Source organism: Salvelinus sp. IW2-2015, linkage group LG2, assembly GCF_002910315.2.
Source record: "Salvelinus sp. IW2-2015 linkage group LG2, ASM291031v2, whole genome shotgun sequence".
NCBI classification, from domain to species: domain Eukaryota; kingdom Metazoa; phylum Chordata; class Actinopteri; order Salmoniformes; family Salmonidae; genus Salvelinus; species Salvelinus sp. IW2-2015.
The window spans coordinates 7,885,097-7,957,185 of record NC_036839.1 but is presented as its reverse complement, the minus strand read 5'-3'; the positions used below and the strand labels follow the sequence as shown (position 1 = coordinate 7,957,185).

The following is a 72,089-nucleotide window of genomic DNA, read 5'->3' as shown; positions in this document are numbered from 1 at the left end:
TTAGACCACTGCACCACTTGGGAGGCCTGTTGTGTACTTGTTTGACATTTTTACTGCATTGTTAGGAGTTAGTAACATAAGAATTTCACTGCACCTACTATAACATCTGCTAAACTGTGTACGCGACCAATAAAMTTTGATTTGAATATGCACTGCTATTTTCTTTTACCACTTTGTGTGATGCTCCTTAGTTCCCCCTTTGCCAAAACAATAAAACAACAGCGGTGGGGCGGACAGTGGCGTTTTCCTCTACTGTGTATTCAATCTTTAACCTTCCCAACCCACTGAACATCRGCGTTATAGGTTGAAATGTWCAGGTCATTACATTTYTRAGAATYACAGATGTTAGAGTGGKCAAAAMCTTTTGGACGGGTATATTCTTAGACTTGCACATTATTTTGAATCAATTGGTTCTAAGTATCAAATCCTAGAGACTTGATTCTTACAGGGATGCACTGCAATTTTCTTCATGTTGATGTTGTGATTAACCCTCCGCCATGGCACGTCGCTCACACAAAAGTCYGGAGTACATCTCCTCACACTCGCACCGGTCACACAGGCAGTTTCCATGGTTACYGAGGTTTTCGTTTAGATCCCAGCAACGGTCCATCTCTGAAGAGCATTCACATTCAGAACCCATAAACCCCTCCTCAAAAGCACAGCGGTTGCAGTCACACCGCCCGTGACCTGGCAACCAAACACAAACAAAACAGATCCTGCAGTTAAAGTGCATTCAGAAAGTATCAAATTGATTAAATTGAGGTTGTGTCACTGGCTACCTCATCTCTGTACCCCACACATACAATTTTCTGTAAGGTCCTTCAGCCGAGCAGTGAATAAACACAGATTCAACCACAAAGACCAGGGAGGTTTTCCAATGCTTTGCAAAGAAAGGCAACTATTGGTACATGGGTAAAGATAAAAAATCTGAAATTGAATATCCCTTTGAGCATGGTGAAGTTATTAATTACACTTTGGATGGTGTATCAATACACCCAGTCACTATAAAGATACAGACGTCCTTCCTAACTCAGTTGCCGGAGAGGAAGGAAACCTCTCAGGGAGTTCACCATGAGGACAATGGTGACTTTAAAACAGAGTTTAAAGGCTGTGATAGGAGAAAACTGAGGTTGGACTAGGCAAGTCAGTTAAGTTAAGAACAAATTCTTATTTACAATGACGGCCAACACTGGGCTAATAGTGCGCCGCCCTATGGGACTCCCGATCACGGCCGGTTGTGATATAGCCCGGAATCGTACCAGGGTCTGTAGTGATGCCTCAAGCACTGCAATGTAGTGATGCCTCAAGCACTGCAATGCAGTGCCTTAGACCGCTGCGTCACTCCGGAGCACCAGTTGTAGTAACTCCACAATAAAGAATAGAACATATTTCAAAACATGCATCCTGTTTGCAAGAAGACACTAAAGTAATACAGCAAACAATGTGGCAAATAAATGTATGTTGCGTTCTGAATACAAAGCGTTAAGTTTGGGGAAAATCCAACACAACACATCACTGAGTACCACTCTTCACATGGTTGGTCAAGCATGGTGATGGCTGCATCATGTTATGGGTATGCTTGTCATCCGGAAGGACTAGGGAGTTTTTTAGGATAAAAATAAGCGGAATAGTGCTAAGCACAAGAAAAATCCTAGAGGAAAACCTTGTTCAGTCTGCTTTCCAATAGACACTGGGAGACAAATGTACCTTTCAGCAGGACAATAGCCTAAAACACAGGGCCAAATATACACTGTACGAAATTGAATGTTCCTGAGTGGCCTAGTTACAGTTAATTTAAATGTGGAAAAAGTCCAGGGGTGTGACTACTTTTTGAAGGCACTGTATGTACTGTAGTTATATCACAAACTCAAATCTCCATTAAGAGAGATCATCTAGAATGATCAACAATGATGGTTTCAACGATCATGAGTCGAGGGACTCCTAACTCCACGAAGCAACCGTTGTGACGGTCACAGATTAAGTTGTCACACGCACAAACTTGGCCAGTGATCCTCTCTCCAGGGTAGGGTCAGAGATCACATTCACTGCTCGCACACACACTGCCCTCTCAATGAGAAGTTCTCCCCTCCTCTGGATGACCTGCATGGGGTGTCGCTGTCCTGTGTTGAGCATTTACAACTGACACCAAACTGACACTGGCTCACATCTGGGATAGGGTAAGTCTGCCTGCCTGCCTGCCTGCCTGTCTGTGTCTGTCTGTACCTCTGAGTGCGTTCTACTTGCACACAAGTCACATTCCCTTGATAACTGCAGTGGTCGAGGTCGAACCGGTCGCCGCACTCACACCGGCATCAAGACATCAGTTGGACTCGCAGACGCTCGGGAGAGCCCAGCAATAGGTCAAAGGTCATGGGCTTTACACAGTTCTCAGAGGACACGGTCACTTTGACGATCATCTAGGGTTAGTATGGTATCCAGCAACAGACGTGACATATTGAGACAATTGGATTCTTCAAAGATGTCTGGATTTAGATGCTGCTATATTACCCTTCTTTACTAGGTGTTAATGTTATACAATATCACAGTTTAAATCAGCCTTATAGCACTCCCAACTGCATGGTCAAGCTTGAAGGACCGTGAAAAGGTTAGAGGGATCGACTCAAACGACCTTCCAGGTGGGAGTGCTATAAGGCTAATTTGCGCTGTCCTTATTTATATACAGTATGTACCATAAACAATGTTTTACTGTCACTTTGTTACTGTGAAGGGGTTTGATTTGACACATCATGGTTTGACTGAACTTGTCATCGCCCCAGTTCATGACCGTGTCAGCCTGTTGTGTGAGTTCTGGGAGCTAACATGAATCTCAGGTCTCAGGCAGGTAGCACATCATGCAGGCGTAGCTCATTGGCTTGTAATAGTAGTGTGTCCACTTCTAGTTGACTCGAGTGTTACTGTACCTGTTGACTGTACCCCTGACCTCACTGCAGGCCCCTCGAAGCAGTCTGTGCTGTGTCCCACCGCTACATTCAGACTCGTATGATACCTTGACCCCCGGAACACGTGTGTGTGTGTGTGTGGCTCAACACAACATATATTACCAATGTATTAATGAAAACAAAAGCAATATACAGAACGAAATATCAAAAGGCTTAATTGTTTATGTATTCAGTAGATTACTGTCTTTTGTTACTATACTCTGTAATGTAAGCCTAATATGCATACACCAAATTCAGACAGAATAAATTGTCTGTAAAAAAAAAGAAGAATCTGGCGCTGTTTATATAAAACCTCTCTTTCCATTTTTAGCACTTTCTTGCTAGTATGCCCCTTATATATACTGAACAAAAATATAAACGCAACATGCCACATTTTCAAAGATTTTACTGAGTAAAATAATATTTTATTTTTAAATGTTTTATTTAACCTTTATTTAAGGAAATAAGGAAATCAGTCAATTGAAATAACTTATTTAGGCCCTAATCTATGGATCTCACATGGGAATACAGATATACAGTACATCTGTTGGTCACAGATACCTTACAATTTTATATTACTATAACTTTTTTTATTTAACTAGGCTAGTCAATTAAGAACAAATTCTTATTTACAATGATGGCCTACCCCGGCCTCCTCTAACCCGGACGACGCTGGGCCAATTGCGCACCGCCCTATGGGTGCCCCACACAGGATCTCTTTGCATTCAAATTGCTGTTCGTTATCCGTAGCTTATGCCTGCCCATACCATAACCCCACCACCACCATGGGGCACTCTGTTCACAACATTCAGCAAACCGCTTCACTGAATCGCCCACAGCGCATAACACGGTGGTCTGCGGTTGTGGAGGTCAGTTGGCCGTACTGCCAAATTCCTAAAACGACAGAGGCAGCTTATGGTAGAGAAATTAACATTCAATTCTCTGGTAACAGCTCTGGTTGGACATTCCTGCAGTCAGCATGCCAATTGCATGCTCCCTCACTTGAGATCTGTGGCATTGTGTTTGTGTGTGACCAAACAGCACAATTTACATGCTGACTAAATACGTTCGGTAATGACGATAGTTGCTCACGAAAACTCCATGCTTTGTAAGTACCGAAATATTTTGAAATGATTAAGGTTGATAACATGGATGAATGGCTAGTGAATGGCTGCTCCTGGGCTTAAAGGAGAATCGCCATATTCAATGTCTCCTGTAAACCCAGATTCTGGTTCAGCGTGTCTTACAGTAATTGTCYATATGCCACATATCTTCCATAGAGTATTGCTCTAACCCTGTATGCCTCTGATGGCTGCGGTGTTGTTCATAAGGTCAGGGGTCAGCACAGCAACAGTTGACTTTGACAACAGGTCACTGAGCTCCTGGGTGACCAATCAAATACAAGAGGGCCATTGAGTTTTCTCATTGTAAACGTATTCCATTTGATTAAATTATATTTATACTGTATTGTTCCTGCAGGAAAAYGTGTGAACTGTCCTGGATTTGACCTGTACACCTACAACACCTGAATGATTTCAAATGTCATGAGAGAAGTTCCTAGTCAGTCTCTTACTCTGTATTTTTCTGCCATGTCCTCTGTGACAGCAAAAATGGCCTGCACATTGTTTTCAGTGAACAGGTTGCTAAGATCAGCAAACAAGGGGTAAACCTGTAGAGAAAAAAAACAGAATAACGAGGATGATTCATTGATTAATAGAATAGATTTATACAGATTTACATTGTTTGCAGGAAATGATTATACCCTCTCTTGGCTGTGGTATAGACCTCCTTTCATGTGACACCCATCAGTTGCGCTGGCATTTGCGGTTTGGTTCTCTGCAGCTTGGAAGCCATGATTTGATACGTACACCACTAGACGGACATTTTGAGCTAAGCCAATCATGTCCTGAGGAAAAAGTAATACATGCAGTAGGTCAATCAATATTGGTATCCCACCGCTGACGCCAATATGGAATGTTGGCTGGTATCAAACTAGGGTCCCCTAGTTTGATACCAAGATTAGAAGTAAGCAGATAGAGCTGGATGAAAAGAGCCCTTGCTTCACACACTGCCCCCGTCTGAGGCGCTGGCTTTTGGGTCGGGGGTTGTAGGGAGACTGGGAGAGTGGCTGATTCTGAAGCTTTTTTCACATTCAGAGTTGTCTTCCTTACACTTYCTCAGCTCTGATTCTGGAACTGGTACGTCACCAAACACACCAAAACTTGGTGGGGAAAATGGACAGGCTTGCTCCATAGACTATATAACACAACAAATGCTACAGGTTAACTAGAAAAAGGTTTAGAGTTATAGGACTGCAATATTTACCTATGCCTCTTGCCCCAGGATTGACATCCTTCACTGCATACAGCACTGCTGCCCCAAGTTCAGCTGTGCTGTATAGGCTTACTGTCCCCACTAAGGTGGACGAAGTAAGGTAGTTACCATCCACAGGGTTTCTCTTGGGCTTCACTTTAACCTCAAACGTATGTGGTTCCCTGAAACATATTGTACATGTTACCAATCAATGGATGGGAAATTACATTTTGTGCCTGTGTGTGTGCACGTGTTACCAGGCCTCCGCTCCAGACTGATCATCTGGGGGCTCAGTTASGCAGTCTTCCTCTCCTCCTTGTCTGTTTTCTCCCCAGTGCCTGTGTGCTGGCTTTCAGGGTCCACGATGTCCCTCCCCACAGCTCAGCTCTCTGTCTGGCCCGGGTGCCACAGCGATCTTTCAGGTCACTCTCAAAGTACTGACAACCAAAAGTACATACCAATGTTAGGTTCACATTTTYCWGAGWAAATAACTCACGAACACTAGAGAAGCTTAACCAAGTTTAATTCTTCCCAAAGGGTCGWYACAGCTGTATTCAGACAAAAAAACATTTCACACAAACACTGATATTTAACCCTTTCTCCTAGGCTGAGTCTCGTCCTCCACAACTGAACATCCAATGCAGCTCTGTTGCTAGACAGAACCTTAGCGATATCTGTTCTTCCTCACTTCATCTAACCTGACCCTCTACCCCAAAGTTTTCACTCCTCCCCAACTCAAGGCTGTCATGGTTATTGATACCAGACTGTGTCTCTTCTCCTCCCAGAGTATCCCTGATGGCTAACAGTAACATATCCTGACAATGTAAACGTTATACATTACCCTCTCTCCCTCGGTGAGATAGTTTCCAAGATTTCCACCCAACATCTGTCTTTCCACAGAAAGTCATTAACTTCTGCCATAAAACCCAGTCTCTTTCACTCCTTATATTCTATGCTTCTGATCTATCATGTCTTTAATATCTCAATGTTTAAAGTTTACCCCGAATCCAACACCATTTATATTATTCAATAATAAACCATTAGCTTAGACCAGTATAGTGCTTTATACTCTACTCAAGTATGCCTTGTAAAGTCAGTATGTTCACCGCAGTTCGCGCTCTTCCTGATTCTTTACGAACATTGTGGGGGGTAGCTGACATGGTAGCTGGTAGCTAGCGAGATTGCAGCGACAACAGCCTTTGTCATATAAGTATTCGCATTACTTTGAATTGGTAGAAGAAATGGACAGATGTTACTCCTCAAATCTTGATTGACGCTACTTGMAGGATTCAAACGCAAACACAGGATCATCGGGTTCAGGCGAGTGCCACATTTATTGTCTAGTAATAAAACAAACAACGTAGCTAGGTGATCAAGTTAGGCTCAGTTGACAATTTACATATTTCCAGCTCTGTCTTCGCCATAAACATAAAGAAAATGGCGCTACAATTACACAATGTGATCTGTGTAGTAGTTTGACATAGAATCTCTCTGCCCAGTTCGTTTCACTGGGTAAAACAGATTGGTAACCAATTGTCCTTGCATTTGAGCTCTCATTTTACTGTGCCCAGTTGGTTTTATATAGGTATTTACTTACAGTACATTCGTAAAGTTTAAATAGTATTTGTTCCCCCCCTGATCAATCTACACACAATACCCCATAATGACAAAGCAAAAACAGGTTGACATTTTTGCAGATTCATAAAAAACAATTAAAAAACACATTTACATAAGTATTCAGACCCTTTACTCAGTACTTTGTTGAAGAACCTTTGGCAGCAATTACAGCCTTGAGTCCTCATGGGTATGACGCTACAAGCTTGGCACACCWGTATTTGGGGAGTTTCTCCCATTCTTCTCTGCAGATAGTCTCAAGCGCTGTCAGGTTGGATGGGGAGCGTTGCTGCACAGCTATTTTCAGGTCTCTCCAGAGATTTTAGATGGGGTTCAAGTCCAGGCTCTGGCTGGGACACATCCCGAAGCCACTCCTGCATTGTCCTGGCTGTRTGCTTTGGATCGTTGTCCTGKTGGAAGGTGAACCGTCGCCCCAGTTTGAGGTCCTGAGCGCTCTGGAGCAGGTGTTCATCAAGGAGCTCTCTGTACTTTGCTCATCTTTCCCTCGATCTCAGTCTCTGCCGCTGAAAAACATCCCCACATCATGATGCTGCCACCACCATGCTTCACCTTAGGGATGGTATTGGCCAGGTGATGAGTGGTGCCTGGTTTCCTCCAGACGTGACGCTTGGCATTTAGCCAAATAGTTCAATCTTGGTTTCATCAGACCAGAGAATCTGAGAGACCTTTAGGTGCCTTTTGGCAAACTCCAAGCGGGCTGCCATATGCCTTTTACTGACGAGTGGCTTCTGTCTGGCCACGCTACCATAAAGGCCTGATGGGTGGAGTGCTGCAGAGATGGTTGTCCTCCTGGAAGGTTCTCCCATCTCCACAGAGGAACTCTGGAGCTCCATCAGAGTGCCCATCTTGTTCTTGATCACTTGCCTGACCAAGGCCCTTCTCCCCCGATTGCTCAGTTTGGCCGGGCGACCAGTTCAAGGAAGAGTCTTGGTGGTTCTAAACTTCTTCCATTTAAGAGTGATGGAGGCCACTGTGTTCTTGGGGACCTTCAATGCTGCAGAAATGTTTTGGTACCCTTCTCCAGATCTGTGTGTCACARTCGTTGTTGTAAGAATAAATGGACCATAGGCGCAGCGTGCGTAGTGTTTCTGTACAGCACTTTGAGATATCAGCTGATGTAAGAAGGGCTATATAAATACATTTGATTTGATTTGTTCCACATGTTTAATAAATGAAACTCACCAAAACAATACAGAACAAAACKAACGTGAAGCTATGCAGTGYTCACAAGCAACAATACATAAACAAGATCCCACAACAAACAGGTGGGAAAAGGCTGCCTAAATATGATCCCCAATCAGAGACAACGATAGACAGCTGCCTCTGATTGAGAACCATACCAGGCCAACATAGAAATAACAAAACTAGAATGCCAACCCTAGTCACACACCGACCTAACCCAAAATAGAGAATAAAGGATCTCTAAGGTCAGGGCGTGATACTGTGCCCCGACACAATTCTGTCTCTACAGACAATTCCTTCGCCCTCATGGCTTGGTTTTTGCTCTGACATGCACTGCCAACTGTGGGACCTTATATGGACATGATTTGGAAAGGCACACACCTGTCTAATCAATTGAATTTACCACAGGTGGACTCCAAACAAGTTGTACAAATATCAAGGACGATCAATGAAAGATGATGCAACAAGATGCAACTGAGCTCAATTTCGAGTCTCATAGCAAGGGTCTGAATACTTATGTAAATAAGATATATTTTTTATAAATTTGTAAAAAATAAAATATATATTATGTTTCCACTTTGTCGTTATGGGGTATTGTGTGTAGGTTGAGGAACAAAATTAATTTAATACATTTTAAAATGAGGCTGTAACGTAACAAAATGTGGAAAAAGTGAAGGGGTCTGAATACTTTCCGAATGTACTGTTTGTGTAAATCATTTATTTTAAGTATTGTAAAGGAGATATTGCGTCTGTCATTATTACGTGAGTTGGTGTAGGCTATGCAAGCTATTCAAAAGGTAGTGTTTGCCCTCTACTGGCCATAAGAATAAATGTCCAACAGGCACCCGCAAGGAGTTTTTGTGTGTTTTTGGTAACACAAAAGTAATATAACGTGTCGCTTTCCATAGTAAGTAACAAGTTGATTTTAATGCAATTAAAGTAACGTTCTGAGCTACTTTTAAAAGTAATGTTCCCCAACACCCCTGAATGGGACTTGCCAATCCCTCAATTTGGGCATTGTATTGAATATCAACTACAGTAGGTGCCTAATGGCATTATGTGGTTTGATACGAGGCAACCTTTCTCCTGGCCAATAGCCTCAGGGGTCAGGGGACACTAGATCAGCAGGCTCACCTTGTACTTGCACCAAGATCAGCCTGGATGTGATTATGCATGTGAAAGATGCATTTTTATGGTGAAAATTATCTTTCCCAAACGTGGAACTCACGCTCTGCTTATGTATTCCTGTTAGGCTCTACACCCCTGGTAAAGCGGATTAATGTGCTTGATTTTAAGAAGTCACTTGGCCACTTTAGTTGTGATACAAACTTTATCAAAACATATAGGCCTATGGGCTAGGCTACATGATGAGGTGTGCGACTATGATTCGAAAAAGTCACACAGAAAAAGGCATTGTTTATTGCCTTACGCTGGGAATCATTCACAAGTGATAATATATCATTCAAGGTGATAGGCTAATATTGTCACCCATCAGACTATTCTTGATTTAATCTTATCTTTACATATACCAAATAATATATGTGTGAAATGTGTTTTGATTTAGAATGGACCATTATCATGCACATGTCTCGAAACAGGGGAAGGGGAAAAAATACATGTCATCTATGCACTTAAATAGCGAATGGAGGACGCTTTTCCTGTGGTTCATTTTCATGCCAGCCAGGTAGGCTATACTCCTGTGGTAAAGATAAGCAATTTGCCAAATATTAGGAAAGTTGAGAAATAAATATACTAGGCCTAGCCTATAGAAAGCTGAAGGGATCGTCCTCTTTGTAATAGAGTCCATCACACTGTTTTCTCGCGCAATTGCATAGCCTATAGAAATGTTGCGCAACATGAGCTCATGGGCTTTCATGAATTATTTGATTAGATTGTCGAACATTTGCATTGATGTCAGCGTGATTAGAGGGACCGTTCGCAAGTTTGGTAAGCTACTAATGACCACCAGCAGCATCAGAGCTTGGAGAAGCCTAATTACCGTGACTAAACGGTCACATGGAATTTGACTGCCTTCATGACTTATGACCGCAGGTGTGGTGGTAAAATGGTCATCGCAACAGCCCTATCTGTAACCATGTTTCCGTTKGTCTTTTTGTGTCAGTAAAATGTATTTAGCGAGAAATGGCGGTGGAAACGCCTTTATGCACAATTATTGATGTAACAACCATCATAACGAAGTAAACTTGGAGTCACGCGATGACATGGTGTGAAGTCCTCCCACTACGACTCGGGAAAACATGCAGTTTACTAGGCTAGAGATAAAAGGAGTTATGATGAATTTCACAGGGTGGTGAAAGTCCAAGATGATCTTGATTCTCCTTTCCAATAAATATCAACAATCTTATTCTGGTGACATGATGATCGATGCTTGACTGCCATTTGACAAATCAAAATAGTCTAGCTCTTACACATGACAATCTCAGAATGTAGACTAGCCTACCTGCACAGCCAACAAGCACTGTATCTGCGACCTGTTGAATAGAGCGCACGTGCCAAGACCAGAGTAAGGCACATTTGTTATTTAACGCAACAGTTTGTGACAACTATTGGTAGAGTTTGAAATGTGATGGAAACACAGTGAATTTAAGATTTTTATTCAGTACATAAAAATATAAGTGAAAAAGTACATTTTGTGTGCACTAAGTCAACATGCACTGATTTTTTTTATTCTGCAACAAGTCAGTTTTTAGAATATTCTCATTAAAATCTGTCGCCAATTGGATGGAAACCGAGCTATTGTCAGCTCCCCCACCGATGGGTCAACCTCACACATACAATTAGAGCATGGCAGTGTGGTGCCAGGACAACAATCTCTCCCTCAATGTGAGCAAGACAAAGGAGCTGATCGTGGACTACAGGAAAAGGCRGGCCAAACAGGCTCCCATTAACATTGACAGGGCTGTAACGGAGCGGGTCAAGTGTTTCAAGTTCCTTGGTGTTCACATCACCAACGAACTATCATGGTCCAAACATACCAAGACAGTCGTGAAGAGGGCACGACAAAACCTTTTCCCTCTCAGGAGACTGAAAAGATTTGGCATGGGTCCCCAGATCCTCAAAAAGTTCTGAAGCTGCACCATCGTGAGCATCCTGACCGGTTGCATCACTGCCTGGTATGGCAACTGCTCGGCATCTAACCGTAAGGAGCTACAGAGGGTAGTGCGTACAGCCCAGTACATCATTGGGGCCAAGGCTACTGCCATCCAGGACCTATATACTAGGCGGTGTAAGAGGAAAGTCCCAAAAATTGCCAAAGACCCCAGTCACCCAAGTCATAGACTGTTTTCTCTGCTACCGCACGGCAAGCTGTAACGGAGCGCCAAGTCTAGGATCAAAAGGCTCCTTAACAGCTTCTACCCCTAAGCCATAAGACTGCTGAAGAATTAATAAAATGCCACCGTACCATTTACATTGACACCCCCCCTCCCCTATTTGTTTTTTACACTGCTGCTACTCTGTTTATAATTTATGCATAGTCACTTCACCCCTACCTACATGTACAAATGACCTCGTCTAACCTGTACACCAGCATATTGACTCAGTACCGATACCCCCTGTATATAGCCTCGTTATTGTTATTTAATTGTTATTTTAATAATTTTTTACTTTAGTTTATTTGGTAAATATTTTCTTAACTCTTTCTTGAATTGCACTGTTGGTTAAGGGCTTGTGACTAAGCATTTCACGGTAAGGTCTGCACATGTATTCGGCGCATGTGGCAAAGTTAGATTTGATTTGATGTACTGGCCGACAATTTGACAATTGGAGTCACACTCTTTGGAATTAAGCACTTTCCTTTAGTAGTGCTATAGATAGCGTAGTAGGAGTTAAGCTCTTGGTAGCATGGCTTGGTTGTGGATGGCAGCTTGCTGGGCTGTCTCATGCAATGCACTGGGCGTGCTGGGTTGTAGCGTGTGTAGCCTCTCACAGATGCGTCATGCGGGTTCCCTTTGTATGTAGTCACCCTGAAGGTAAATTCCAGGTCTTTTATACTCAAGACTAGTCATTGGGCGTGTTTAGCAATTAGTTTGGAGAGGGAAGAGGTAATAGGGAATTTGCAATAGCTGTCTAAAACATCACTTTAGTCTATGCCAATCTGTGGAATCACAGCACACCATACAGGCAAGGAAAATAGTCCATGCGATTCAATTCGAATTCACACGTGAGAATATAAGGAATGAAATGAAAGGAAATCGTTGTAAACTACACACAGCACACATGATTATAAGGCACTCATACATTACTATGGGTAGGCATTGATTGAAGCTCAATGTTAAATGAAATTCTCCTTACCATCATATCTATGCCAACATGACACCAATCTCTATGAAAAGGTGCATATCAACTTGATTGAAGGTATACAACACTCTCCCCGCCTCTCGTCATGAGCCGTCCGGCCGTTCCCGAGAACCACATACCAGATTTTTTAACAGGGTTAGCAATTGATTTTTAAGAGTATTTCTTGCACTCCTGCAGCAAAGCACCCCTACAACATGATGTTGCCACCCCCGTGCTTCACGGTTGGGATGGTGTTCTTCGGGTTGCAAACCTCCCTCTTTTTCCTCCAAACATAACGATGGTCATTATGGCCAAACAGTTCTATTTTGGTTTCATCAGACCAGAGGACATCTCTGGACGATCTTTGTCCCCATGTGCATTTGCAAACCGTAGTCTGGCTTTTTTATGGCGGTTTTGGAGCATTGGCTTCTATTCCACCATATAGCTAGCTATATAGAGTAGCCTAGGTTTGTTCGCATACAATTTTCATGACTGAAGCTGTGTTTGAATAACCATACTAACATACTATATACTACATACTTAATGAGTATATACTATGTACTATTAGTTCATTTTAGTATACTGTAAACGAACAGTATCGTTTCAGTTGAGCGTACTAGAGCTTCACCTGTCTACCGGAAGTGGAAGTGGTTGCAAAGTGTGGCTGTTTGAAGAATCTCAAATATAAAATACATTTAGATTTGTTTTGCACTTTTTAGGTTCCTACTTGATTCTATATGTGTTATTTCATAGTTTTGATGTCTTCACTATTATTCTACAATGTAGAAATAGTCAAAATAAAGAAGAACCCTTGAATGAGAAGGTGTTCTAAAACTTTTAACAGGTAGTGTATATACATACGTACATGCACATATAAATATATACACATTCATACATATAAATACATGTACATACATATATACATATCTTTAAAAAATATATATTTCCTTTATTACCATCCAACCCTACCAACTCTCCCCCAATTGGAGCAAACTACTGAATAGCAACGCTTAGGCCTGTATTTCCAGCTTATACATAATATATACATTTTATGGACACAGTCTATTTTACAATAGTTCTATTTGTTTTGTTTTTACTCCTGTCCTTCCTCTACCCTCAAACCCTCCTATCTATTTCTGATGTCCATCCGGTTTGATTTCTATTTGCGTCGTTTTGCGTATTAGTTCATAAATCATGTGCCATGGAATCGGTACGTCCAAAATCTCTTGCCAACTATTTTGCAATCTATATGGCACGGCTGTCAATTTTTTGGTCCTTGAATTAAACTTTTTAATTTATCACAATTTTCTTTAACCAATTATGGTCTTTAATGCAGGGCCAACAGTTCATTACTTATCCCTGTCCACTTTCCTCTTCCATTTTTGCGGTAAAGCTGCAATTTGTTGGTTGTAATTTTGGGTAGAGCAGACATTTCCATATGTTTTTGTTAGCTGCATGTATGACATAACTCCACCAGTCGTCTTTGTGATATCATTTACGAAGATTATACCTTTAAAAAAATWGTTTTTATCCATTAGTATATTTGAGCTTAACCATAATATTTGTTCTATTATTTGTTTTGTCTTTTCTTTGCAACCAATTGCAACCAACTTTCTGTGGCTTGTTTTAAAAATAGCGATATTTGGGAGATGATTTCCTTTTCAAATAACTGAAAATCCGAGGTTGTAATCTGAATAAAGGGAAAAAGCCATTTCTTGAACATAGGGTGAGACATTCTTACTAATTTGCTAGAGAACCAGTTCGGACTTAAGTATACATTTTGTATGACTGAAGCATTTAGGGAGTATTTTTTATAATTTCTGCCCTCCAAATTCATATTYATTATATAAAAAGGCCCGTTTTAATTTTGTCTGGCTTGCCATTCCAAATTTTAAAAAATAATTCTCATATACATTTTTTTGTTTTAAACTGTTCGCTAGGTGTAGGCAAGACCATAAGCAAATAGGTAAACTGCGATATGACTAGTGTTAATCAGGATGATTTTTCCACAAATAGAAAGGTATTTACCTTTCCATGGTAGCAAGATCTTATCTATTTTTGCTAACTATAAGGGCACAAGGCGAGACCCAGAGGCAGATGGTTAGAGTCCAAGAGGTTTATTAACAATCCAAAAGGGGTAGGCAAGAGAATGGTCGTGGACAGGCAACAGGTCAAAACCAGTTCAGAGATCCAGAGGTACAGAATGGCAGGCAGGCTCGAGGTCAGGTCAGGCAGAATGGTCAGGCAGGCGGGAATGGAGTCCAGAAAACAGGCAAAGGTCAAAACCGGGGGAACTAGTAGAAGAGAATAGAAAAGCAGGAGCACGGGAAAAAACACGCTGGTTGACTTGAACATACAAGACGAACTGGCACAGGGAGTCAGGAAACACAGGGATAACTCCACCAGGGAAAATAAGCAACACCTGGAGGGGGGTGAAACAGATCAGATCAGGGTGTGACACTAACTTTCTATTAAAATTTATTGGAGTGAGCACCTGGAGGGGGTGGAGACAATCACAAGGACAGGTGAAACAGATCAGGGTGTGACACTAACTTTCTATTAAAATTTATTGGAGTGAGCACCTGGAGGGGGTGGAGACAATCACAAGGACAGGTGAAACAGATCAGGGTGTGACACTAACTTTCTATTAAAATTTATTGGAGTGAGATCATTTATTTATTTCAGGATATGAATACCGAGTATATCCACATCACCATCAGACCATTTTATTGGTAAACTACATGTAAAACAATTTTTTTTAATGATCCAATTTCGTAATATAGTACACTGGTTGTAAACCAGAGAGGTTAGAAACATGATCTAGGTCCTCTATGAGGCTGTGGAGGGATCCAAGTTGTGGATTTAAAAGAAAACATGAATCATCAGCGTACAATGACACCTTTGTTTTAAGCCCTGTATTTTTAATCCCTTCATATTATTGTTGGATCTGATATTAATAGCTAACATTTCAAGAACTATAATAAATAAATATGCCGATAGTACCTTATTTTACTCCTCTTGACTGTTTAAAACTTTCTGAGAAGTAGTCATTATTTACTGTTTTACACCTAGAGTTACTATACATGATTTTAACCCATTTTCTCCAAAGTTCTCCAAAATTGAATGTTCCAGGCATTTATATATAAACTCCAGTTGTACTTTATCAAAAGCCTTTTCAAAGTCAGCTATGAATAGCAGGCCTGGTTTCCCAGATTTTTCATAGTGTTCTATTGTTTCCAGTACTTGTCTCATTATCTACCATGTATCGTCCATGTAAAAAACCTGTCTTATTAGAATGAATAATGTCCGACAATACCTTTTTAATTCTATGCGGTATACATTTTGCTGACAGGTCTTGCTGACATCGGCTATGAAGACAGTGATCACACAGTCATCTGGAACAGCTGGTGCTCTCATCCCTTCCAAAAGCAAACAAAGCAAGAGAATCAAAAACATACATTTAGCAGTCCATTCATCTGTTGGTGGGTGTACGTGTGTGTGTTAAAGCTACAAACCCATAGGCTTGGCTCTCTCATCCCTTCCAGGCTTTTCGGAGGGAGGGTGAACAATGAGGCAGTCATTCGAATGTCCCCACATGCTCTGGCAGCTTTCATGGCCGGGATAAGTTATTTTCTCTTCTGGCGCACAGCTTCAGGATAGTCCTCAATGAGGAAGATGTACGTTCCCCTCAAGTTCTTGGCTCATTCCAGAACACTACCTCGTCCTTGAACCTCAGGAACTTGACAACTATCGGCCTGGGCCTGTCACCAGTGCCGGTGGTGGGTTTTCCAGTCATTTGGGTGCGCTCCAACTCAATCTCCATCTTCAGTTTCTCCAAGATCATTTCCCTCACTTTGTCCTCCATCCAGGTCTCATGTGGAGATTCTGCAATTCCGTCTACAACAATGTTGTTCCACCTTGATTGTCCCTCGAGATAATCTGATTTCTTTGTCATTGTTATCATGGATTCACATACAGAACAAATGTCCTCTCTTAATGATTTACAGATTTTCTTCTTGCTGTTTTCGTGTTTAAACTCATCGAGCGGACCCTGGGAGAACCGCAAACTGTTCTTCAGGTCCTTTACCTCTCTGGTCAGGTTGTCCATTTTTTTAATTAGTTTACTCCACCAGTATTTGGACACAACAGTTGAAGCTATTTTCTTGTTGTAACAACTGCTTGTAGAGTTGCGATAGTGACACCACTGTCCTCAGCGGTACTCCCACCGGCTTTGGTCTTTGTCATGGTAGCAACGTAGGCTACGCTGTTACTCCCCACAATTCCAGACAGGGCAGGTCACAGGGAAGTTGGAAACAGCAACAAACAGTAGGGATCTAGACAGCCACAAGCCCGGGAAAATCCGCGCTCAAAGCCTCAAGGGCTAACCGCGTCTCAGGCTGCATTCAAGCCCTCAAGGAAACCCTGCTTGCTTTATAGACAGCTAACCCTCGGACGGAATGATCTGCGAACAGACCGCAGCGTTCCCATCATCTGATGCCAACGGTGCAGTGGGATCCAAAATCAAAAGGTATCTAGCTAGTAACCAAACTTTTCCAATAGAACACTTTCAGACACTTCCAAAAGAACAAACCTAGCGCTGCCTCATTCCGCATTCAACAGGAAATGATGTGATTAATGGACTGCATCAAGCTTGTGAATGGTAAATAATGTATTGTGTAATTTTGGAGTCATTTTTATTGTAAATAAGAATAGAATATGTTTCTAAACACTTCAACATTAATGTGGATGCTACCATGATTACAGATAATACTGAATTAATCATGAATAATGATTAGTGAGAAAGTTAGACACACAAATATCATATTCCCCCCAAAATGCTAACCTCCCATGTGATTGTAATGGTGAGAGGTCAGCATGTCTTGGTGGTATGATATTTGTGCATCTGTAACTTTCTCACTCATCATTATTCACGATTCATTCACCTCATGGAGTACAGAGCCAAAAGAAAAAACGCTTCACTGTCCATGCCCTCATTGTAAATCTATTAAGCACTGAGCAGATAAGTCTTTCAACCTATTAAATTCATATTTGAATATGTTTGTATTCTTTGCATTCTGCGACAATTAAGCCATGTCAACAACCCTCACAGAGAATGTCCATATAACGTTAAATGTATATATTTGGTCTGTTTTAGCATTTGGAGTCAAAAGCAAATAAACATCAACAAATTCAGTACACTGCACACTGTTATTCATATTTATTGATCATCTATTGTATACATTTTGTGTAAACATATGAATGTCCAAGACTCCGTGAACCACTCTGGTTGTTGCTCTGGATCACATGACAGGGAAGGGCCCAGTGGCTTATTGGTACAGAGTTTAGAAGGCTGTGAGGTCACAGTTCAGAGTGCAGTAGAAGCTTGGCTTTTTTCATGTTCCTGGCCACTATGGAGAGAGGGACAAGAAGCTTGGGTAAGAATCTGTTTAACAGGGAAGTGGTAAATTCCATTTCATGTCAGGAAGAGAATTGGAATTCAATTCAGGAATTGACTGAATTTAAATTGCCCAACCTTGCTTTATGTTGTTCTGATAGTAGTGGACCAAACAATTAATTATTTTACACTTTGAGCAATTAGAGAAATAATTTGCTTCATTTCTGACTAATAATAATCCTCCTTTCGCTTTTCAGCTTTTCATTTGAGCAAGTAAAACCTTTATAAAGTATTCATCCACCCCTTCACCCACCCACCTTCTCTCCCTCTAAGAATTGTCCTTAAGCAATCTCAATACTTTATTGGTTGTATCTCCCAACTCTCTCCTCTCAACTAGTTAGTGAATTAGGTGAAGGAAGAAAGACTAGAACCAAGTAAGTGCAGTCTGTGTTATTGGAGAACGTGTGTGTGTGTGTGTGTGTGTGTGTGTGTGTGTGTGTGTGTGTGTGTGTGTGTGTGTGTGTGTGTGTGTGTGTGTGTGTGTGTGTGTGTGTGTGTGTGTGTGTGTGTTAAGGAGGCAACAGAAGGATATCTGACTCTCATAGGACCTCATTAGGGAAGAAGAGGGACACTCACAGTATGAGATGTCGCTCGGCTCGTAGGTGTACAGGCGATTACTGTACTTCCCAACGAGGTCTAAACGCACGGTCATGGATGGATCTGTGGGAGGGAGAGATATTTTGGAGGACTTTGCCAAAGCTTCCAAACATAATACATCCTTATGTAGGTATAACTAGATTGTAATGCTTTATTCATACTATTCAATTTCTAACACTATGGCGACCCATAAATTACATTGATCCTTGATCAAGACCCACACATGTACTGTAAGTTATTTGGTGGTTCTTAGGCAAATCGCTACTGTTTAAAATAAATGTATGCGAGGCACTGCATACAGTTAGATCAAAGATCTCACAGCAAGCTTTGGACCTGAGTGATGTGTTGGCGATTCAGAACAAGTGGTGATTTATTTCCTAAGTGAGATGGCATGGTAGAAGAAGAGACCCACCAACAAAGATGATTCTTGGAACGTAGTTGCCATCTGCTGCCAGATTACGGTCTGTAGTCTCATGCTGAAAAATAAATCAAAATGACATCAAAATATACATTCCTAATCAACTACCATCTATTTAGCATCTAAATTCGAACATTTACCTCCAAGTGATGAAATAATGAAATGCATGATACAATGTACAATATGTGATTGGGATATGGTTACAACCATATAATTGCATTGCTTCCAATGAGTGTATGTTGAATACATTTAAAAAAAATCAATTACCATCAAATTGAGCATAACAAAATCCTTTTGGGCCATTTTCTGTACGGTTTTATCAACAGCAAACGCCTTCTTCAGAGCTGTGGAAGGAAGTGGGACAGAATGATATGTCAGTGAGAACCTCACCTTTAACTTCAACACACTTTATCCTCGTAGTGGAATTTGTATGTATTGCTATTCTTTTGTCATACAAGCCTTTACAAATGATAATGTCGAAGGAAATGTTGCTACAACGATACCAACTGTAAGGCAACAAAGACCTTGGTTGGGCCCTTTGGTTAGATGATGTACAGTACCAGTCAAAAGTTAGGACACACCTACTCATTCAAGGGTTTTTCTTTATTTTTGCTATTTTCTACATTGTAGAATAATAGTGAAGACATCAAAACTATGAAATAACACATATGGAAACATTTAGTAACCAAAAAAGTGTTAAACAAATCAAAATATATTTTATATTTGAGATTCTTCAAAGTAGCCACCCGTTGCCTCGATGAGAGCTTTGAACACTCTTGGCATTCTCTCAACCAGCTTCACCTGGAATGCTTTTCCAACAGTCTTGAAGGAGTTTCCACATATGCTGAGCACTTGTTGGGTGCTTTTCCTTGACTCTGCAGTCCAACCCATTCCAAATCATCTCAATTTGGTTGAGGTCAGGTGATTGTGGAGACCAGGTCATCTGATGCACTCCATCACTCTCCTTCTTAGTCAAATAGCCCTTACACAGCCTGGAGGTGGGTTTTGGGTCAATGTCCTGTTGAAAAACAAATGATAGTCCCACTAACCAGATGGGATGGCATATCGCTGCAGAATGCTGCGGTAGCCATGCTGGTTAAGTGTGCCTTGAATTCGAAATAAATCACAAACAGTGTCACCAGCAATGCACCCCACACCATCCGTGCTTCACGGTGGGAACCACACATGCGGAGATGATCCATTCACCAACTCTACGTCTCACAAAGACACGGCGGTTGGAACAAAAAATCTCAAATTTAGACTCATCAGACCAAAGGACAGATTTCCACCGGTCTAATGTCCATTGATCGTGTTTCTGGTCCCAAGCAAGTCTCTTCTTATTATTGGTGTTCTTTAGTTGTGGTTTCTTTGCAGCAATTCAACCATGAATGCCTGATTCATGTAGTCTCCTCTGAACAGTTGATGTTGAGATGTGTCTTACTTTATCTCGGTGAAGCATTTATTTGGGATACAATTTAGAGGCAGTTAAGTCTAATGAACTTATCCTCTGCAGCAGAGGTAACTCTGGTTCTTCCGTTCCTGTGATGGTCCTTATGAGAGCCAGTTTCAGCATAGCGCTTGATGGTTTTTGCGACTGCACTTGAAGAAACGTTCAAAGTTCTGGAAATTTTCCGTATTGACTGACCTTTGTCTTAAAGAAATGATGGACTGTCGTTTCTCTTTGCTTATTTCAACTGTTCTTGCCATAATATGGACTTGGTATTTAACCAAATAGGTCTATCTTTTGTATACCACCCCTACCTTGTCACAACACAACTGATTGGCTCAAACGCATTAAGAAGGACAACAATTCTACAAATTAACCTTTTTTGTTAAATTAACTGTCCAAACATGTCCAAACTGTCCAAACATGTTAATTGAAATGCATTCCAGGCTGTTTGAGAGTATGCCAAGAGTGTGCAGCTATCATCAAGGCAAAGGGTGGCTACTTTGAAGAATCTCAAATATAAAATATATTTTGATTTGTTTAACACTTTTTTGGTTACTACATGATTCCATATGCGTTATTTCATAGTTTTGATGTCTTCACTATTATTCTACAACGTAAAAAATAAAGATAAACCCTTGAATGACCAGGTGTGTCCAAACTTTTGACTGGTACTGTATGTGTGAGTATGAAAGCACAGCAGTATTACCTTGACTATGAGGACAATCGTCCATGTGATGAATGACCATCAGAGGCTTCTTACTGTGGGAACATGAGGACACAGACAAAACAAGAACACATTCCACTGCAGAATAAGTAGTGGGTGGATGTGCTTACAGAGAAGTACAACGTCTCTGGGATTGTACCAAACTTAAGTCCCTAGTGTCATTATGGAGATAAGAAAACAAATAGGCGGTGTGTGTCCCAAATGGCAACCTATTTCATATTCTGTGCACTACTTTTGATAGCGCCCAGGTCAAAAGTAGTGCACTGTCTAGTGAATATGGTGCCTGTGCCATTTTGGGATGCAACCATATAATAAATATGAGGATTTCCGTTACAGTTTGATTCGTTTTATTGGACACGTTGAATTAATGGGGCGCAGTGATATGTGATTGTCTCACCTAGTTATCTTAAGATGAATGCACTAACTGTAAGTCACTCTGGATAAAAGTGTCTGATAATTGACTGAAATGTCAATTGTAATATAATAATTGTGAGGATATGGCTGTAACATAAGCAGATAGCTTTAATGAAATGTTTCACTCTCAGACATTTGAAAGACTGCTCTAATTGTCAAACATATGCCACTAACCAAACAACGCAATTGCCATTTGATGTCTTGTTGTGTATTTTGTCTAATCTTGTTTTACCTTTCTTTCATTGTCATCAGGGCTTCCTCATAGGTATTGACCCATGCAATGTAATCTCCCCATCCTGAGACAAAATTGAGGATGGAAATTAGAACGAATGGATTTGGTGTTAATGTAATGGGGATGGAGAACTGTTTTCGTACACTCAGAAAAAAAGTGCTTTCTAGAACATGAAAGAGTTATTCAGCTGTCCCCATAGGAGAACCCTTTGAACAAACATTTTTTTTGTTCCAGGTAGAATCCTTTTGGTTCTGTGTAGAACCCTTTCCACAGTGGGTTCTATGTGGAACTCAAAAGAGTTCTACCTGGAACCAAAAAGGGTTCTCCTATGGGGACAGCTGAAGAACCCTTTTTTTCTGAGTGTAGTAAACTCAAATAGACGTTAGGGGTGGGGCGAGGATACATTGTTACATAATTCTTACCTCTTGAGAGAGTCTGAGTGCCTTTCCTTGTTTTCTTCTGTAGGGAAACTTCCATACAGGTAACAAAGAGCAATGCAAAGAGAGACCAGCGATACATGGTTGTCATCCGTTCTGAGGTAGAGAGAAGAGGAGGAAGTCAAGTCAAACTGTTCAAAAATACTTATATGTAATACTTATGTTTATTATTTATTTAGTTAACCTTTATTTGACCAAGGAGTCATACTGAGACCAAGGTCTCTTTTACAGATGAGCCCTGAATTACATGCATTACAGAAAATGCACACATCAAAATAGCAATACAAATTGCAAGCAGAAAGAAAAACACAGTCATAAAATGAATCGCCCGAGAGGCACCAGAACGTCAAATTTTAAGAACATTTTAAAGATCATTCCACAAGTAAGGTGCAAGAAAACTAAAAGCTGATTTACCGAACGCAGTAGAGACCAAAGGAATTTCCTAAGTTAGCCATCCCTGAGACCGGGTGTGGTAACTCGTATGTCTAAAGTTTAGTAATGATGTTAGGTATGGATCGACTTTTTGTAAAAGGGCTTTATGAATGAAAACATAGCAATGTATCAACCTACAGTATAACTCTCGCCTTGACCATATAAAAGTCAAGTGTGATAAAAAGGAACCCCTTCCGAGAAACACCTGCCTTGTGCCATTTAAGGGTTAGGCCCATTTCAATACAAGTGCCTAAATGAATAGTAGCGATCTATCATCTATGCTTACTAAAACAGGCCAAACCTGTTTGGTTATGTGTGTCACATTTACTTCAAACTACTCCTGATCTCGATTATGGCATTTGTCATTTGTCTATTAGTATTTTTAAATTCTAAAATAAAACCCTGTACAAGAATACTGTATATTAGAGATTTTGCATAGATCATTATTGTCTGCGTAACTTCAAACAACTGATTTTGGTGCCAGTCTGTTTCTTCTTCGGCCGAATTGCCAAAGGCAAAATGAAGGTTTAACATGATTGAATGTTGACAGAGATAGGCCTGTACACCAACCAGGTTATTCAAATACTGCATCAAGTCAACACAATAATATTACAAGTTTCCACTAAGAAATGTTCAATGATTTTGATATCTTACCTATTGCACAGGCATAGGAGGAGTGTCTGTAACCTATTTCCAAGCTGACAGTAACTTGGTTTTGATTTGCAGTTCTTTTTATAGACAACCAAACTCACCAAACAGGTATGGGGAGCCAGGCCTATCCAATTATTTTTAAATTATTCTCTCTACTTGTCAGTGTTCCAAACAGGACATTTTTCTTTTTGCCTAAACATTTAAACACCATCAGAATTCATAGAAAGCAGTGCACTGAGTTAGTCATAATTGATCAAATATAACTGAAGAGATTAACTGGAATGACATTCACTCTCATGGAATGGGTTGCCAATAATAATTACCTGAAAGCCACATCCCCAATAAGCCCTAAATATGACTGCAATGAGGCATATGTCACAGTGCTTCTATGGTTATATACTGTACACCATGCCACTGCCTATTTCATTTGTTAATTTAGCAAACAAGACAACTGAAAACCCAGTGCCTTTGTCACAGTCAGCACACCTACATATTTTCCCAGTCGTAGCTCATTTTTCCCAAGTTCGCAGTTGTCTTGAACTCACTAAAGTCAGATATTGCAGTTCCTAGTTAAGTTGTTTTGAGCACGTCACAAATCATGCTTCATTGACAGCATGGCCAATGTTGAATGTTTATCATTTTAAACTAGGAAAAGAGACTAGGAAAAGAGAAAGGTTAATCTTAGACTTGGGACCACACAGCCACACCACTGAATAGCAGGCTAATGATTGATTTGCAACGCTTGCAGTTAGCCACTGATTCCTTCCAAACCACTCATTGTTGAATTTGCGATTTCCAACTTGTTGTGTAATGTTTATGTCCAATGGCCGATGAGCACCGATACATTTTATCTATACGTTCTCTTCATCACACAGGTCCCGTGTGGCTCTGTTGGTAGAGCATGGCGCTTGCAACGCCAGGGTTGTGGGTTCATTCCCCACGGGGGGACCAGGATGAATATGTACGAACTTTCCAATTTGTAAGTCGCTCTGGATAAGAGCGTCTGCTAAATGACGTAAATGTGAAATGTAAATGTGAATTATTTCTATTCATATGAATTAAAAAGGATTTGCCAGTAGATTGTCGACTTGATTCATGATGATGATGATGATGATGATGATGATGAGATTTTGAAAGTATGACGTTGACATGACAGAAAGTGATTTGATATAATTTTATCTGTGGCCAATGACCGTGAGCCTTTTTGGATCAGCACTTCTAATGTAACTCTATGGCAGCACCCAAGGGGATAGCATTTGTTGGTCTACCCTTAGACTTGGTGGTGACGTAGTGTCCCCATGAGTGACAGAACACTGAGCCAATCACGGCGCAACACTCTGTATTTTCTGCTGGCTTGCCCACCACAGAAAGCAATGAGTTGGGCTGAAACATTTTGGAGCTGCCTTACTCAAGTAAACAAAAAAGAGACCATGTTTGTGTGCGGCTTTATTAACTCAATGATATATATATATTTTTTTTTTTACATTGTTTGTAAACTGATACGTATTAATGCCAAAATAACATGCAAAACAGGCAAGCCTGCTGAAAATGTGGGGCTCAAAAGCCACACCTGCTCTGAATGACGGATCGCCACTGCACATGACATCCCGGCAACTTTGAGAAAAATCCCTTTATATCGGAGTTGTCCCGCCCCCACTGTTAGGGCTGGAACGCAAGCATCTCGCCATTATATCCAGTATCTCTGATTTAGCACAAGCGCATTTCAGATTAATGATGCATTGTGGGATTGGATGCTATTGACATAGCGACAGGAGTTTTGATTGAAGAACAGTCTTGTTTTCATCAATAACTTTGGGTAATTTGTCATTTCAGCAGCTGCCATGAACGGGTCAGTGGCCAAAAAGACCCAAGACACGTTAGGGAAAGTTATAAAGAAACCGCCGCTTACTGAAAAACTGCTCAGCAAACCGCCGTTTAGGTATCTGCACGACATATTCAGTGAGGTGAGTGATTAGCTAACATTGGTTACAAAGAGGTCTTACTAGTTAGATTGGATTTGATAGCTAGCTAGCATTTATCCCCTGCTAAAACCAGCCAACTAACCTTTCAGCATTGAGACTGAGTCATGATAATTAGCCAATTTACCTAACAGTAGCTAGCTATCAAATCAGCGTCGTTTTTCGTTGCTAGGCACTCCTGTCTGCTTGGTTTAGTAAACAAAACCAAGTCGCGGCGCCGGGAAATGTGACTTTTCACTGTATCTATGTAAAAAAAAATATGAAATTATTTGCTAACTGGCTGGCTATTTACTCATGAAACGGTTTAAAACATTATCCTATAACAAATTAAATGTCTGCCCCTGCACTAGTTAACTCGTTAGTTAACGTTAACTAGTTAGTTAGCTAGCAGGTACAGTTACATATTTTTGTCACCGAAGTTTTATGAGGGTATCATCCCTGTTATGAAATGAGGCCTTCTATTCTAGGTGACGGTCAATGAGCTTATCCCTAAATGCAGCTGGATTGCTTGTTTGAATTGGACTGTCTTCCCTAACTAACTAGTTAGGATGGCAACACGAAGGCATGGCACTGTGGAAGGGTGGTGCTTGCTTGTTATAGCCTAAATAATATAAAAAGGATACCGCTGATCATGGTTCTAAATCCATTATAATTTGTACTTGACATAACAAGTATCATGATGGCAGGGCCATGGGACAGGCAGGAACATGCCCTCATAAATGGTGCCTTCAGAAAGTATTTACACCCATAGAATTTTCCAAAATGTTGCTGTGTTACAGCCTGCATTTCAAATGGATTACAGTTTGTCACTGGTCTACACACCAGATAATCTCCAAGTGTATTTTATTTATTTTTTCTGTTCTTGAGTCATGTATTCAACCCTTTTGTTATGGCAAGCCTAAATATGTTCAGGAGTAAACATTTGCTTAATTAATTGCATGGACTCACACTGTGTGCAATAATAGTGTTTAACATGATTTTTTAATGACTGCCTCATCTCTGTTCCCCACACATACAATTATCTGTAAGGTCCCTCAGTCAAGCAGTGAATTTTTAACAGATTCAACCACAAAGACTAGAGGTTTTCCAATGCCTCGCAAAGAAGGGCACCTGTTGGTAGATGGGCAAAAATAAAACAAATCTGACATTGAATATCCCTTTCAGCATGGTGAAGTTATTTATTACATTTTGGATGATCACTACAAAGATGCAGACGTCCTTCCTAAATCAGTTGCCGGAGAGGAAGGAAACCACTCAGGGATTTCACCATGAGGCCAATGGGGACTTTAAAACAGTTAGAGTTTAATGGCTGTGATATAAGAAAACCGAGGATGGATCAACAACATTGTAGTTACTTCACAATACTAACCTAATTGACAGAGTGAAAAGAAGGAAGCCTGCACAGAATAAAAATATCCCAAAACATGCATCTGTTTTGCAGCAAGGCACTAAAGTAATAATGCAAAAAATGTGGCAAAGCAATTCACTTTATGTCCTAAATACAAAGTGTTATGTTTCAGGGCAAATACAACACATTACGGAGTACCACTCTCCATATTTTCAAACATAGTGGTGGCTGCATCATGTTATGGTTATGCTTGTAATCGTTAAGGACTGGGGAGTTTTTCATGATAAAAAATAAACGGAATGGAGCTAAGCACAGGCAAAATCCTAGAGGAAATCCAGGTTGTCTGCTTTCCACCAGACACAGGGAGATTCATTCAGATTTCAGCAGGACAATATCCCAAAACACAAGGCCAAATCTACATTTGAGTTTCTTACCAAGAAGACATTGAATATTCCTGAGTGGCCGAGTTTCAGTTTTGACTTAGATTTTCAAGTAGATTTTAGGCAAAACCTGAAAATGGTTGTCTAGTAATGATCAACAACCAATTTGACAGAGCTTGAAGAAATTTGAAAAGAATAATGGGCAAATGTTGCACAATCCAGGTGTGGAAAGCTCTTAGCGACTTACCCAGAAAGACTCCCAGGTGTAATCACTGTCAAATGTGCTTCAACAAAGTATTAACCTAGGGGTGTGAATACTTATGTAAATGACATATTTCTGTGTTTATATATTAAATTCAAAAAACATGTTTTCACTTTGCCATTATGGGGTATTGTGTGTGGGTGGATGAGAAAACAAATTGAAATTATTTTGAATTAAGGCTGTAACACATCAAAATATGGAATAAGTCAAGGGGTATGATTAATTCTGGAGGCACTGTACGAACATAGTGTGTGATGCTGTGAGAATGTCTTCCTCGCTAGAAGGTTTGCCATTGGCTGGGTCTGTGCCACAGGCTATACCAGGCTCAGCAAAGATTATCCAGGCAGAGCAGACTGACAGATCCATCTGCACAAGACTACATCATCTTCTGGACAAGTCTGTCTTATAGGTCATTCAGGTTGCTTTTGGCCACTGCTGTTCCCACGAGCTGCAGAGCTGAGTACACTCAACCCCATTCAATTGGTAGTCTCTCTCTCTCCTCCTTCAGTGAAGTTTCTCACCTTTCAGTATATGCTCATGCATATTTGATAAGTGTGTTTGCGTGGATGACGCAATTGACCCTTCGCTAAGCCCCACCTCAGAATTTAGGGCACCAATCTCAGTGCTCCAATGGATAGCAACTGTCGTCGAGTCCAACATCTCGGACAAGCTCACGTTTAAATCGCATTAAAGATATTTTAGCTATTCGATTTTGAATTATAGGACGCTTTTAGGTAAACCCTTGCAAAAACGCTATCTTTCAAAGATAATTCGTAAAAATCCAAATAACTTGACAGACCTCCATTGTAAAGGGTTTAAACACTGTTTCCCATGCTTGTTCAATGAACCATAAACAATTAATGAACATGCACCTGTGGAATGGTCTTTAAGACACTAACAGCTTACAGACGGTAGGCAATTAAGGTCACACTTATGAAAACTTAGAACACTAAAGAGGCCTTTCTACTGACTCTGAAAAACACAAAAAGAATGATGCCCAGGGTCCCTGCTCATCTGCGTGAACGTGCCTTTGGCATGCTGCAAGGAGGCATGATGATGTGGCCAGGGCAATAAATTGCAATGTCTGTACTGTGAGACGCCTAAGACTTAGCTACAGGGAGACAGGATGGAGAGCTGATCTTCCTCGCAGTGGCAGACCACGTGTAACAACACCTACACAGGATCGGTACATCTGAACATCACACCTGCGGGACAGGTACAGGATGGAAACAATTGCCTGAGTTACACCAGGAATGCACAATCCCTCCATCAGTGCTCAGACTGTCCGCAATAGGCTGAGAGAGGCTGGACTGAGGGCTTGTAGGCCTGTTGTAAGGCAGGTCCTCACCAGACATGACCGGCAACAATGTCGCCTATGGGCACAAACCCACCATCGCTGGACCAGACAGGACTGGCAAAAAGTGCTCTTCACTGACGAGTCGCGTTTTTATCTCACCAGGGGTGATGGTCGGATTCGCGTTGATCATCGTAGGAATGAGCGTTACACCGAGGCCTGTACTCTGGAGCAGGATCGATTTGGAGGTGGCGGGTCTGTCATGGTCTGGGTCGGTGTGTCACAGCATCATCGGACTGCGCTTGTTGTCATTTGCAGGCAATCTCAACCCTGTGCGTTACAGGGAAGACATTCTCCTCCCTCATGTGGTACCCTTCCGGCAGGCTCATCCTGACATGACCCTCCAGCATGACAATGCCACCAGTCATAATGCTTGTTCTGTGTGTGATTTCCTGCAAGACAGGAATGTCAGTGTTCTGCCATGGCCAGTGAAGAGCCCGGATCTCAATCCCATTGAGCCTGACTGGGACCTGTTGGATCGGAGGGTGAGGGCTAGGGCCATTCCCCCCAGAAATGTCTGGGAACTTGCATGTGCCATGGTGGAAGACTGTGGTAACATCTAACAGCAAGAACTGGCAAATCTGGTGCAGTCCATGAGGAGGAGATGCACTGCAGTACTTAATGCAGCTGGTGGCCACACCAGATACTGACTGTTACTTTTGATTTTGACCCCCTTTTGTTCAGGGACACATTATCCCATTTCTGTTAGTCACGTGTCTGTATAACTTGTTATGTCTCAGTTGTTGAATCTTGTTAAGTTCATACAAATATTTACACATGTTAAGTTTGCTGAAAATAAACGCAGTTGACAGTGAGGATGTTTCTGTTTTTGCTGAGTTTATAAAACCAATATATACAAGTCAAATGTTTGGACACCTACTCATTCCAGGGTTTTTCTTTTATTTGTACTATTTTCTACATTATAGATACAATTGAAGACATCAGAACTATGAAATAACGTGTATGGAATCATGTAGTAACCAAAAAAGTGTTTAACAGATAAATATATTTTGTGTGTAGATTTGTTTATTTAATCCATTATAGAACAAGGCTGTAACTAAACAAAATGTGGGAAAGGTAAGGGGTGTCTCTCCTATATCTAGGAGATATAAGAAAGCTCAGGAAATAAATATATATATTTTTTGGGACACATATTTAACCCCTTATTTTTGTTGCCACAAAACTACCTCCATACTTTMAATTGTTTGTATGGGTTACCTTCAGATGAGTCCCTTGACACTTGTGGCGGTCGTAGAGCAAAACGGAGAACACAATCATGTTAGTTTATAGCTTAAACGGCTTGAACACATTTCGTGAAGAACAATTTTTGGGATGTCTCATGGTCTGACAAACACCGCTATAGCTCACCCGCCTTCCACCGCATATGCGGAAGGCCGACATAGGCGGATGCAGTGGATTGAGCCGCAGCCCCTGTAAAACATATACATTTCTAGCTTAAATTGATGGATTTTGATGGAGATTTTTTTTTAATTTTGTGACTTAGATTGACGCATGTGTGCGTCAATAGACTCTTAAGGATTAATGTAACTTGTTTTCTCAATTTATTTTAGCTAGCTAATTTAGCGGGTGTTATGACTACAACTCCCATCTGCTGCTGGTTATAACTTTGACTGCATGCTGACAGTGAATTCGGTCAGCTATTTAGTGGCTAGCTACACTACAAACATTTACCAGGTTCCTGTGAAGCAATGACAAAGTTGCATAAAGATGACAGTCCCCATGTACTTACCACAAATGCTATGTTTGCTATATTGTACATTGCTCTCCGTTACTCTAGCTCCAAGACGGCGGCAATTTGAAGAAACTAAAGCGTAGATTGTGCTGATTTACTGGCACATTGAGCCATGTTGCGTGCCGTAGTTTAAGATCTGGGTAGTGTTCAAAATCAATGAGATCTCAGAGTTCTTCCATCTTTATGCACCTTCACCATTGTAATGACAGCCCACCACAACATACCCAGGAGTTTCCTGATTAGCAAGGGGTCATCTGTGTTTAATAGAAACACACTTTGAGATCATTGTAAGGGGATTTTTCCAGTGGTTGAATGGGAAATTGAGCTTCCTGTGGAAATGTTGTCAGAGGTTGCAACAGTAAACTAAGGGGGCTGGGGCTTTACTGACCACTGACTTTAGCATACGTGTATTGAATATAACTTAACTGACTTTATTTGGTTTTCCCTCCACAAAAAAATATGCTCAAAATGAACGGCTTAAAATCAGTCATGCTGTACTGCATTGATAATTACAACCATATAGTGGCTAACCGCTGACTCATTTGGCAATGTATCCTAACCTTTTCTCCTATAGGTGATCCGGACCACTGGCTTCATGAAGGGACTCTATGCAGAGACTGAGATGAAGTCAGACAATGTAAAGGTAAGACATTTTCTCCATTTGATCAGGAATTTGTGAAACACCAGAACAGACTGAAATCTTGTAGGCCCCCTGCCTATGAATATGTTGCTTTGACCTAATTGTTATACTGCACTGTGACAGATCTAATGAGTTATTGTCTATTTCACAGTCATGATAAAATAAATGATACATAGCCTAGCTCTTAAGGTGTCCGCGTGCTTCCCAACCAGAACAGTTCGTTCATATATTATGCCAAAATTGTGATGTTTTCGTCTTCGAAAAGTTATTTTTCGGGTGGTCGTGCTCACAACAATTTCGGAGTCGAAGTCTATGCCCCTTCATCAGTCATTGGTCAACAGTAGGGATTCTTCAATGAAGTGTTTGTTTTCATTCAACAATAGACGACCCGTTTACATGAAGAAAAATAATTACTTGGGAAATACTACATCAAACATCTTAGTTAGATCTCCAATGCAAAAACGTCAACTCTAGGAATCTCATTCATTTTATCTTACATTAATTCTGACTTATTTGAAGAAGTGTGTACTGGCTACGGCGTCTCAAAATGGACAAACGGTACTATTGCCGTTTTTCTCCCCTCATTTTTCAAGCAAAGGTCTTTTTTAAGGGAGTATGCGAGCAGACTCGTGCGACTAGGTGCCAGCCAAACCGACGCATGTAGAAACCTTTAGGCCTGTTTCATACAGTGTGTGAGCTGGGCATGAATCACACTCACTATCTGATTAGCCGGGGCCTTTTTTAACACTAAGTGGATAGATATCATCTCACTGAAGTGTGCTTCTGCCTATACTTATCTGTGTGTGTGCATCATTTCCAGCACCCTGCCTGGGTGTGGAAAACCATCCAGCCATGACATGATTAGTGGACCCAAAACGGCTTGTGTAGTTATATAACCTGTAATTCGAAAGGCATTCGCACGTCTAAGCTATCTTTTTTTTGCAGGTGCATGGTAACAGTTGAATAAAATGAGAGAAATGTTGAAACCCGCACACTGCTCTTGATAGTTTCACTGCTCTTTAATAAGCTTTACGTATCGGCCTCAATGCTCTGACGAATGACGTGAGGCCGATACTGACCTTAGATCAGTTTGAGAGACCGCCTGTAATTTTTTGAGCTGGCACATACAATTTAGAAGAGTAAACCCATACTCACCCACATAATTACAGACTCGCAACCTGAGTCGAGATCAGTTTTCAGGCACTTTTCTCTCAAATTTCTTTTTTTAAACGTCTATTTTCCCTTATAGACACACCCTATGTGTTTTAATAAAATCACCTATATGCTTTGATGAAATAAGACAAATGCCTCTAGGGCGCCAGAGATCTAGATAACAAGAAGAAGAAAAAACTTAACCTGACCCAACTATTCTCCTCCCACTCTGCTGGCTTTCACAGTTTCTGCCATTACTCTCCTGAAGTTACCAGTAATAGGCTACACGAGGAGTCGGCAACCTTTCTCATGTGGAATGCCAATGTATCTTTTCTTCCAATCTACATGCCAGTTATGGTTTTCACGTGCAAATTTTCCTGAAGTTTAATTTAAAATAATTTTAAAAGAAAAACCCTTGAATGAGTAGGTGTGTCCAAACTTTTGACTGGTACTGTGAATTGAATAGAAATTGTAACTTCTAATTACTACCGCAAAGATGGCCGCCAGTCCACCCACCGTCGAAATGTCAACTTAAATGGTCATGCATGTTCAAATATCTAAAAATCTACACTGCTAAAAAAAATAAAGGGAACACTTAAACAACACAATGTAACTCCAAGTCAATCACACTTCTGTGAAATCAAACTATCCACTTAGGAAGCAACACTGATTGACAATACATTTCACATGCTGTTGTGCAAATGGAATAGACAAAAGGTGGAAATTATAGGCAATTAGCAAGACACCCCCAATAAAGGAGTGGTTCTGCAGGTGGTGAYCACAGACCACTTCTCAGTTCCTATGCTTCCTGGCTGATGTTTTGGTCACTTTTGAATGCTAGCGGTGCTTTCACTCTAGTAGTAGCATGAGACGGAGTCTACAACCCACACAAGTGGCTCAGGTAGTGCAGCTCATCCAGGATGGCACATCAATGCGAGCTGTGGCTGTCTCTTATACACATCTAGATGTGTATAAGAGACAGACCCTTAGACAGGCCAGTACATCAGGAGACGTGGACGAGGCCGTAGGAGGGCAACAACCCAGCAGCAGGACCGCTACCTCCGCCTTTCTGCAAGGAGGAGCACTGCCAGAGCCCTGCAAAATGACCTCCAGAAGGCCACAAATGTGCATGTGTCTGCTCAAACGGTCAGAAACAGACTCCAATAAATTATAAAATGGTTTAAGTTTTTACATTATATAACCCTCAACCATTTTTATATTTTCCAGTTATGAAGACATGGATGTCTCATGGTATCGGTCGACCTTTGAGCACCTATGTGTAGGGAAGGCTTCCTTCTAATCAAAACTGGTGCTGTTAAAAAGTTGAATTCAAATGGATTTACCTAGCAGCATGCGTAATGAAAGGGGACACACACAAAGCCTGTACTTGGCTGGCAGCACATGAAAGGGACACCTATCAATCAATCACCTTTATTTATAAAGCACTTTTTACATGGGCAGATGTCACAAAGTGCTATACAGAAACCCAGCCTAAAACCCCAAACAGCATGCAATGCAGATGTAGAAGCCCACGGTGGCTAGGAAAAACGCCCTAGAAAGGCAGGAACCTGAGAAGAAACCTAGAGGAACCAGGCTCTGAGGGGCGGCCAGTTCTCTTCTGGCTGTGCCAGGTGGAGATTATAAGAGTACATGGCCGTTAAAGCCAGATTAATCTTCAAGATGTTCAAACATTCATAGATGACCAGCAGGGTCAAATAATAATCAGTGGTTGTAGAGGGTGCATCAGGTCTGTACCTCAAGAGTAAATGTCAGTTGGCTTTTCATAGCCAAGCATTCTGAGGTTGAGACGTGCAGTAGAGTGAGAGAGAGTCAAACAGCAGGTCCAGGACAAGGTAGCATGTCCGGTAAATAGTTCAAGGTTCCATAGCTGCAGGCAGAACAGTTGAAACTGGAGCAGCAGCATGACCAGGTGGACTGGGGACAGCCAGGAGTCATCAGGCCAGGTAGTCCTGAGGCATGGTCCTACAGTGGCTCCTCAACTAAAAGTTTGGAGATTATGCTGATGCTGCGGGACATGGAGGTAATTTGTGGTTTAGTACGGTACCCTGCGTCATTGCTCCAGACCAGCGCAAGGGGAAGTTAGAGCACTGATAATGCGTGTGGGTCCCAAGGCGCTAATGTGTGTCTAACTGACAATGAATGGGCGACATAAACCAAGTAGAAACTGATAATTGTGCACGACTTCAATACTGAATTTCTATGAACTGAATGATGAGGATGAAGGTGATTGAATTTAGAACAATAGTGTAAGAATTGCTATTACTCTGTCCTCCACACGCACACCCTGAAAAAGACACTTTTTTTTGTTTCTACTCGTCAGTATAACTTACTAAAACTGTAACCTTTTAAGGTTTTTATTCTAAGAGAAACGAAAATGTGCAATTATATTCCATGATATTCTTAAGATATGTGTTGACTGAATATAATCAAGTGATGTCTGCTAAATAATCAAGTTGATGGCGCAGTCATATAGCCTCGGCACCTACATAAAGCTGAGTGACCCATTCATGGCTTTGGATCAAAATAATTAAGTAGCAACATTCTTTCTGATAGTCTTTAATAAATAAATGTTTTGGATATCCTGACCTGGACACCATGTATTATAATAGTGCATTATGGGCTATTAGCAGGACAATAGACTCTTGCCAACACCTCTCTGTATTTTGATACTTTGTGCAAGGCAATTGATCAGCATTAAAATCTTTATGGATGGGGCCTCCCGAGTGGCGCAGCGTTCTAAGACACTGCATCGCAGCACTGCGTTGCTACAGATGCTGGTTTGATACCTGTGCCGGCCGTGACCGGGAGACCATTGAGGCTATGGTGGGCTTTTGGTTTCTCTCCCTCTAAAAACAGAAATAAATCATTCTATATAACACACTGGCTTTATTTACAAATTAGTAAGAATGTCTCACCCCATGTTCAAGAATGGCCTTTTTCTCGCTTACTTTAGGTTATTTGAAACCAAAATAATCTCCAAAATGTCGATATTTTTTTAAAACAAAGTTACTATTATTAATTAAGTAAAATAATTATATAAAAGCCCATTAGATATTCTCACAGATATATTATTAACCCTGTTTTTCACAAGCATAGCAGGCTGTGAATTCTGCAAACAATGTTTCTAGGATGGGCTGTTAGCAGGATATTGGTATATTTGTCATGGCTCCCGAGTGGCGAACAATGGGGTTGCCTTGCAGTTCTCCAGCTTTATCCACTGAGATAGCGGTGAGCGTGCAAGGTTCAAGGGCAGGGGGCACGGGATGGGCCACAGAGCAGCGCACAGAAGACGGTCCTAGCCCTTGGGGAAGGGAGGAAGAGGAAGGGGGGTGAACCCACACCCCGCCCCACTGGGTAGCACAGAGCAACACTTTAAGGGGCATTGCACTAATAATGATGCTGACTAGGGAAACGTTCCCCCTATTCTTAGAGCCAGTCTGCACGTTCAAACTAAAACAATGTAACTAATAATGGCGTGAAAAATGCCCCTTAGATATGAATTCGGAGGGCAGAAATTATGAAATATTAAAGCATTAGATCTCTCACTAAAGGCGTCAGTCAGAAGTTATACTTGAATCCGAACTGGATTTAACGAAAAATGACATGAAAAGCGCACATTTGTAAATCCCAAACATTAAAAGTAATTGGAAAGGTAGATACAAATGATTTGTGACACTGTGGTTAAAATAAAGAATACACATGATGCTGTGTTTTTATTTACAGTAGTAATGGACAGCTGGAGGCATTTTGAAAGCAGGTTTTCAAACACTTGTTTTTCACAAGTGTACTGTAGGAGGTGTAACCCTATTAGCAGGGCAATAGACTCTTTATAGCCAGGCTACTGTAGGTGTGAAAATCCCCAACTTGCAATGTATTCGATGCTTAGGTACTCTAAAGTGTTACATTTGTAACTCAAAACAGCAGTACAGTATTTCTTCATCTACATCTTTATGCTTTCCTTAATAAAATAACGAGAAAAAGTTGGGAAGCCATTCCATGGCACATGGTTTATGAATTGACAAGCAATTTTTCCGTTCCTCCTGCAAGTCCTAACAGTCAAATGCATTCTCTGCATTGCTACAGATGCTGGTTCGATACGCGTACCGGCCGCGACCGGGAGACCCATGAGGCAACGCACAATTGGACCAGGGTCGTCCGGGTTAGGGGAAGGGTTGGCTGGCTGGGATGTCCTTGTCCAAAAACGAACAGATGGAGAACCTACACCAGTCGAGCAATTCATTTCATCAATAATCTTTATTTTAATTTGACTTTACAAACAACGAGGGCTTAATTACAGTCTATTTCTTCGGAGCCTAGACCCATCTAAAATAACTTAACTGGCTGAGGTAGGCTATGAGGCTTAACAGCCTAGTAAAAGTATGATTTTTTTTTTTAAATTAGACCTACTTACAATTGAAACTGGTCCAAAATTTTGCATCCTACATAAAACAATTATTTAAAGAAAAATAGTCTGTCTGTGTCGGGATAGCCTGCTCTTGTAACGACAGAACAAACAAAACATACTGTCAGCTTGAGATGTAAATATCCCTGAATAACCTCTCACAATAGCATTAGAATTGACTAAATACAGTCATATAGGCCGCTAAGTTACTTATTCAATGAGAAAAATTGCATTTCCCCTCTGACACAATCTTGTGGATGTCGGGTTTGATGGATGGATGTGATTTTGATGTGCAGGCAGTCCTTCGATTGACTTATGTGAAAGCCGGTTCCTGTCGTGAGTCTATATTGAGTTCATAGAGGAAAATGAGGACTCGCAGGTGTAAGTCGATCCAAACATTGTTAGCACATAAAATGCCAGTTTCTTTATTGTGCTGTATTCCTCTGAGCATGCCACCCACAACGCACACAGGGACTCGGCACTCCTGAGCGCAGCCCTGGTTTGGCTCGATGTCTGCAATTCAATCAGCTCAGTTTGAATTGCGGCCTCATCCAGCGAGGGTATAGTTATCTTAGCAAGGGAGGAGTATTCTCCACCTGAGCGGACTGTGAGAGGATCACGTACAAACGCAATGATATCCTTGGGCATGCTGAAGTCTTCAAATCTGGTGGATAAATTGTCCCTCAGCTGCTTGATGAAATCTTCCATCACCTCTGTGACAATGCTGCGGCCTGGTCCAAATCAAACAACTCAAGCTTCCTAGTAAAGGCCTCAAGTTTCTCCATGTCCACAACTGTTTCTCTCTTCCTTCTAACTGCAGATTTAACCCCTTTAAGTTACAGAATATGTCCTCAAAAAAAGCTGTGTGTGCAGCTTGCAGTTAACAATTCAATGTTTCTGCGTCGGGCCTCTATATGGGGCGGGAATACCACTGAATGTTCTATGCTTAGATTCATAATTATGTCTGAGATTAAAATATCGCTGTTAGCAATTAATTAAATTACAAATAAGACTCACTGGCTTGGCATTGGGAAAAGATGGAGAGATGAACACATCTCTCTACATTCTTCTCTGAAACTTCGAATTTCATTATCCCTTTCTTTTTGATACTTTTTGAAAGCGACATTTTATCTTGCTATCAAGCAAATTATTTTGAACAAGTATTGACTTTAAAAAAAGTAGTGAAGGCTACCTACTGTAGACCTGTTTCAACGCAGACAGAAATAGACAAAAATAATAATTCAGGACAACTGAGTTTTGGAAAAATACGCAGATTTAAAGAGGAGTCCGTAATTTGCTTTCTAATGATCATGATCTTTTCGTCGAAGAAGTTTGTGAATTCATCACTGCTGAAGTGAAAGCCGTCCTCTCTTGGGGAATGCTGCATTTTAGTTAGCTTTGCGACAGTGTCAAAAAATACATTTATGATTGTTCTTATTCTCCTCAATTAGGTTGGAATAATAGGATGATCTAGCGGCCGTGAGGGCTCTTCGATATTGCACAGTACTGTCTTTCCAATTTTCTGGAAGCTTTCTTCAGGGCTCTGGTATTTTCTGTATACCAGGGAGCTAATTTCTTGTGACAATTTTTTTGTTTTTTTAGGGATGTGACTGTACTCTTTACTCTGGCCCGTTCACTGCTCTTTCTTTCAGGCCTGAATATCAGCTGTGTTGTGAAATACAGGGCCTGGAGAGCTCAGGGGCTGAATGGAGATCGAGCTCGTTATAAGTTAAGTTAGTGGCCAGCTTAATGTTACACTGTTGGCATGGAGCTTAGGTTGTGGTCTCAACTGTGCTTATCTGGAAATGGATAACAGACGAGGACACCGTTTTGGAATGGTCTGTGCAGTGCAACACCCTTAGTTCCATTTGTGCGTTGGCACGTAACTATACAATGTTGAGATTTCCCTCAAGTGCACATGGTGAAGAGGGGTTTCACACAAGCATGTCTGCATAAACTCTCCAGTGGTCATGTGTACTCTGATATCAATGGAGGATCCACTCAAGAAAACTGATGCAAAGAGACAGGTCGAAGCAGTTTTGTTATGCTAACCTCAGAGGGGGAAAAAGACATTCCCATTAGACGGTCTTCCTAAAGTCGTTGTTCTCACTCTTTCTTTCAATCCCTCTCATCCTTCCTCTCTCCTGCAGGATAAGGATGCTAAGATAGCGTTCCTGCAGAAGGCCCTAGATGTGGTGATGCTGGTGAACGGCGAGCCCCTGTCGGTCAAGCCAGCGCGCATTGTAGCCGGCCATGAGCCCGAGAGGACCAACGAGCTGCTACAGGCCATCGCCAAGTGCTGCCTCAACAAGGTCTGTGTGCTTGGAAAGACCCATGTACATGTGTAACGGAGTTAAGAGCGTGCCTGTAAGCTCACTCCACAGCTAGCTTGAAATGTCGGCGATGGAGATATCGAATTGGTAACTTTTGTAGAGCTCAATTGGTTCACACGTTGTCAAGGAGGGTGGTCACGTGTGTTGCGACGCAGAGGGTCACTGGTTCGTGCACGGTATGGGGACAGGGACAGTGGAGGGAGTTAAACTGTTAGCAGCACATTGGCGTCTGTTTCACATGCGCACGCCTGTAACTACACAGCATACACAGACAGACAGACGCATCTGCACACACACGCACACTCTGTCCAGATTGTCATACACATGCAACCAAATTTGCAGACACGTTTGTGTGCAATTGTAGCGCAGTCTTCAGTCCACAACATCCAAAGTTGCCAAGAAAAAAAATATTTTACATAGCCGCAGCCCGCAAAGAAAAGTTAAAAGGTAGCTCTTGCTGCAAATATTATGAGCTGTCACCTATCAACACACAAACCAAATATTATGAGCTGTCACCTATCAACACACAAACCAAATGCTCCAGATAAGGTCATGCATGTTTACACACACTAATGACGCTAGTGGGTGAAATCTGAAGAGGATCAATTACAGTCGAGCACATTTGAATTGGACCCTGAAGACAGCCAGTTGGAATAAAGGGCTTCGAGCACGGGGGATCTCTGCCATGCCTCCCTCAGGGTCTCGTCACGACAACTGTTCACATGCATGTAAACTAGCTAGCTAGCACAACATCAATTATAACAAGGACCACAATGGAAATACATTTCGACTTTATTGTGTATTGTTGTACTCGAATGGCTGCGGCACCTATGTTAGATATTTCTAATAAAATGAATTCAGTTCATTATAAACAGACAGATGGGCAGGTAATTCTACACAAAGATTGCTGTGTGATAGTAATGTGGTCTGGTACTGGTACTCTCTGTATATAGCTTACTATTTGTGTTACTATTTTATTTGATCATCATTTTTTTACTCTGCGTCATTTGGGTAAGGCTCGTAAGCAAGCATTTCACGGTATAGTCTACACCTGTTTTATTTGGCGCATGTGTTAATACCTTTTGATTTGAAAGTAAGTTACGTCTGTCCCCTGTGTTATGTCGTCCCAGCTGTCCAGTGAGGAGGCGGTGAAGCGGGTGCTGGCCGGGGACAAGCTGGACCCCAAGGGGAAGGCCAGCTCCTCCCGGTCCCAGGACAAGGAGAACAGAGAGGGACGAGAGCACCAACGAGACCAAGTGGTGAGACCAGGGGCTCCATCCACAAAGCCTCTCGAAGTGAAATGCTGATATAGTAACAGTTCCCAAACCTGTCCATATCATTTTATTAATTATGATCTCAAAGGCTAAACTGGTCCTAGATCAGCAATACTATTCTGAGATGCTTTACGAATATGGCCCAGACACACACAATTCAGACTGGACAGGATGTATTCCCATCAGACCATGACATACCTTTGAGCTACACTCTCCTCTGTATTTAGTTGGACAGTGAAGCAAAGATTTTATATTTTGCTCTATACTCCATCATTTTGGATTGAAGTATTTCCATAGATATCGGTGTTACCATTTTAGAAAAGAAAGCACTTCATGTATATAGTCCCCTCATTTGAAGAGGTCATAGGTATTTGGACACATTCACTTGTGTATTAAAGTAGTCAAAAGTGCAGTATTTGGTCCCATATTCATAGCACGCAATGACTACATCAAGCTTGTGACTACAAACTTATTGGATGCATTTCCAGTTTGTTTTGGTTGTTTTGAATAATGCTGATCATACCCCACAAAAATGCTTAACTCCCCATTTCATTGGTGATAACGAGAGGTTAGCATGCTTTGTTGTAGCCTCTGAATGGCTTCTCACTCATCATTATTCAGGATTTTTCTTAATCATGGCATTATCAGGATTCATTTAGAAGTGTTCAGAAACCTCTTATCTACTCGCTTAAAGAAAATGACTCCGGTCATTCACCATTCAGTTACTATTGGACTAAACATAAAACAAACTGCAAATGCAACCAACGAGTTAGTAGTCACAAGCTTGATGTAGTGGGTGCTAGGAATTTGGGACCAAATACACAAAATTAAATTATTGTTCTATATGTAACTTCAACCTCCTAACGTAAAGGTTTGTCATACAGGGCTAATGTTTGCCTGCTACCACAGTGTTTTGAGGGTGTCCCTATGCTCACATTAATGCATCTGTGTGTATGTACGGTTTTGTGTGTGTATATGCTTTTCTATATATGTGTGCGTTTTCTCCAGGAGAAGGCGATCCGAGAGCACAGCGCCAGGGGTTGGGAGCAGAAGGACCCAGACCTGCCCAAAGAGCAAGAGGGCAGGCGGGGCGACAAGGAGAAGGAGCGCCACCGCGACAGAGAAAGGTCAAAGAAGAGCCGCGATCGAGACCGTACCAAAGACCGTGGCAAGGACAAGAGCCGGGACCGAGAGTGGGACAAAGACAATGAAAGAGCGAAAGACGGAGAACGAGACAAGGAGAGCGAGAGGGACAGGGAAAAAAGCAAAGACAAGGAGTCGCACAGAGGGAGAGACCGAGAGAGGGATAAGGAGAAAGATTTAAACCCGGATAAACGGCGAGACAAGGGAGAGAAGGAGAGAGAGCTCCGACACAAACAGGGGGAGGAGAAAACCAAAGTGCCAGAGAAGGGTGACAAAAAGGTAGAGTATGTCTGTCATTCCGTGGCTTTGTGCAAAATAGTCCTCAATGTAACAGTGGCTGCAAAAATGCTTCTATGAGATCCTGAGGAGTGTGTGTGTGTTTAGGCCAGAGCGTCAGAGGACACAAAACACAGACCACATCCAGAGGAGCCCAGTAAAACAGCCAAACCTGAACCAGCGGTAAGCTTTAAATTACTCCAACCTCCTTTCTCTCCTATGAGCAGTATCTACTATTGTCAGTCATTTTCATATTCAACCAATGCCTACATTTCTCATGCCACCCCAGTCCTTTCTCATGCCACTCCAGTCCTTTCTCATGCCACTCCAGTCCTTTCTCATGCCACTCCAGTCCTTTCTCATGCCACTCCAGTCCTTTCCATGGTTGTATTTTTGTTACATGTTCATGTTAAGTTTAGTTTGGGAAATGAATGTACTGTAATCAGTACATTATGAAAGTGACTTCAAGTCCCATTGAAGACCAGCAAAACACAACAACATAAATTATGTTTTTTACAGTTTGGCAGTTGCAATAGCATATGAATGTGTGATGTCAACCCATGACATTTAAAAATGTCAGATGTTTCATTCTATTAATGGAGGATATTAAGATCAAGACTTGCAGTATGTAGAAGAGTGTTGAAAAGGGATTGATTTTAAGGGTTCACCTATTACCTGGGGCAAGTGAACTAAGCATTCCCGCAAGTTGAGCATGCTCTGAGGTTTCCCCATTGGGCAGGTGATAAAAAATAAATAAAAGTGAAAACAACCAAACTACAAAGAATTATAGTAGCCTAAAACTGATCTTTCTGATTCCTCACCAAGTGAAAGACAATTTATGGCAGTCGGGCAAGTTATCCCAGCTATGAGAACTTTTTTACTGAGGACGACCCAAATAAAATGGATTCCTGTACTTATCTTTCTGATTCCTCCACTATGTGTAGGTGAAAGGAAATGTATGGCACGTCTGTGTGTAAATAGCTATTTTATATTTTCAGTCAAGTGAACATGAAGTCACTCTGGATAAGTGCCTTGCTCAACGGCACATCCGACAGCTTGTTCACCTAGTCGGCTCAGGGATTCGAACTAGCGACCTTTCAGTTACTGGCCCAGCGCTATTAACTTCTAGCCTACCTGCCGCATTTGAGGCCCTTCAATTGGAATGAGTACACTTAAGTCCTTTAGTGAGTGTCCATTACTGATGTTTTAAAAGTAGAATTTTACAGCGGTCAGAAATTTTCGAAAGTGCCATTCTTTAAACCGTAAAATTTGACTGCCTGTTGTAATATTGTCCATCGGTGTGATATAATGTCCTATGGAGTGACGCCAATCGATAAAGGGGGAAAAAAAGGTGTTTTGAACAAAATGTAAAAATAAGGCAAGTAACATCTTAATACGCAAGTAAACTAAGGACAAATTCAATGAATGAAATGGTTAATTTAATTTAAAGAATTCAATCAAAGGTGGCCACAACATTTGAATTGTTTAGACATAGTTTATTGCAACTATATGTTTTTACTTTCATTTTAGAATAATAATTTGTTCAATCAATCAATCAATTTTATTTTTATATAGCCCTTCGTACATCAGCTAATATCTCGAAGTGCTGTACAGACACCCAGCCTAAAACCCCAAACAGCTAGTAATGCAGGTGTAGAAGCACGGTGGCTAGGAAAAACTCCCTAGAAAGGCCAAAACCTAGGAAGAAACCTAGAGAGGAACCAGGCTATGAGGGGTGGCCAGTCCTCTTCTGGCTGTGCCGGGTGAGATTATAACAGAACTATGCCAAGATGTTCATAAGTGACAAGCATGGTCAAATAATAATCATGAATAATTTCAGTTGGCTTTTCATAGCCGATCATCAAAGAGTTGAAAAACAACAGGTTCTGGGACAGTGGCGGTTTCCATAACCGAGGAGAACAGCTGAAACTGGAATAAGCAGCAAGGCCAGGCGGACTGGGGACAGCAAGGAGTCACCAACGGGCGGCAGTCCCGACGCATGGTCCTAGGGCCACTCTCGAGAGAGAGAAAGAAAGAAGAGAAGGAGAAAATTAGAGAGAGCCAAGATTTTCAAATGTTCATAAATGACAAGCATGGTCAAATAATAATCAGGAATAAATCTCAGTTGGCTTTTCATAGCCGATCATTAAGAGTTGAAAACAGCAGTCTGGGACAGGTAGGGGGTTCCATAACCGCGCAGGCAAACAGTCTTGAAACTGGAATAAGCAGCAAAGGCCAGCGGACTGGGACAGCAAGGAGTCACCAGCGGCCAGTAGTCCCGACGTGATGGTCCTATAGGGCTCAGGTCCTCCGAGAGAAAGAAAGAAGAGAAGAAGAGAAAATTAGAGAGAGCCAAGATTTTCAAAATGTTATAAATGACAAGCATGGTCAAATAATAATCAGGAATAAATCTCAGTTGGCTTTTCATAGCCGATCATTAAGAGTTGAAAACAGCAGGTCTGGGACAGGTAAGGGTTCCCGTAACCGCAGGCAGAACAGTTGAAAACTGGAATAGCAGCAGGCCAGGCGGACTGGGGACAGCAAGGTGTCATCATGCCCGGTAGTCCTGACGTAATGGTCCTAGGGCTAGGAGTTCTCAGAGAGAGAGAAAAGAGAGAGCGAGAGAATTAGAGAGAGCATACTTAAATTCACACAGGACACTGGATAAGACAGGAGAAGTACTCCAGGTAACCAACTGACCCTAGCCCCCCGACACATAAACTACTGCAGCATAAATACTGGAGGCTGAGACAGGAGCGGTCAGGAGACACTGTGGCCCCATCCGAAGAAACCCYCGGACAGGGCCAAACAGGAAGGATATAACCCCACCCACTTTGCCAAAGCACAGCCCCCGCACCACTAGAGGGAAATCCTCGACCACCAACTTACAATCCTGAGACAAGGCCGAGTATAGCCCACAAAGGTCTCCACCACAGCACAAGGCCTTAGCAATGACCCTTATGTCAATTCCTTGTTTATGCTCCCATTTATAATCTTGCCCCATCACCGTGTGTGTGTGTCATGGCCTTAATGCATTTGTACTCTCACCTTCAACCCCAAGGCTGAAGATGATGAGCAGGAGGTAGCTACATGCCTAACAGTAATGTGGTTGCTCTGAATGCATTTGTGTTAGCATAGATGCTAATTTGTTTCGCTTGCCTCATTTCACTTCAAGGGCTCTTACTCCTTGCTTGTTGCTAGGATAGAACACATTAGGTTTTTTCCCACAACTTTGACCAAGACAGCTGTCATCTGCAGCACTCTGCATTCATTGAGAGATGAGTTATATTTAGCACACTCTTTGTTTGTGTGAGTTTCCAGTCTAATGCTTTATCTTCTGTTTTCAACTCCAGTATTTCAGTAGAATTTCATCATTATTTGTCTAGGCTAGCCTATATTTGCTTTAAAAAAAAAAAATGGTACTTGCGAAGACTAACCATGGCACATATTTTAGGTGGTCATAAGACTGCTGTTGTATTTTTTGTTTAGAATAACTTCAGGAGCTCAGCAATAATGATGGTGCTACCCTGATCAGCTCTTAAGGGCGCGTCTCACACATTTGTATCTTTCTCTACAATACCACCAGAGATGGAAAAGAAATCGACACATTTTTTGAGACGGATATAGACTACTATTACATCCATGAACTGATGTTGAATATGCTTTAGTTGTGTGGCACAGATTTGACTTAGCTAAGATGGATCCCATTTAGTACCACATGGTCATAGGTTAGGACTAGGGTGCCAAACCATAGAAATAGAAAATTGGGCCAATAACATATTAGACTGGCTAATGTAGTCTATTTCTATGCTGCTATTAGTGTGATAATGGTTCATTCTGTGCTTCTGTGCTACCGCTGGAATTATCCACTGAAGCCTATTGAAGATGCATCTGAAGAGGTATCCTTCCTTTGCCTCTATCGCTAGAGCTATTTAGCAGATTCAGAACGGCGTATAACTCGCTAGTGCAGTATGGCTGCCTGATGGGTTCACCTACTTTAACATAGCGCTGTGAGCATCTTCAGTAGTTTGTTTGGCTGTCTTAGCATAACTTGTCATTCCATGCTGTAGGAACAAATAATAGTAATCATAGCAGCTTGGTTTTCTTACTTGCGTTGTAGCTCCCTTTGGTGGAAGGTTTGGACATAGGTCTGGATTCAGATTTTTACTCACCGCTGTCTTTCTCTGTTTATAGACAGCAGAAGTACAATACAAGCAGGTAAACTCTGGGGCTGCCTGTGTCCTCCTTTTCCTACGAATGACCCTGCATGTGTGCATGTTTATAAGTGTGTACAGCTGCTCTCCATCCGAAATGGGACACACTTACCCAGTCATCTTCCCCTCCCATCTCCTCTCCTCAGTCTGACAGTCCAGCCAGAATACCTCGGCCTTCGTCTGCCAAGGGGCAGAGGCGCTGGCCCAAAGCAGGAGGCCAACAAGGTAACCCCAACCACCCCGCAACCCCTCCGGCCTTTCGCTAAAGTCATTCTTCTGTTTACACCATAATATGAATAGACATAAAATAGATACAAATAATTGTTCTGTTTCCTCTTTTCCAGAAGAGTTTGACAGTGAAGGTGAGTGTTTTTCTCACTGCACCGATGGTGCTGGAGTTTTTTTTCCCATTTAGTAGTCCAGGTGGACATTTCTATGCATCTCTGTTCTAAAAGCCCTAGCCGTCAGTAGTTCTAGTTCTTGCTATCCAGTTCATCGGTTGTTCCAATAAAAAGTGTTAGAAGGGGTGTTCTCATGTCAGCATCACGTTGTAGATGGAGACACTCCGTTGGCACAGAGGCCGGTCCCCCTGGAGAACGGAGATGCCACAGACGCAGTGCCAGCCCACATGGCCCACAGGTTTGTACTGTGTGTGTGTGTCGACAGCTGACTAAGCAAATTAGCAGGGTTTGAGGGCACTGCTCAATGTGCGTTAGCATGCTACAGCTCTCCATTCACTGATGCAAATCCTCCACTTTCTCCTTGATCAACCGCAACACTCACTCTCTCTTTACACCACAACAAATTGCTCCGCTAGTCCCCGCTCATCATTTTCTCAGCGTAACATGGTGAAATAAATAACTGACTGACTGAATGGGAGTGAGTGTTGTCGACTGTTGAGGGCCAGTAGAGCAGCAGGGTTTCTCAACTCTAGTCCTGGGAACCTCTGTATGTTCAGGTTCTCACTACAACCAAATACTGCCATTAGACTCTGGTCTATTTTATTTTATTATTCCAACTAAATACTGTAACTTTTTACCCTGTCCTGTTCCCGTCTACCTGTCTTTGAATATTTGTGATTATTTGAAGATGTGATTCTCAGTGTCTCTTGGTTAAATGGTTGTCTTTAACCATCCAAACAGAGGACTAATTACTGGTAATCAATTGGTGAAGAATATAGTGTACATTCCTGGTCCCCAGGATCAGTTTTGAGAAGCACTACTATTTATTTGTAATAGAGGCTATTGGTGAAAGAGTTGCTTTACTGGCTGGCTGATCATTCATTGGTGTGGCCCATCTTATCTCCCCAACAGGAGGATACCTCGGCCCAGCAGCGCCCGGCCCGCCCCTCCTCGGGTCAAGAGGCAGGAGAGCTACACTGACGTGACCCCAGCTGAAAGGTGACTTCCCCTCATACCTTTTTACTTCCTGTGCCACTATGAATTATACAGGAGTCAGCATAGCAGCGCTGCATTTAGCAGTGCACAGCATTTTGGAGCTTTTATAAATATATGACGTAGAACAAACATGCCTCTCTGACATGTAGATTTAGGAGTCACATCAGCTCTATTTGTGACATTTCTATCTGCTACGTTCCACAGTGTTTACCTACTGAACCAGGCTGAGATAATGTTGTACTTTGTTCCATGGCCTCCTTCCTCTAAATTGTGTGTGTGTAAGGCTGACCAGTGCCAAGCCCCCGGCGGCCGTCATCACGGAGGGTAAGAAGCTTTCTGAGGATGAAGATGAGCAGTTTGTGGTGTTGGAGGCCGCCCCTCCTCCCCCCGACATGCCCGAGATGGTGAGGGAGCACATACATACAGTACCTTCGGAAAGTGTTCAGTCCTCTTGACTTTTCCCACATTTTGTTACGCTACAGCCTTATTCTAAAATGGATTAAATCGTTTTTACCCCATAATGACACATCAAAACAGGTTTATAAAATTTGTTGCTAATTTATAAAAAATAAAAAACTGATCACATTTACTCACTACTTTGTTGAAGCACCTTTCGGCAGCGATTACAGCATCGAGTCTTCATGGGTATGACTCTACAAGCTTTGCACACCTGTATTTCTCCCATTCTTCTCTGCAGATCCTCTCAAGCTCTGTCAGGTTGGATGGGGTGCGTTGCTGCACAGCTATTTTCAGTTCTCTCCAGAGATGTTCAAGTCCGGGCTCTGGCTGGGCCACTCAAGGACATTCAGAGACTTGTCCTGAAGCCACTCCTGCGTTGTCTTGGCTGTGTGCTTAAGGTCATTTTCCTGTTGGAAGGTGAACCTTCGCCCCAGTCTGAGGTCCTGGGCGCTCTGGAGCAGGTTTTCATCAAGGATCTCTCTGTACTTTACTCCGTTCATTTTTCCCTTGATCCAGACTAGTCTCCCAGTCCCTGCTGCTGAAAAACATCCCCACAGCATGATGCTGCCACCACCATGCTTCACTGTAGGAATGGTGCCAGGTTTCCTCCACACATGACGCTTGGCATTCAAGCCAGAGTTCAATCTTGGTTTCATCAGACCAGAGAATCTTTAGGTGCCTTTTGGCAAACTCCAAGTGTGCTGTCATGTGCCTTTTACTGAGGAGTGGCTTCCATCTGGCCACTACCATAAAGGACTGATTGCTGCAGAGATGGTTGTTTTTCTGGAAAGTTCTCCCATGTCCACAGAGGAACTCTGGAGCTCTTTCAGAGCTCATGGCCGGACAGCCTGCTCTAGGAAGAGTCTTGGTGGTTCCAAACTTCCATTTTAAGAGTGATTGAGGCCACTGTGTTCTTGAGGACCTTCAAAGCTGCAGAAATATTTTGGTACCCTTGCCCAGATCTGTGCCTCGAAACAATCTGTCTCGGAGCTCTACGGACAATTCCTTCAACCTCATGGCTTGGTTTTTGCTCTAACATGCACTGTCAACTGTGGGACCTTATATAGATAGGTGTGAGCCTTTCCAAATCCAATCAATTGAATATATCACTCCAATCAAGTTGTAGAAACATCTCAAGGATGATCAATTGAAACGATGCACCTGAGCTCAATTTCGGGTCTCATAGCAAAGGGTCTGAATACTTAATTAAGGTATTTCAGTTTTTATTTTATTTTATGCATTTGCACACATTTCAAAACTGTTTTTGCTTTGTCATTATGAGGTATTGTGTGTAGATTGACGAGCCATTTTGTTTTATTTAATACATTTTAGAATAAGGCTGTAACAAAATGTGTAAAAGGGAAAGGGGACTGAATACCTTCCGAATGCACTGTAGGTGATTCGGGTTGCATTTGGTTGTGCTGTTCCCACGAGCATATACTGCACTGTGTCTGTTCAAGAGAAGGCAGCAGCAGTGTTGGTCCTTCTGAGTCTTTATGGTTTCTTCACTATTTGGTCCTTCCACAGGAGCCAACAGTGGAACTCCAAGGCGATGAGAATCATGGTGAGCAATCCTCGCTTAATTTGACATTGTAGGTGCTTATAATTCTAGTGCAAATTGCTAGACCCTGGCCAGGGTTTGTATCTTAATAAGGAGCAGTCTGCAGTTGTTTATATCCATTTTCAGACATTTATATTAATGATATACCGATTTGATTCCTGAAAAATATAACTTATAAATATCTCATGAGCTGTCTTACCCCATCAAACACCCGAAATACATTTGTTTTACTCCAATGTTTGTAAACACTGTAATTGTAAACAAGCAGCATATGGTTAAACTGCAAGTTTGATCTCATGAATGGTCAGTCCTTGCAGCTTTACCTCTGTCAATGAATTTGAGTGGTCACATTTCTCAAGCCCCGTTCCTCAGCTATTTACCAAAACAGTGGAGGGTTACCCACTTATTTGAACCTCAGATTGCCACTTTAAGGATGGTTAAAAATGGGCAACCTTTTGAAAAAAATGAATTAACCTTTTTTCATCCCCAGGTGGGCTGGTGAAAAAAATCCTTGAAACCAAGAAAGACTTTGAATCATCACCATCATCTCCAAAGTCCAAAGACCAGGTAAAATGTCAATGGTGTCCTACTGATGTAGTGATCTTGATCTCCACTAGAGGGTAATGCAATGACATCATAACGACAGTGTTCCAAGCTCTCATTCCTCTCCCGTGACTCAATTCTAGACATTTTACTACCTCTCACGGAGCGTACACACCGTTATTTCTTGAAATTCAGTATCTTACGGATGTGGGGTTGCAAAACCCATAGCATACAGTCTATTAGCTAAAGAAAGAATCTTGCAAATGGAGTGACAAAGTGTAATTGCAAAAAACATTGAACATTTTGATCTCAGTGGAGCTAGAAAAACAGCATCAAGCGGGTTGATTACATCAGCGAGAATGAAGATTAAATCAGCAAAAAATCTCCACCTTTTGTTGTAATTTAATGTGGTTGTTTCTCATTTTATGTGTTTTGTAAGTGTTTTTGGCTGAGAAAGTGTTGCAAAAATGCATCCAAATTAGGCTTATCTAGCTCAATGTCTCAACAACCAGTTTGAGAGAAAGTATGTTTTATTTTCTTCTGTCTAGTTCACATGCCTAATGAATACATTTGATCATTATAATGGAAAAGGGATTTCAATCGGCTGCACCGATTTTACACCGTGCATCATTTTAAAGAGACAAAAGCAATAATGTGAATTTGACTAAATCTACTAAACTTAAATTCATCTTCAAATAACTTAATTTCCTTTCTGGTGTGATTTAAGTCTTCCTCAGAAAAAAAATCTTCCTTTTTTGGGGTCATGCTATATCCCACTTTTCTACCTTGGCCTCCTGCCCTACCTCTCCCTGTGATTCAACCATAAACTGTTGTCTCCACATTTCATAGTTGATAGATTTTTCATTACTCTGAACATGACTTCCAGTCTGACGTAACGCCATTATTGCTGCCCCTCTTCTGTTCCCCCGAGCGTGTTTATTGGCCAGAGAGGGCTCCCACCATCAATATTTGGATAGGGAATCGGTGTGAAGGCCTCTTGTCATGCTCCAGCGGTGTGGGCTGTACGACGCTGCCTGTTTTGGGTGGTCTTTTCTGCCCGAGCGTACTGCTCCTTCCGCTCCCTGCCCAGCTGACCACCCAACTCTGATGGATGCCGGGGTTTTGCCTGTTGCTATACTAAACGGCCTTGTCTAGCCCCCCACCCCCCTTTCCTGACCCCATCTCTCTTCCCCAACGATGTCGCCTGTCCCAGGCCAGCTGCTGATGAGCGGGGAGAATGAGTGCCCCTATCTACAAGGCATGCGCCAGGCTCCGTCCGTTGTTCCGGCTCCGACGCACATTTAGCTCAAAGCAACTCAGATGGAGTCCCCCATTCCCAGCTTGCCTTCGGATGGGCGGCTCCCTCACCCGCCCCAATAGGTCAGATTTCACTGCGCGCCCCTTGTAGTTTTAATTTCAAAATAATCAGACTGGATTTCCCTTTGGTTTCCAAATAAGTTTCTGGTTCAACTTGAGCACAGCCCACAGGGTTATCGTAATTGACTTAATGAGCTTTGGGATTCCAGGCCCCTTATTATAGGGCATCTAATGGGAAGGGGGCTGTGTGTTGCTGGGGAATTCTGCAGTCTGAATGGAAGGTAGGTGTACTTGTACAAGCCATGCTATGTGCTACCCCCCTCAATGTTACTGGCCTTGCCTCGTCCGCTGTAGGAAGGACTATAATGGCTTCCTTCCTGACATGAAAGAGTTGACGGTCAGTGTAATAGAGACGTTGCTCTCTTGTAATCACGGCGGAACATGGAGGGTTAAAACATGTAAATATTGAGCTTCCCTCATCCCCGGGTGTCTGGGGATTACAGCAGGACATGATTCATTCTTAAATGCTTTATCAAACATTTAGCCATATCCCGCCACACAAAGTGCACCATAGAGCAAATTCTTCCATGTTTATAGGTACGACCTTCCCCATGACCTTGCAGAACACTTGTATATTATTCTAAGATACTTCTGAGGCCTTTTTATTTAGACAGAATCGGGCCCTCGTAGCAGCTGCGTTTTCACACAATTTTTTCGGGCTGTCTCCCTTTTCTTACCCCATCAAATTAGCCTTGATGAAAGTTTACAATGTATAAATAAACCCCGTGGCACACATGGATGGTTGAGTTACCGTCACGGAGGAGGAGTGCCAGAATACTCTCGGCAGAATCAGCAGGAAAATAAATAGTCCAATACCCACCAGGCCGTGTCTTTGTAAACATAATGAAATGACCCTGCAGCATTCCATTAGCCATATTTCCCTTGCAAGGGCAGCACTTTGAGATTCCAGTGGAATGAGAAAATGTTTCTGAAAAATACCTTTGAGACCAGACTCCAATGCAGACCGTGGCGTTGTAGGTCCTTTTTTTCTTAAGTCGCTTCGATCACACCAATCGAGTCAAACCCCATAACCTTACAAGCTAGAGGTCTTAGCAGCTTCAACCTTTGTGATGTAGCCTACTTGGTCAAACAATTGAATCAAGCCCTTTTCCCTGTCCCTAGTCTTTTTCAGAGGTAGGCGAGGTTCCCCCTTGTACCCCTGGGTTCAGGGCAGGAGGCTCAGCTGTGACCCCCTCAGGGGGCTACACACTGACCCTAACATCCTGTAACCCCTCTCGCCCTTAGCCTCACTCTTCACCTCACTGACTTCTAGCTATTTTTATGATCTGGCTGGACATTTGGATGATGTCTTTCTTCCCCCCCCAAAAATAGCAAACCTCAGAACAACACTGGACTAATCATCATCATGCTGTAATACCTAGCTCTTTGGCCTACCTGTGAAACCCTCTCTGGGGACACAATTCAGAGCCCTTGGGTAGCCTGCATTGTCTCCAACTTAGAGCCAGTAGCCAGGAGGTGGATGGGTCTAAAGTGACGTTCTGTTCTGAACACGACTATGTTCTGAAATCTATCGCAGAAGCCCGAGAGAGCCAGGAGACTTGTTCATCTGTAATAATTAACATGGGGATGAAGGAAATAAGACGAGGAAATCCAGTTGACACTATTGGGACCGTAGTAATGCTCAGAAAATATGAATTAACATACTGTATGTTCACCTGATCGACACTGGAAATTGAATTTGTCATGCTATTCACCACAGAAACGTTGTTACACCGTTGCTGTGTATATGTTTGTCGCCAGACATTTCAGCTGCCCCGTAATTGAGGTTGATGAAGAGGCTTATTACATCCGTCTGGAAGCCAATACTCTGCCCTGAAATGGTCCAGTGGTGGGTATATTAATTATTTAATTAAAGACGCCCAAGAGGTCGGTAGGTCTCTAACAGGTTTCACGCTGGCAACCCATTCTTCTCTTCAAAAGCCTTACTTTGAAGACAGTTATTCTCCCACCGCCTCTCACCAGCTCCTTATTACCGCTCCATAAATCATGTGCTTTGCATGTGTTCCCTCTTTAAGCAAATTAGGCATGAGAGGGTTCGGATGAATTCCACATTGCAGCGCAGCAGCCTGCCCTGCAGCCAGGCCAGCAGGTCTGTGAGGAGTTTAGATCCAGCTCTTAGTCCCCGGCATGAGACTAGATGCCCATCAGAGTTTCCACAAGACATAGTAAAACATTCTGGCACAAGAGTGCACGTTTTGGATTGATGTACTCAGAAACACATTGTTTACAATGCGAAACCAGAGGGAACTTTCTTCTGCAAGGAAAAGCAAGATTGCAATTAATGACATATCCCTGACACCCTCTGATCTGTATGGATTGACTAGGGGCTCCTAGGAAAGTCCGATAGAAAGGGAATTGATGTTCAACACTCAGCGGTCTCTGGGTGTCACCTGCTCCCAGGAAGGATCATTGGCTCGGGTCTCCACCAGTGGCGGTCGGTGCAGTTTTACGATTTCCTGTTTTTCTTTGTGTGAGCATGGCCTTATTACAGCATATCGGATGACATTTCATATTCCATTCACCCAGTTCAATATAACATCGATAGGTTTAGGCCACTACATGATACTCAAATTTGCCCTATACCCATCATGAGGTTGCTACAACCTAGCCTACAAATGAACGTTTATAACGTAGGTGCACAGGGCGAGAGACAAATTGGAGTAATCAATGTTACTGACAGTGACCCATTCAATACCGCCTTGCACACTCTCGCCTGCTTCTAGATCTATGGTGTAATCATTAGTCCAAACAATTGCAAAACGGTAGGTCCATCCCCATTTTGTGCTGTTTGCTTCCGTTGAAAAAATGTTTTGTAACAGAATTGGTGGAATGAACCTTTTATCACCTGCACACACAGGTCACTTTCAGAACAGCCATACACAAACATCACATCTACATCCTTTCCTCCCTGTGGACTTCAGTGCACAACACAACAGCTGTCTGTGATCAGGTGAAAATACCTCTCCAAGCCAAAACGTCATACCATAACCGCTAAACACAACCTGCATCGTTGTCACCATATTAGCTAACATAGCTATTAGAACTAACGCATTAGTAAACCCACAATCCAATGCATGTGTACAATCCCACAGTAGTGTACAGAAAGCAGTTTAGCAGTTACACTGGAAGGCCCCGCTGGCAATACATTTATAAAATGGAAAGTTTACCTTGAATTGGAAGTGTTGGATAGCCTTAGCCAGCTTGCTAACATTAATATCATTCCTCTCTGTTTGAGTCAGGTTGTTGAGTAGGCTAAATTAGCTAGCGTAAGAGAAACTGGAAAAACTAAAAACTAAATATCTCTGTCCTGGTTCTAATTAATTTAAGAAATTAATTTGTTTAAAACTGTCCAACTATTGTATTTCTCTCTGAGTCAACTATTCACCACATGTTATGCACTGCAGTGTTAACTAGCTGTAGTTTGTGCATTTAGTACTAGATTCATGGAAGTTGTTACTGTGTAAGTCTATGGAAGGGGGTGAGAACCTAGGAGGCTCATGGTTTTGTATTGAAGTCAATGTACCCAGAGGAGGCCGGAAAATATCTGTCCTCCGGCTACACAATGGTGCTACCCTACAGAGTGCTGTTGAGGCTACTGTAGACCTTCTTTGCAAACCAGTATGTTTTAATCAGTTATTTGTGCTCCCGAGTGTCTCAGCGGTGTAAGGCACTGCATCTCAGTGCTAGGGGCATCACTACAGACACCCTGGTTCGATTCCAGCCTATATCACAACTGGCTGTGATTGGGAGTCCCATAGGGCGGCGCACAATTGGCCCAGTGTCGTTTGGCCAGTGTAGGCCGTCATTGTAAATAAGAATCTGTTCTTAACTGACTTGCCTAGTTAAATAAAGGTTAAATGGTGACGTGAATATATTTTGCATAGTTTTATCTGAAAAGGACAACTTTAAAAAATAAAATGTTTCACTATTTAGTTTATGAAATTCACTGAGTAGGATGGTCCTCCCCATCCTCCTCCAAGGAGCCTCCACTGGTCTCCACGGCCAACGGCGCTTCCGTTACTGACTTCATGAGCTAATGGAAAAACCTGCCTCCTCACCCTTCCTCCAGCCACCGGACTCAAAACAATTCATGTTCTTGGGTCGGGGTGAATAAGAAGAAAGTATGAGTGCGCTGGACTTGTAGAGCCTGACTATAAAGTGCTGGTATATGCTCGCCGGACAGAGTGCACCGTGCAAACCAGGGACGGGTTTTCTTGGTTTTCTGAGGGGTTGAGGTCTGTGCAAGAGGACAGAAAACAGAGTGGAGCCCTTCGGAGCTTCTGCAGCGCTCCACCGTGGCCAGCGGACTGACTGAGCCGCGGCGTGTTTGTGTAGCCGCAGTGTTCACGGGGTCGAGGGGAAAGCCACCCACATTGCAGACGACGATTAGACATTTCAATCCTCGCACACTTTGCAAACCACAGAGCGAAGGGAGGGGGGGAAATGAGGCAGCTTGTCAGACATTTTTGCTGGCTTCCTGAAGGAAAGGAAGACGGTTGACATTTTTTACAGTTTAGTTCTATGTGTTTCTAAGCTGTAAGTATTGAGTTGGCTTGTTTTTATAAGCGAAATGATAAGAAGCTAGCTCATAATGAAAGTTGGATCAGTGGCGCTTAACGTGAAGTTTTGCCCACCTATCTGGCCTAATACCTGAGTCTATGATGGATGGGCTGTTATGAAGGGGACGTTATTGGTTAGTTTACACTGTCATGTAGTGGGAATGTGATTTTTTTTTCGGGACCCGTGAAAGCAGGTGTTTCGATCTTGAGGCCAGAATGACACATTGGCCCAAGAGTTGAACTTAAAAGGGACATAATTGTAGTAGTTGTTACTGAATACTGTAGTAAAATAACTTCACTGCCACAGCCTGTTACTAAAATAAACAAGGGGTTTTAAGTCCACAGGAGTGTGGGTGGGTGCCGTCTAGTGTGTGTGCGCCTGCCGTGCCACACACACCAGCCTGCAGACCCAGCTGAGTAAACGTCCCTGGCCCTCACTGTGCCAAGGGGAGGCCCTCCATCCCCCTCCCATCCTGGGGCTGAGGGGTGACTGGGGCATAGCAGAGCAGGACTCCCTAGTCACATACCATACAGAGGCCTTCACCAGCCAGTCCCCCCACATTAGCCAGCATAATTCAGCCACGCGTTTGATATTTATATACACAGCCTAGGTTTGTATAATTCCTGCCTAACATTTTTAGCCTTGAAATCCTAAACCACTAAATGCAGCCCTGCAACTGGCTCTGTACATGTGTTACTTTTTATGTGATTCGGTTGAAGTAGCCTCTGGTAGAGTTGAGAGGAGTGTGTGCAGGTGTGTTGGCAGAGGTAGAGAATTTTAGCATTATTACAGACATCCAAAAGCTATGAAGAGTTGCTTTGCAGCACATCACAACATGTGTGACCTTGTATTGAAACTTATTAAAAGTATATTTAAGATTAACATGTAATGCGCTGAATTTATAAAATACATCGGCCAATTCAGAAGGGAAGAGAAACTTTGGAGGTAGCTCTAGACTAGAGTTTCTTTCTGGGATCACTTTCGCAATAACTGGGCTGGCACTGTATCAGTCCCCTGTAGATGGCGCACTCTGTCCATAATAAGTCTGGCACCTGAGACAGCATAGACAGGGAAACAGGCAGTTTCCATTTTACCTACTCACAAATTGGTTTAGAACGTCATAATTTGGGATATCAATGAAAACTCCAGAGTACAATAAATTGTAGTCTTAAGTTTAGTTAACAGAATCATGTTCAACATTAATTCATTGATTCTATTTATAGTTTTATTGGTTAAGGGTAAGTCAAGTCTTGTACCTTTACCAAAAGTGGATATAGGCCAATCTTTATCTGAGACTCATTCCCAGACCCTTTAGACAGTCATACAATGCTTTAACCTTTTCTTTATCAAATGATCCATAGAGGGACCACACTGAACATTTCTCAGAATACTTTTTGCAGCACTTACGTACTCCTACGTGTGGGTGTGCAAGTTGTTTATTATTTTTCTCCATTGTTACTTTATCAAATCTCTAGTAACCCAGTATACTTCACCAATTCCTCCTTTAGACTAGTGTTCTATTCTTTCAGGGGTTTAGATATTTACACTAGTTGTTCTATTTAACAGCATATTCGGGAATAGTACGTTCTCCTTTCATATCTCTCACATACACAGATTCCCTATATAATGTTACAGATCAACGTGACTCCCTACAGACATCCACACCACTCATGTGCATCGTCAACGACTCAAAATGCCTACAGTAACATCTCGTGCTATTATCAGTGGTTCTCAGACCACGTAGACTATCGTTACATCCTATGCCATATGTATCTTCAACGRTTCGTTTGCCGCAACATCCTATACATATAAAATGACACCACGTGCTATTAGTAATGGCTGCAGACACACGGAGACACTTCTTCGGTATTTACCATACGTATCTTCAATGGTTCCAGTGGATTTCAGACCACGTAGACACTTCTCTTTATAAATGCCAACAATTGTCAGTGGGGCCTCCTGCCCTCACTCTAGCTTGCCGCCACTTCCTATACATATAAACCCTTTTTTTCAGGACCCTGTCTTTCAAAGATAATTCGTAAAAATCCAAATAACTTCACAGATCTTCATTGTAAAGGGTTTAAACACTGTTTCCCATGCTTGTTCAATGAACCATAAACAATTATTGAACATGCACCTGTGGAATGGTCGTTAAGACACTAACAGCTTACAGACGGTAGGCAATTGAGGTCACAGCTATGAAAACTTAGGACACTAAAGAGGCCTTTCTACTGACTCTGAAAAACACCAAAAGAAAGATGCCCAGGGTCCCTGCTCATCTGCGTGAACGTGCCTTAGGCATGCTGCAAGGAGGCATGAGGACTGCAAATGTGGCCAGGGCAAAGAATTGCAATGTCCGTACTGTGAGACGCCTAAGACAACGCTACAGGGAGACAGGATGGAGAGCTGATCGTCCTCGCAATGGCAGACTACGTGTAACAACACCTGCATAGGATCGGAACATTCGGACATCACACCTGCAGGACAGGTACAGGATGGCAACAACAATTGCCCGAGTTACACCAGGATCGCACAATCCCTCCATCAGTGCTCAGACTGTCCGCAATAGGCTGAGAGAGGCTGGACTAAGGGCTTGTTATCCTGTTGTAAGGCAGGTCCTCACCAGACATCACCGACAACAACGTCGCCTATGGGCACATACCCACCGTCGCTGGACCGGACAGGACTGGCAAAAAATGCTCTTCACTGACATGTTGCGGTTTTGTCTCACCAGGGGTGATGGTCAGATTCTTGTTTATCGTCGAAGGAATGAGCGTTACACCGAGGCCTGTACTCTGGAGCGGGATCGATTTGGAGGTGGAGGGTTCGTCATGGTCTGGGGCGGTGTTTCACAGCATCATCGGACTGAGCTTGTTGTCATTGCAGGCGATCTCAACGCTGTGCGTTACAGGGAGGACATCCTCCTCCCTCATGTGGTACCCTGCCTGCAGGCTCATCCTGACATGATCCTCCAGCATGACAATGCCACCAGCCATACTGCTTGTTCTGTGTGTGATTTCCTACAAGACAGGAATGTCAGTGTTCTGCCATGGCCAGTGAAGAGCCCGGATCTCAATCCCATTGTTGGATCGGAGGGTGAGGGCCATTCCCCCCAGAAATGTCCGGGAACTTGCAGGTGCCTTGGTGGAAGAGTGGGGTAACATCTCACAGCAAGAACTGGCAAATCTGGTGTAGTCCATGAGGAGGAGATGCACTGCAGTACTTAATGCAGCTGGTGGCCACACCAGATACTGTCTGTTACTTTTTTTTTTTGACAGGGAGAGGACGTTTCTTTTTTTTGCTGAGTTTATAATAACTCTAGATAACGTTGTAGATCGAAATACTCAGCTCACAGAACTGGCTGGGTTATCCATTCAGACACACACTCAGTAATCTTCTATATTACCTCTTTCACACTGGAGCCAGTCTCCTGACAGCTCTTATTCACTCAGTACTTAATCGTAATAATATATCTTATTATCCAAATTTCAATCCGTTTAACATGTACTTTCCACACTCCCACAACTCTCACATCCACATTCACGTAGTACTATTCCCAAACACACTCGGTAATCTCCCTAATTACCCCATGTTCATCTCTACACCATATGTATCACATACATATATAATAACACCATGTGCTATCAGTAGTGGCTGCAGCCCATGTAGACACGTCAGCGGGGCCTTTCATGGTACCGTTACTTGCCCTTCTCTATAAGATTAGCTCGAACCTTCTTCTGTCATATGTATCACCGCCATGGTTCCTCTAGTCTCTACAGTATCTATAGTCCYTATAGCATCACAGTCCCTATAGCATCCATGGTATCAATAGTTTATATAGTCATAAATGCTATGTTCTCTATAGACTCTATAGTCTATGCATATAGAATAACACACACACATTCACTCAGTACATATTATCAAAATTTCAACCACTTAACTAATATTTCTTAATATCCAAATTTCAAGCTTTTATTATCCAAATTTAAATCTGCTTAATAGGAACATTTATATCCTGTTATTATCCCAATTTTCAATTAGCTTAATAGTTTCCACTCTCACAAAGCTTTCACATCCACATTCACTACACTCACACAATTCACATTCACTTYGTGCTGTTACTTGACTTAGGACTAGTGGTACCCACCAAGTAACAGCACAAAGTGAATGTGAATTGTGTGAGTGTAGTCAATGTAGATGTGAGAGAGGAATTTGCTTATTATCCTGTTATTATCCCAATTTCAATCAGCTTAACAGTTTCCAAAGTAGATTTGAAATTTGGATAATAAAGCTTATTTTTTTTACAAATTCATTTAAATTGACTTACTGAAATCAGAAGACATGTCCCTCAATTGCTCGCGGGGAATGTGTCTCCTCCTGGGCCGCTCACAGTAAGGGTCTGGTCTGGGCGGGTCCCGTCGTCTTTTGGTCAGACGGAGCTCTACCGGGGCAGTCCCGTTAGTTATCTTATATACTGCAGACAAGTTATATTTGCATGATTTAGCTTTATTCATCATTCATAATTAATTCATCATTTACGTTCGCTTCATTCATGTGACTGACCAATACCTCACGAGGCTTCTTCTCTAAGCGGAGACCTTGAAACGGAGAGATATTTTGTTCTTAAAGCAAGGGTCTGGGTGTACTGCCAAATTGCAGATACTGATTGTGAGGATTCGTTCAATCAGTCACTTGCACGAACACGAGAAATTTTCATTAGAAAAGCACAAACATCCAAAATCCAGTTACTCCAGTTTTTCTATATTGTAACAATCTTTCTTGGCTTCTCTCCTACTCCATCTATCCACCCCTTCTCTCTATCCCTCCATCTATCTATCATTCCTCCTTCTCTCCAGACCCAGAGCCTGGTGTCGGAGGCGTCCAGGAAGAAGGAGCGGGACCTGGTGTCTAGGGAGATTGAGCGGCTGCGCTCGTCCATCCAGACGGTGTGCCGCAGCGCCTTGCCCCTAGGCAAGATCATGGATTACATCCAGGAGGACATGGACGCCATGCAGAACGAGCTGCACACCTGGAGGAGGGAGAACAAGGAACATGCGCAGGCCCTGCTGCATGAACAGAGGTTTGGAGGGCTACACACACACACACACACACATCTTACACAAACACACACTAAAGCAGGGTACTCCAACCCTGGTCCTGGAGAGCTACTGTCCTGTAGGTTTATGCTCCAACCCTAATCTAGCACACCTGATTCTAATAATTAGTTGGTGGATAAGCTGAATCGGGTTWGTTACAACTGGGGTTGGAGCGAAAACCTACAGGAGGGTAGCTCTTMAGGAACAGGGTTGTAGAGCCCTGCACTAAAGCCTGGAGGTAGGAAAACAAGGAGCACACACAGGCCCTGATGCAGCAACAGATCTGGAAGACCACCAACACACACATTCTCACACACACACACACACACACGACTTGGCATACATTTATATTTTGGCGTGTGCATCTTTTCCAGAGTGACGGACAGCGCTGTGGAGCCTCTGAAGGCCGAGCTAGCCGAGCTTGAGCAGCTGATCAAGGAGCAGCAGGACAAGATCTGCGCCGTCAAGTCCAACATCCTGAAGAATGAGGACAAGATCCAGAAGATGGTAACCAGCATCAACTTCTCCTCGCGAATATGAGGGGGAGCCAAGGTCCAAATAAAGGATTATCGCCCTTAAAAAAGGACAGAGCGTTCAGGGTGAGCCTGGTTCTTACTTAGTCTGGTGAAGTCCGAAATGGAGGCCTCAACTGCACTTTTACACACACCCACACTGACTGACTGGTTAGGGGAGAGAGGGTTCGAAGTCAACCCCCTAGGGAGGGAGAGAGACGCATGTTATTTTGCTAGTGCTCCATCCACTTTAAGGTGATTGACACACCTTTACTACACTGAACAAAAATATAAACGCAACATGTATAGTGTTGATCCGATGTTTCATTAAATAAAAATATCCATACGAACTATTAGCATAGTTCTCTCAAATTTGATGCACAAATTTGTTTAGATCTCTATTAGTGTGCATTTCTTCTTTTCTCCTCTATTTCTCCATCCACCTTATAGGTGTGGCATATCAAGAAGCTGATTAAACAGCATGATCATTACACAGGTGCACCTTGTGCTGTGGACAATAAAAAGCCACTTTAAAATGTGCAGGTTTGTCACACAACACAATGCCACAAATGTCTCAACTTTTAAGGGAGGGTGCAATTGGCATGCTGATTGCAGGAATGTCCACCAGAGCTGTTGCCAGAGAATTTAATGTACATTTCTCTACCATAATCTGCCTCCAACATTTGGCAGTTCTTCCAACCAGCCTCATATCTGCAGAACACGTATAACCACGCCAGACCAGGACCTGCACGTCTGGCTTCTTCACCTGCGGGATTGTCTGAGGATGGGTGGGAGGGGTGCTGAGAAGTATTACTGTCTGTATTAAAGCCTTTTTGTGGGGAAGAATCATTCTGATTCGCTGGGCCTGGCTCCCCGGTGGGTGGGCCTATGCCCCCTTAGTCCCACCCATGGCTGCAACCCTGCCCAGTCATGTGAAATCCATAGATTAGGGGCTAATGAATTTCTTTCAATTGACTGATTTCCTTATATGAACTGTAACTTAGTCCAAATTATTTTTAAATTGTTAGATGTTGCGTTTATTTTTGGTCTGTATAGTTTCTTGTTTTTTGACATTACATACTGTATGCGTTGTGGGAATAAGGCTTGATATTGGAGTTCTTTTACAGCTTCAAGCAAAGGGCACATGGACCAAGCCAATACCCTGCACATCTACTTGATACAGACATCTGTAATTTTTTTTAATGTCTGTCTATCAACAATTATGTTTACCTGAAGCTTCTTCAAAGCCTGTACAAAGCAATAGATCTGAGGTTTGCTGAGGAGCTAGAGACGCCACGAGCAGGAGACATGGCAGTCCTTTGACTCTTCCTTCTGTCAACCACTATGCTTGTCCCAGATCTGTTTGTGCGTTCTGGCCAAGGTCAGCAAGACATCAAAAACAGACCTGGGATCAGGCTAGTCGTGCACCACTGTGCTTTGAGAAATTGGGTTAGTATAGAACTGTGTCCACTCATTGAAAGAGTAGCGTTGGAGTTAAAAGTAACATGACACTTTCATAGATAAAAAAATATATAAATATATATACACTACCGGTCATACTCATTCAAGGGTTTTTCTTWTTTTTTTTTWYCATTTTCTACATTGTAGAATAATAGTCAAGACATCAAAACTATGAAATAACACCTATGGAATTATGTATTAAGCAAAAAAATCTTAAACAAATTGAAATATATTTGAGATTCTTCAAATAGCCACCCTTTGCCTTGATGACAGATTTGCACACTTGGCATTCTCTCAACCAGCTTCACCTGGAATGTTTTTCCAACAGTCTTGAAGGAGTTCCCACATATGCTGAGCACTTGTTGGCCGCTTTTCCTTCACTCTGCGGTCCAACTCATCCAAAACCATCTCAATTTGGTTGAGGTCGGGGGATTGTGAAGACCAGGTCACCTGATGCAGCACTCCATCACTCTCCTTCTTGGTCAAATAGCCCTTACACAGTCTGGAGGTGTGTTGGGTTATTGTACTGTTGAAAAACAAATGATAGTCACACTAAGCCCAAACCAGATGGGATGGCGTATCGCTACAGAATGCTGTGGTAGCCATGCTGGTTAAGTGTGCCTTAAATTCTAAATAAATCACATACAGTTTCACCAGCAAAGCACCTTGTTAAAGTTAGTTTCTTTGTTCCTTGTCAATCATTGTCTCATTGGTTAAATTAGCATTATGACAATATCTTCAATTAAATCATTWAAAAAAACTTTATTAATGCAATTGCAGACATAAGTTGACACTCGGAAACATGCGTTATGTTCCTGTTAAGTTCTGCATCAAAGAAAATGTCCCATGTTATTTTATTAAAACTAAAGTCCAGCCCTAGTGATGTCACTGCCTACGTCATTATCTTCTACAGTCGTGGCCAAAAGTTTTGAGAATGGCACAAATATTAATTTTCACAAAGTTTGCTGCTTCAGTGTCTTTAGATATGTGTCAGATGTTACTATGGAATACTGAAGTATAATTACAAGCATTTCATAAGTGTCAAAGGCTTTTATTGACAATTACATGAAGTTTATGCAAAGAGTCAATATTTGCAGTGTTGACCCTTTTTCAAGACCTCTGAAATCCGCCCTGGCATGCTGTCAATTATCTTCTGGGCCACATCCTGACTGATGGCAGCCCATTCTTGCATAATCAACGCTTGGAGTTTGTCAGAATTTGTGGGATTTTGTTTGTCCATCCACCTCTTGAGGATTGACCACAAGTTCTCAATGGGATTAAGGTCTGGGAAGTTTCCTGGCCATGGACCCAAAATATTGATGTTTTGTTCCCCAAGCCACTTATGGAGCACCTAGCCTTATGGCAAGGTGCTCCATCATGCTGGAAAAGACATTGTTCGTCACCTAACTGTTCCTGGATGGTTGGGAGAAGGTTGCTCTCGGAGGATGTGTTGGTACCATTCTTTATTCATGGCTGTGTTCTTAGGCAAAATTGTGAGTGAGCCCACTCCCTTGGCTGAGAAGCAACCCCATACATGAATGGTCTCAGGATGCCTTACTGTTGGCATGACACAGGACTGATGGTAGCGCTCACCTTCTCCGGACAAGCTTTTTTCCAGATGCCCCAAACAATCGAAAAGGGGATTCATCAGAGAAAATGATTTTACCCCAGTCCTCAGCTGTCCAATCCCTGTACCTTTTGCAGAATATCAGTCTGTCTCTGATGTTTTTCCTGGAGAGAAGTGGCTTCTTTGCTGCCCTTCTTGACACCAGGCCATCCTCCAAAAGTCTTCGCCTCACTGTGCGTGCAGATGCACTCACACCTGCCTGCTGCCATTCCTGAGCAAGCTCTGTACTGGTGGTGCCCCGATCCTGCAGCTGAATCAACTTTAGGAGACGGTCCTGKCGCTTGCTGGACTTTCTTGGGCGCCCTGAAGCCTTCTTCACAACAATTGAACCGCTCTCCTTGAAGTTCTTGATGATCCGATAAATGGTTGATTTAGGTGCAATCTTACTGGCAGCAATATCCTTGCCTGTGAAGCCCTTTTTGTGCAAAGCAATGATGATGGCACGTGTTTCCTTGCAGGTAACCATGATTGACAGAGGAAGAACAATGATTCCAAGCACCACTCTCCTTTTGAAGCTTCCAGTCAGTCTGAACAATATTGAACTTCATAATGTGTATATATTGTTGAWCTGTAGTCTAGGACCCTATAAATGTAAGAAGGGAGGGGTCTTATAACCCTTCCCCTTCTATTAATACAACATAAGCATAATCAATTATAATACATCAAACATTTGGGTGGCTAATTTGAAGAATCTCGAAATATAAAATATATTTAGTTGTTTACAAATGTTGGGTTACTACATGATTCCGTATGTGTTATTTCATAGTTTTGATGTCTTTACTATTATTCTACATTGTAGAATAATAGTAAAATAAAGAAAAACCTTTGAATGAGTAGGTGTTCWAAAACTTTTGAAGTTGTCACTCGTGTTTTTATGATGACAATTTGTAGACACTGCCCAAATTGCATGTGGAAACTTTGTGATTTCAGAGTTCATAACATGATTGCTCTTTCATCTGAATTGGTTTTCGGAAAAACGTATCCCCACCTAGTGAACATGACATGTTTAATTTACATAGATGTTTTTATTAAGATTAATAAGCAATGATTTATAAGATGAAGCCATACTATGCTGGTGAAATTGCACTAGAATATACGGTTAATGAATGAAAAAGTGGATCGCAGTCTAAGTCCCTAACAACACATTTTACACCAACATGTTGATTTGTCCTTGCTGAAAATAACATTTTCGTGCTGAACTTGTTTCACTTACGAAGCCAAAACGGTCACTTCAATTGGATACAGAACCACACTGCACATTTATTACATTTAAATAGTTATTTACCTTCTTACACAAGTGTAAACAAGTAATACTGTATACATATTTTAATCCATAATTTTATATCAGTATTATTAGCTAGCACATCAAATGTACATGTTAACATTGTACTGCAAAATAATTAACACTTTAAAATAATGTGTGCTTATTTAACCTGTGTAGTAACACTGTAATTTCTTTAGTAAGATCATTTGCTAGGGTATTAAGATACATTTAGTGCTTGAGCAATTTAATCTTAAGTCTTACCAAAAGGAATATATATATATATATTAAATGTAACCTTTTATTTAACTAGGCAAGTCAGTTAAGAACAAATTCTTATTTACAATGACGGCCTACCCTGGCCAAATCCGGACGACGCTGGGCCAATTGTGTACCGCCCTATGGGACTCCCAATCACTGCCGGATGTGAAGCAGCCTGGATTCTAATCAGATACTGCAGTGATGCCTCTTGCACTGAGATGCAGTGTCTTAGACCGAGTGGCGTACTTTTTACTGAATTTCCTACAAAGCAAGGCCCATTTAGGGAACGCTTAGTATTTCCATGTATTTTTAATAAAGTTTATAGTGTAAATGGTCCTATTTGTTTCATACTCACAGTTATGATGTATATTTTGAGTCTGTATCAGTTCACAAATGAGTATCATTTTTGTTGTGGAGTGAAATGGTTATATTTAAATTAAATAAATTAATGTCCTTTTGATTATTTTCATTAAACTACAAACGTATTACACAATAAGCAAGGAGGGTCTGTGATTGAGTATGGTTTGGGGTATACTGTAGACTCTTTGCTAACATWAGGATGAAAAAGAATGACCGATATTGGCCTTTTATAGTCTTGGCCCTTCTCTATCGGGATAGGTTATTGGGCACACTTGGTGCCCAAATTGATGATGCATGTCGAGTGTGAAGACTAATGGATTCGGTTCAGGCTGTCATCCTGATGATCCTTTCCCAGGCCCAACCGTTAACAACAGCAGCTTGGTGCTAGTTAAAACTTGTAAAATAAAGGGATGTTTATTTTGATGGGAGAGGAATAAATAACGTATAGTATTGGTCACTATCTCCAAATTGTTCCATCCCACTTGATTTTATTTTGAGTAGGATAGCAGCCTACACAAGAAATAACTTGTAATATTTATAGTAACCATCTGGAGGTCACCCTRATACAGTCTACACTGCTCAATTGGGAGAGTTTATGCTGCATGCCTGCAACACAACACTGGGCAGTGTCTTTCGCTCCCTCTTGCCGCAGTATGGAGAGTGAAGTAGCTYGGTAGTGTAGGCAATATCAGGCCAGGGTGATAATTTAGGAGACAGTKGAGGAAAGGAAAATATATGATTACAGAGCCTGCCAATTTATAATTCCAAACAATGTTTTTGAGATAAAATACAAAACATGAGGCAAGCAATGGGAATCTGTTAAAATACTTTGGTTATCTAATAGTATGCTATTTATTAATACAGATTGGAGAGGAAGGAGAAGGAACAATTTAAGGGAGTAAAAASAGTGAAGCAAGGAGAGTGTCGAAGAGTGAGGTGGAAAGGTGGAGAGAAGGAAAGGAAGACGAGTGAAGGAAAGAGGAGAAAGATTGGAGGAGAATAGAAAGTTAAGAGAGTAATTAAGAGTGGCACAAGGAGAGTGAAGAAGAGCAGACAGAGGAGATACAATGACTCKTTCCAAGAAACGGAAATGCACTTTTTATGATGAACATGATGAGAGAATTTCCATTTAATACGCTCCGGTCAAGACGATAGAATGGTTCACTGCATCCTCTCTTTCAATTGGCAGCCGGGGAAGAACGGCAGTGGTAGAACATCAGCAGACAAAAAAGCATAAAGCCTCTGATTGGCCGTGTTGGTATGCCCTCTGTCACCACATTCTTCAAGAAGGTAGAGCCTTCCCAAGAAGAATATGGTTTAGCTGTGCAGGAGGGTGTCTTTGCATACCACACTATGCGACACAATCATAGKTACAGATCTATGGACTGCACAGCACAACTGACACGGAAGCTTTRTGAGCCAAAGTTTACATGTGCTAGGACAMAATGTGACGCCATAGTGAGTAACGTGTTAGTAACATGGGCAACTACTTTGGTAACACAGGACCTAGACCAGGTTGAATTTGTGTCCCTGTCCATTGATGYGTCCAATCATGGACATGTAAAGCTGCTGCCAATAGCAGTCAGATATTGTAAGATATAAGGTGGCCACATCTGTGGAAACAAAACTGCTTGATTTTGTTGAATTGAATGGAGAAACAGCAGAGGAAATTGCAGCTGAGGTCCTGGTAGTCATCCAAAAATGTAACCTGGAAAACATTCTCTGCCGACAACAAATTCCAACTTTGGAGGACTGAATAGGCTGGGGAGAGTCAATGTCCATACCAAAGTTAGAAATGCTCTGCAGCGGGAGGTGATTGGCTTAGGTTTTCCTGCCCACATCATTCATAACACAGCCAGAACAGCGTTGGATATGATGTTGAGTACCTGCTCACAAAGATATTTGCATATGTTCATATTTTCACCGTCAGAGTAGAAAGACTGAAGGGCTTTTGTGAGTTTGTTGGCCAGGAGTACCATAACATTTTAGGACACAGCAATGTTCGCTGGCTGTCCATGCTCCCTGCTCTAGAAAGAGTGCTGAAAAGGTATGTGCCATTGAAATCCTTTTTTMTTTCCGAAGACAAATGCCCTGTTGTCYTGCGAACAATGTTCGAAGATCCACTGACTGAACTTTGGCTGGCCTTTGTCCATGGAAACTTGACTGTATTCAGTGACACGATCAAGATGCTTGGAGGCCAGGACGACTGTGCTGTGGACTCCGCTGCAATTCTGATTGTCTGATACCTCTACTGTGAAGGGGGGCYGAATGAGAGGAGAATTAGTCAGGTCTGCCATGACCTGACCATTCTTTGACCATGCGCGTTCAGATGAGAGGGAGCTCTGCTCCATCGCTCATCTGAAGTCAATGTCATTCTCCGGTTGGAACGTTATTCAAGATTTATGTTAAAAACATTCTAAAGATTGATTCAATACATCGTTTGACATGTTTCTACTGACTGTTACGGAACTTTTGGACATTTCGTCAGCTTTTAGTGAACGCGCTTCCTGACGTTGGATTTGTTTACCAAACACGCTACAAAAATAGCTATTTGGACATAAATGATGGACATTACCGAACAAAACAAACATTTCTTGTGGAAGTGGGAGTGCATTCCGACGAAGATCAGCAAAGGTAAGTGAAGATTTATAATGCTTTTTATGAGTTTTGTTGACTGCACAATTTGGCGGGTAACTGTATGGCTTGCTTTTGTGGCTGAACGCTGTTTTCAGATTATTGAATATTGCGCTTTGCCGTAAAGCTTTTTGAAATCTGACACAGCGGTTGCATTAAGAACAAGTGTATCTTTAATTCTATGTAAAACATGTATCTTTCATCAAAGTTTATGATGAGTATTTCTGTTATTTGACGTGGCTCTCTGCAATTTCTCCGGATATTTTGGAGGCATTTCTGAACATGGCGCCAATGTAAACTGAGGTTTTTGGATATAAAAATGAACTTAATCGAACAAGACATATATGTATTGTGTAACATGAAGTCCTATGAGTGTCATCTGATGAAGATCATCAAAGGTTAGTGATTAATTTTATCTCTTTGTGCTTTTTGTGACTCCTCTCTTTGGCTGGAAAAATTGCTGAATTTTTCTGTGACTTGGTGGTGACCTAACATAATCGTTTGTGGTGCTTTTGATGAAAAGCATATTTGAAATCGGACACTTTGGTGGGATTAACAACAAGATTACCTTTAGAATGGTATAAGATACATGTATGTTTGAGGAATTTTAATTATGAGATTTCTGTTGTTTGAATTTGGCGCCCTGCATTTTCACTGGCTGTTGTCATATCATCCCGTTAACGGGATTGCAGCCATAAGAAGATAAGCAAGATGTAGCTTGCTTAACTTCTCTAGGGTAGGTGAGACGCTAACGTCCCACCAGGCCAACATCCGGTGAAACTGCAGAGAGCTAACATTTTAAATACACCATTCGTTGTATTAAACATTCTTGTAAATACATGTATCTTACATCAATTAAAAGATGAACGTCTTATTAATCCAGCCGCTGTGTCAGATTTCAAAAAGGTTTACTGCAAAAGCAAACATGTGATTTTCTGAAGACGGCGCCCCACACACACAAGTATTACTAGCATTTTCCAACCAAGCATTAGCGTCACGAAAGTCAGAAATAACAATAAAATAAATTGCTTATCATTGAAGATCTTCCTATGGTGGCAATGCCAAGTGTCCTAACTACACAGTGAATGTTCGTTTTGTTTGATAAAATCCATTTTTATAGCCTAACACGTGCGTCGTGATTTCCCTCTCATTCAACTTTGGACGAAGCGTTCGTGGTAATTACACACACTAAACAAACGTTTATCCAGTCATGGTTTCATTGCAATCCTCTGGTTGTTACTAACACAACCATACATGATGGCTCTTTTCCAAGCCCCCCCCCCCCCAAAAAAAAACATATTACAACCTATGTGTTGTGATAATTGTGTGGTTTGCTCTATAACCTGTTAGTTCATATGCCTTGACACCGTGTTATATAGGCCTAAGGCCRAGACAATAGGAAGACCGTGGCAGAATTAATCTGGTGAAGTCCACAAAACATATTGTAAGTAACAAACAGTTACATGACCTACAGCATGGTCAAGCAAGATAATGTTTCCAGCATTTTCGGACTAATAAACAACTATTGATTTAGAACCATGGAGAGTTACCGCATGGCGCAAAGAAAACAGGCGCTGCCTCCACTATTCCAGCACCATTTCAACTTCAAAATTTTAACATCATCTAATCACCTATGCTTAGTCGAATACAGTGACAACCAAAAGATACCAAAAACGATTTAGTCCAATCAACGTAAGCTAAATATGATGTGGCTATCGATGGTATTAATTTCTGTGTGCATGCTCGCAAGTAGAAAAACATGTTGACTCACCCTACTTGTAGAGAAACACCAATGCCATCCTCCTCTTTCATGTTGCCTAAATGGTCTATGACTCTGTCATACAGTGCATGTTTTTAGTTTTTATTGTTATAGGCTACCTGGCTAAAATACTTGCTCACTAGCCTAACTTTGTTTCATGGGCAAAGATACGCCAGGCCAGCTAGTTATCATTAGCATACTACATCTAGCTACATGTTGAACTTCCATCCTCTCAGGCCAGGGGCACAATGTATGAATTTATGGTTGGATCAGAATTGCTGTTATAATCATTGGCCAGTATGGAGAATTAAGTAAAACCACAAGTCCAAATCCTTATCTCCATCCATGGCTAATTTAGCAAAGGGACAATTTTAGCTAGCTAGCCACCGGAGGACAACGACACAACGAGATGCAGCAGTTAAAGTTTTTTTCTGTCAATGACATTTGCCTTCTGATGCGATCGGTCTGAAGCMAAATCCAAACTGGCTTCCCTTGACATTTTTTGGGGGTGCGCCAGGACCATTCACAGCTGAGCTCACTCAAGTTGAGCTGATTGGCTATTATTTTATTTTTTAAATTATCAAGGGAGGCCAAATGCTCGCTGGCTTCCCTTGCAGTCAATGTTAAAGGCGGCAACAATGTCATACTCTTTTTGACCAGAGAGCATCAGATAGATATGCTACACATACTGAGACAGAGGGGTGATGTTTCGTTTGCTCGGATGCTTTCTCCGGTGAGATACATTCAGCCTCTTGCGAATTTAATTACATTTATGAAACAGAGAGATTAAAAAAATATATATTTGCCAATATTGTGGGGAAGCCTGGCTTCCTTTGAAATCCATGAATGCACACAACTGATGCGTCTATGCGCAAAATAAAAAAACACAGGATATTTGTATCTCAATAAAAAAAGCTCCACTTTGCTTGGTATGTGATATCAACCAAAAAAGCTATTTATTGATTGTAATAAATTTGCGGGGCACAAAAAAAAAAAAACAAGCCAAGCATCACGCAGTTCTTCTCAGCCAGGTCACCAGTGATACAAGTCAATATTCGACGTCCATCAATGTCTGAGGACATCGGAAGATGACATGGAAACCAGTCATAAGCGTCAACAGTGAGGGCGTTGTGGATGGGTGTAAGTGTCCGCCTCTGATTCCAAGGGTTGCAAGTTCTATTCCAGCGATAGAAAGCGTTAAAAAAATAAATTAAAAAACATTGTTGTGTTCTGTTAATAAATATGGATTCCTCTGTGAAAAAACAGTGTAGAATTGCAGGAAATGTTTTTAAAAATTCGAATTATTTTTTGCACCTCAACTTTCAAAGTCAGCAATCCCTGGAGCTACCTTTAGAAGGTGCTATTGAGACCACTGTTGACCTTCATTGCAAAATAGTGTGTTTTAATCAGGTATTTGGTGATGAAAAATTTAGTATTGTTTTATCTAAAAACATTTTTTATTAAATGCCTTACATTTTTTCTGAAATTCAC

General features: G+C 41.9%; 2 protein-coding genes across 7 annotated transcripts; one reads left to right on the top strand and one right to left on the bottom strand.

Moving 5' to 3' along the window:
• Positions 1 to 17,571: 17,571 nt before the first annotated feature.
• LOC111973766 (anterior gradient protein 3-like) lies at positions 17,572 to 23,262 on the bottom strand. The gene is made up of 8 exons (XM_024001170.2): positions 23,182 to 23,262; positions 22,081 to 22,191; positions 21,659 to 21,722; positions 20,995 to 21,047; positions 19,106 to 19,182; positions 18,833 to 18,896; positions 18,400 to 18,483; positions 17,572 to 17,776 (listed from the first exon to the last, which is right to left on the bottom strand). The coding sequence occupies exons 2-8, from the start codon at positions 22,184 to 22,186 to the stop codon at positions 17,727 to 17,729; spliced, it is 498 nt and encodes a 165-aa protein (XP_023856938.1). The 5' UTR covers positions 22,187 to 22,191; positions 23,182 to 23,262; the 3' UTR covers positions 17,572 to 17,726.
• Positions 23,263 to 24,906: 1,644 nt separating this feature from the next.
• Positions 24,907 to 66,298, top strand: LOC111973733 (TRAF3-interacting protein 1-like). 6 transcript variants are annotated; one of them, XM_024001127.2, is made up of 16 exons: positions 24,907 to 25,142; positions 30,829 to 30,897; positions 38,620 to 38,781; positions 39,933 to 40,061; positions 41,085 to 41,498; positions 41,604 to 41,678; positions 45,690 to 45,713; positions 45,856 to 45,934; positions 46,057 to 46,071; positions 46,264 to 46,348; positions 47,023 to 47,109; positions 47,390 to 47,510; positions 49,093 to 49,129; positions 49,617 to 49,693; positions 60,484 to 60,707; positions 61,098 to 66,298. In XM_024001127.2, exons 1-16 carry the CDS (start codon positions 25,020 to 25,022, stop codon positions 61,261 to 61,263), a joined length of 1,887 nt encoding a protein of 628 aa, XP_023856895.1. In that variant the 5' UTR covers positions 24,907 to 25,019; the 3' UTR covers positions 61,264 to 66,298. The 6 variants fall into 6 exon arrangements, with proteins under 6 accessions (XP_023856895.1, XP_023856900.1, XP_023856889.1 ...); XM_024001132.2 differs by having other exon boundaries at positions 46,054 to 46,071; positions 60,490 to 60,707; XM_024001121.2 differs by having other exon boundaries at positions 46,054 to 46,071.
• The last annotated feature ends 5,791 nt before the right edge of the window (positions 66,299 to 72,089 follow it).

Coding starts and splice junctions, on each gene's coding strand:
- LOC111973733 (XM_024001121.2), top strand. CDS start 25,020: ATGAACGGGTCAGTGGCCAAAAAGACCCAAGACACGTTAGGGAAAGTT. Junction 40,062..41,084: donor AGCACCAACGAGACCAAGTG/GTGAGACCAGGG, acceptor CGTTTTCTCCAG/GAGAAGGCGATCCGAGAGCA. Junction 60,708..61,097: donor GCCCTGCTGCATGAACAGAG/GTTTGGAGGGCT, acceptor CATCTTTTCCAG/AGTGACGGACAGCGCTGTGG.
- LOC111973766 (XM_024001170.2), bottom strand. CDS start 22,186: ATGACAACCATGTATCGCTGGTCTCTCTTTGCATTGCTCTTTGTTACC. Junction 18,484..18,832: donor TCCAAGAATCATCTTTGTTG/GTGGGTCTCTTC, acceptor TCCCTCCCACAG/ATCCATCCATGACCGTGCGT. Junction 17,777..18,399: donor GCCGAGCGACATCTCATACT/GTGAGTGTCCCT, acceptor CTCTCTCCATAG/TGGCCAGGAACATGAAAAAA.